This window comes from Drosophila elegans, unplaced genomic scaffold, assembly GCF_018152505.1.
Source record: "Drosophila elegans isolate 14027-0461.03 unplaced genomic scaffold, ASM1815250v1 contig_208, whole genome shotgun sequence".
NCBI classification, from domain to species: Eukaryota; Metazoa; Arthropoda; class Insecta; order Diptera; family Drosophilidae; genus Drosophila; species Drosophila elegans.
In genome coordinates, this window is record NW_024545578.1 from 7,274,509 (window position 1) to 7,340,762 (window position 66,254).

A 66,254-nucleotide genomic window follows, 5' to 3' on the forward strand; every position below is an offset into this window, starting at 1 on the left:
AGCGTTCGACTTGCTGGTATGTACGAGTACGAATTTACCCGCTTATCTGGCAAATGCCAATGCTCGCTTTTCGGTGTTTTTATCGATAACAGACAGCCTCTGTCGATTACTTTCGAATTCCTGGCTTTTTTCCCCCACCGCCCTGCTCTATATGTTGGAAATTGAAAATAAAAGCATGCGATTTTGTTTTTGCCGGCACAGAAATAAATACAAGAATTTAGCGTTTTGTTTAAAAATAAACTGGAATGTGTTTGAATTAGATGAGAATGCTTATGCTCAGAGTTTTCTTGTTGTTCTTAATTCGGCTTATTGATATATTATTTTTATTTCTTTATTGTTTTTGATATAATAATTCGTTATTTTCAAAGAGCGTTGAAAATGAAACTGTGGGTAAACAAAAACTACCTTCTTGATTTAAGAAAATTAAAAAAAGTACATTCAAGATGATCAGCAAAGTCCATAAAACGTACTTCAATTTTTTGTTGGCAATAAAACTGTAAAATTACATTTTCAAAACTGTAAAAGTTATATTTAAATTGATGCATTTTTAAGTTTATTCTGCAAAATTATCATTAAATTGTTGAATTTTTAAGTTTATTTTGCCAAAATGATATTCAGTAAGGTCGCAAACAAACAAAGTTAAATGTAAATATTTTTAGCGTTGAGAACTCAAAAAAGAAGGCTTTTATTTTTATGAAGGAGACATTTTATTTTTATTGCCACATTCTTTCGATCTGAGTTTACTTTGTATGGTAATTTCTTTTCATAAAGTCGCACATTTATACCTTTCATTCCCATCACATTCAGTCCAGCTGGTGCTGGAGCCAGACAAAAAAGGCCCAAACAAACTCTGTCTCAAAATGATCTTGACTCACGCGAGCCTTTTTGTTTGGGCTGTGCAGTTGGACGGCAGAAAAACACTTGTCAGCACTTTATGGCCACATTTCTGGACTTTTTTTTTGTATTTTGCATTTCGGATTTGGTCTTCTTTATTTTTTCTTTGCTGTTTTTTATTAATTATGACTCGGAGTCGGAGATCGTGTTTTTATGGCAAACATAAATTTCGACTTAAGGTCTGAGGTCCGAGCCCAAACGAAGTGGAGGGGAAGGAAAATGAAGAGGCAATCAAATAAATTGCTTCGGCTCAAGAGGGCTCCAAAAAGGGGAAACAGTAGCTGCCGTCGAGTGTCCCTCCTCCCGCCGCCTCTGTCTGTCTGTCTGGGCAACGAAAGCAGATCAGACACAAACACTACAGGAAAGGTTGTTAATGATCATGATCGTGATCATGAGGATGAGGAGGATATAGCAGGATGATGACGATCGCCTCCGACACTTGAAAGGAATTTCAACAAAGCAAATAAATTTGAAAAAAAAACAACAGACAAACAACAAAATCAGTCTGAGATGATGAGGATGAAGTTGATGTTGTTGACGGTGATTCGTCTCCACAATGCGATTCATCTTCATGCTTTTGTTGTTTTGTGGCATCAATCTGTCTCTGACACTTTGGGGTGCAACATTGTCGTTGCATTATCATGAATTTATAAAAGGAGGGCAAGATCGTAAAGGAATCAGAGCTAAAAACTTAAAGGAATCAACAAGAAGAAATCTGAGTTTAAAACATCCTGGAATTAACTGCTTGGATTACCTTTAAATTTAAATCATTTTGTTCTGATTTTATTTTTTAATTTTAGTAGCTTTTACTAATTTCTAATTAAATCGTTACCATGAACTTCTTCTAAAAGTGTGAGATAAAAGACACTCAAAAAATAAAGAAAAACCATTTATTATTTTTATTCCGAATTATTAATATAAAAAAATCATTTATATTAGCTACAAAAAAATAAAATTCGAAGTCGAAAATCTGTACCAAACCCATACTTCTATTTATTTGTATGCAATGCAATGCAACTGAGAACCAAAAATCCTCTGTCTTCCGTATCTCAAATTTTTTACCTCTCGCATTATTGTTGATGTTTTTATTTTCAAACTTATTTCTCTTGACTTGCTTGTAGTTTTATGGAATTTGTTGTTGTTTATAATAAGTTGGGGCAAATGTAAAGTGCATAACGAAGAAGTTGCGCCTCCCTCCCTTCTTTGTGTTTCTGCTGATCTGCTTTAAATATAGAAGTCGACAATGATGATGATGATGATAATAAAACCGAAGTCGCAAAGAAGTGCAACATAAATTTCAGCAAAATATTACGCATACGCAACGTGCAACAACAACAATGCCAAAGCATTTGTACATATATTATTGTTGTTCGTGGTGCAGTTCTTGGGGTTATTTATGCCCACAGGGCGATGCTCAGACACTGTCTCCTCCTTTCGCGCCCCCTTTCTCCTTTTCGCTCCCGCCCATGAGTCACTATGTATTTTCGTCGGGGGTTCGGGAGGAATCATTGTAGGCCGGTGGATACTTTGCCACAGACTTTGGGACAGACTCCTCGCACAAAACAAAAGCAAATGCAGCTAGTAAACGCGACAACAAGAAAAGAAACTGACAAAACACAAGAGCCAAGTGGGCGACCACACAGCATAAAAACACTGCAAGAAAAAAGTTTAATCGTTGATTAGGGCATAATGGAATTTAAATTTATGTATTTCAAAATAAATCGCTTTATATTAATACATACCTATACGTTATGATAATGAATTTATTTTCAAAAACAAAACGCAATCTTAATATCATACAATTATTAAGGAATACAAAATAGCTAACATTTTTATATAAACAAAAAACTTAATATATGTTTTTAAGGTTACAAAATTTTAAAAATCTTGGTAAATTGTTTAAAGAATTCTATATGTTACAATTTTGCCCGTTATTAAACAAAATGTTTTATTCTTTTTATATTTTTAAAGAAAACACTGATAAAATATTTCATAAAGGATTTTCTTTTCTTTCCTGCAGCAATAATCCCCGCATATTGATCACGTGTTTGCACCGGAGTTGACCATGCGATTTGGGGGATTTCCGGACGAAAGCACGGCGTAAACAATCCGATCGCCGGCGGCGGACGACGCTGTGGCCCCCACGCATGCAGATGCAGCAAGTGGCGCCGCGGGGGCCAGCTGCACATTGTGGTGGGGCACAGTGGTTGTGATCAGCCTGGTGCTCGCCCTGACCACTCTGACGACGCTCCTCCGGCCGGCCTCAGTTTCAGCCTCAGCCCTCGCGGTGCCAATGCCGGGATCAGGCGGTCTCCGCTCCCACATCTTGCAGCAGGATCAGCGGGTTTCCAACGGAAACGTAGCACACCTATGGGCGTCTGTTGTTGAGAAATTAAATCGAATCCACGAAGAGCAGCTGAGACGAGGCGGTGACAAGTGTGTGAAATGCCAGACAAGCGATTCGATAGGCAAATCAATTCAATTATCGAATGCAACTGGAAGCGGCGGCGAAAGTGAAAGTGCCAACGAAGGTAGTGCGCAGGTGGTGCAAGGTGCTGTAAATAGTGGTAGTGCAATTTTGTGCAGTGTAAATAGTGCAAATAATACGCGTAAGTTAAATTTAATTCTGAGCAAGTCGCTGCAGCGAGGGGAGCCATTCGTTGTTGGCACAAATTTGCAAAATAAATTACCAGCATCGAGTGCGGATTGCCACTTAAGTCCAAGTGCCGAGACAAATATTCGTACAACCCCACCGCGATCCCCTTTCTACCCCTCCCCCGCCGCGCTGTGTCCATATAGTAGTCGTCATCGTCATCGCCAGCATCATCATCATTATCATCATTATTATCGTCATCGCCATCATTATCGTCATCGTGGTTGTCGTTGTCGTTGTCGCGACGCGTCGCAGTCTGCATCCGCATCGCCCGCGTCTATGCTCTTGCCATATCAAATTAATCAACGTGCTACATTGTTGCAGCAATCTGCAGCAGCAACAGCAACATCAACATCAACAGCAACATCAACTACATTACCACATGTGCCCGGGGCAACAACGACAACAACAACAGCAACAACAGCAACATCTCTGCGTGCCGTACCTCGTATTTTTAAACGCAAACGTGATACGGTCCAAACGTCAACCACTGCATCACATTTGACCCCGCAGCAACATCGAACAGTCGCAGCAGTAATATCAACAACACCAAAAACATCAACAACATCCACAACAACCACGCGGAGATCGCGACTGGAGTTCATACTTTACACGGAAGTTTATGAAGTAGAGGAGGATTCGGTTTCCGCCGGCGATTCCCATTCAAAATTGAACGTGGGCAGCAACGAATCCTTCTGGCAAAAATACGGTGAGTAGGTAATACATATATATATAAATATATGAAAAATATATGAAAATGTGAGAAAATTGAGGGAACACAAAGAAAATGTTCTATATCTACTCATAGACCCTCTTAACAATATTCACATAATTATCCATTTATAAACTTGAATTGACAAACATATTTATTTAAATATTAAAATCGTTAAATATCGTATAATCAAAGTATTTATTATGATTCAAAACCATCACACAACAACTTGAAAATATAATTTTAAATTCAAAAAGATATTCTCCAGTTTTTACAGCATTAAAATTTCCTCCGTACCTTATACACCTGTCAACAACAACGTCTAAGCGCAAAAAATGCTCAAAAACAAACGAATCATACCAATGCCAAAAAAAAAACATATTCTACTTGCACGTCGCAATTGTTAATAAAAGGGCGGAGAAAGAATAAACATAAGAACAGAAAATAAACAGCAAAGCGCAGCAACAATTGCCCTGAAATGTTCCAGTACCAGACATCATATCTGAACATTTTTATGCCTTATGCGATATGGCATTTGTCGCCAGCAGAAGGAAGAAAAAGTCGGGAAGGGAAAGGGGTTTGAGGAATAAATGGATATGATGTGGGATTTTTAACACAGCTGGCTGGTTAACATAATTTTCGTGGGCATCTCTTGTTTTTTTGTTATTCTTTTTCTGCAATTCAATGGAAAATAAAGCGAACAACGATGGTAAAAACAACAGACTAACTGAGTGAAAGGGACAGAGAGTGAAAAAAAGAAAGAGAGAGAGGTCGAGATTGTGCAGAAGAAGAAATAAGAATGGAACAGCTGTCGAGGGTGATAGACTTAATGACCATCCAGTAATTAGAAAAATATTTTAACGGATTAATGAGAAAGATTACTTTGAGTTCAGGAGGAATTTTGTAAAAAAATTAAACAAATAAAATCTAAAATCTATTTACCATAACATATGCTTCTTTGCAATGAAAATATTATGGTTTTATAATCTAAAGAAGCATCAGTTTATATTTTAAGGTTTTTGAATATTAAATGTCTTGACTTAATAGGATAACTTAAACAAAGAAAATGTAGCTTCTGAGTTCATAGTTGTTATTATTGAACAAAATTTTAATGATTCTTAATAAATATTTCAAACAGCAAATAGTCTTTAATGTAAATGAAAATGTTTTTTATTAAGATGATCTTTCATAAAATTAAGTTATCAAAGTGACTTAAACAAAGAACTCAGACCCGAAATTGTACGTATATTTTTATTGTACTTTAACATAAAATATAAATGATATTTAATTACCTATATACCCTCGACTCTATTCGTACCACTGGAAAAAGAAAAAAAAGTGGGCAGAAAAAAGAAGGCGACAGAAATCAACTTTTTCCAACGAATAAATTTCGAGTTTTCGATAGTCTCGGTCTGCCACAGACAGTGGTCGTGGTCGTCGTTGTTGTCGATGGTTGTTGTTATTTTTGTCGTTGTACTTGTCCAGACGGTAAGATCTGGCCATGGAGAGGGGGAGGAAGGGGGACGGGGCAGGGCGGGGGAGAAGGAGGAGCGGGACGAGCTGGTTGGCGGTGGAACTGGCCCATTCGTGGGCTCCAACAGCGTCAGACTGTCTGGTATGCCACTTTGCCTGTGCAGCTCTCTCTGTCTTTCTCTTTCCCTCACACTCCCTCCCTCTCGCTCTTTGAACGACTCCCCGTCTCTGTCTGTTTTGCGGTTTGCTGCCTTTGCCACATGTGGCGTTGTCGAAAGATAGTTGTAGTTCTACACTCAAAAATGTTAAATTTTATTTGAATTTAGTACCCTGAGAAAATAATTTTCAAATTTAAAAAGTCAAAAAAGTTAGAAACACATTTATTGGAGTTTCTTCTTGTTATTTCGCAAAAAGCATTGCATACTTTTCGGGGCCTTATGAGGACTGCAAGTTTGGTTTTACAGGAAATCCTATTGTTTTGCAATATAATACAAATTTAAAAAGCCAATTTTTTTTTTATAATTAGCAATTTGTACATCTGGCTAATATATATATTTTTTAAAAAGCCTTAAATATTTGAATAACATGAATTTATAAGTACTGAAGTATCAAAGGTTCTGCAAAAATAAAAGAATAATCGTGCGTAAATATTTTGTAACTGTAGGTTAAAAAAAACAAGTTTAGGGTAATTTTTCTGTTAGTGTAGCCGTAGTTTCGGTGTCAGCTGTCTGCCGTCTAACTCTTGCGCCTCTGTGTAGGCGTCATCATCATCATCATCATCATCATTATTCGTAATCATCATCAGTTTCATCATGGCGCTTGGATTGGCCAATGCATAAAATTATACAGAGACATGACATGGTTTTGAATAATTAAACACAACGTCGACAACGACATCAAGTCGAACTAAATGGCTGCCAGCAGCGCATACCACAAGTACTCTTACTCGATGGCCGAAAACCAGATGAAGGGGGAAAGCCCCAGACAGACAGGAATGCAATGTCCTGAACTAACTGCCAAATCACTGGCCGGGAATCTCTCCATTTCAACGTTCCAGTCTCGACTCGAGTTAAACTAATTAAGCTGGTTAATTCACTAAAACGAATTACAGTTGCCTGTGCAAAGTAGGTTGTCATCAAAAGGGGGGAAAACTTTCCGCTTTCTGTGAGTTTTTAATAAGGAAATGTTGCAAATATGTGTCATTGATTAATTTTAATGTGTAGATCATTTTGGATCTTGGAGACATATTTTATCTTAAAAAATAATTAATGTTTATTTACATTTCTTTAACAATACAATGATATAAAAGCTTAAGTAAAATTAGTTTCTTGTTTTAAGTTTGTAGTCTTCTTATAAATTTAGCTCATTTTAAGTCATTAAGCTTGTAAATAGTTTTTTTTTATTTTCATTTTTAATAAGTTTTAAGGAAGTTTTTTTTAGAAAAGTTGGACTCATTCTTTATTGAATAGCTTTGATTGATAAGATATCTCATCTTGATTCCGTTTTGCCAATCATTGCTTGTATATATATCTCTTTATAAAAACACTAAAAAATAAGAAAAAAAAAGTTAATTCTTAAAAAAATAGTTTAACTTTTGTCGTATTAAGAAACCTTTTAAAACTCGACCTCTGGATTGATAAGATGATCTATTAAAATCGGTTTTACAAATGAATTGTGAAGCAGCTAACGTTGTTTCTAGACTGTTTCCAATTTGGCAATTTTCTTGAAGCAACTTAAAACCAAAAGCAATCCAAAACTAATCTCAACTCTAGACATATGACACATTTTAGAAAAAGTAATGAAACTGAACAAAGAGCCGAACTAACAAGAAACAAAAGAGCCAAGAATAAAGGAAGGAAAGATGGCACAGCGACAACGTTGACAGACAATATTGACAGCCGAGAATTGTTCGCACAGTTTGGCAGTGTTTGCCCAATATGTTGGATGTGGAAACCCATTGTTGCTGCTGCTGCTGCTGTTGCTGCTGCAACGTTGCAGCAGTGCAATTGAGGTTGCTAGTTGCTGGTTGCAAGTCGCTGCTGCTGCTGTCGGCTCATTTCAGTTGTTTGAGCTGTCAAAGAGGTCTGCCCGTCTGTTGTCTGCCGGCGTTTCCTGTTGTTTCCTTTTCGCCGTCTGCAGTCCGCAGTCTGCAGTCTAGACACAAGTCAAAGTCGAAGTCGGCTAAAGACCTGAACGAAACACAAAAAAAATACAATAAAAAAAAGGCAGAAACAAGGCGAACCCTTAAGCTCAGGTGCATTCTCGCAAAAAGGCATCAGCGACCTGAAAAGCCTCCGCGTATGAGAAACGGGAACGAGTATGGCAACCAGAACAGAACAGAACAGAACCAAAACCTGAACGAACACCGAAGCTATAGTCAAAGCTAAGCCCATAGGTGAGAGCAAAGTCAGAGCCAGACCCAGTCCCAAAGAGCAGACATCGCAATCGACATTCACATCAACGACAACGGCGATGTTGTCTGTTTGTCGTCTGGAAAGTTATGGGACAAAGTTGTCGCCGTCGCTGGCTGTTGCAATGTTCTGCCAGAGGGTATATTGGCCATAACAATTCAAATTACCTTACTCAATTTTTGTCACATGTTACCTTTTGACTTAAGATTTATGGTTTGAATTTAAGCTTTTTAATCAAAGTCTGGCCAACTAGAATTCAAGCATTCAATCACTTTTTTACCTGTACGCTTAATTTTGAAATTTAAACAGTAATAACTTTCTACATTCAGAAAAATGAGCTATTTTAAATAATATTCTCCCAAGAACCATTTTGAAACAGTATGCTTATAAATTTAACACATATTCTAGTAAGAAATATTCAAAATGATCTAAAAAATTCTAAAGATTTAAAAATCAAATTTAAATGCATGTGTGCGTTGCTATAGTAATAATCCAAGTTTAATATCATGCAATGTGGTACTTCCTAAGTCGGCTTATTATAAATTACAATTTAGTTGCTTCGGTTGTTCTTGGTCGCTATCTGTCGCTCAGTCGCGTTGTCTGGTGTCTTTCCGCGCTGACAGCCTTAGATCAGAGGGCAGTTGATTTATGGCGGCGTTGAGTGGCTTTATGCTCACCTCAAATATGACACAAGGTCCGCCTTGTGAGACAAAAAAAACCCCTACATAATAGGTACATAGTATATGTGCATCTATGTGCAAGCGGGTATGTCCGCGTGTCCAGCAAACGGAAGTTGTCCTTTTTGCACCCTTTCGCCGACGAAACAAAACCTTCCCCTTTTGTAATCGCCGGCACTTTTCCATCTGTCCATTCACGCAACAAGCAAATTGTGGCAATTATTGTAGATGTACACTGGAAGGAAAAGGCGCATACTAAAGAATTTATATTTAATTCTTATAACCTATGCATATGCCTGTTTTTTGGTTTCATGCTTATCTAAAGTAGGTGTATTAATTGAGAAATCTTGTGGATTTGTGCACTTTACAATCATGTTTTATTTTATCGTGAGCATGAAAATTTGTTAGTTAACTGGTTTATATATTCGGTTAAGATGACTTAAAATTATACTGGGTACTTACATCCTTACGCAGTCTATAGCTCATTTAAAAGTAATTTAATAAAACTTCTAGTTTAAATCTTTATTGGTATTTATTGTACAACAAATATTTAGTAATGTATTAATTAGGAAGTGTTCCATGTCTTAAATTTTTGTTTAGTGGATTGCAAAGAAAATGTTTGGGTATCTTTTTTATCTCAGTGCTTTCTGTGAGACTATGTTTGCATTTGCCCTGCTCCATATCCATGGAATAGAGACCTATGTCCACTGCATGTCTGCCCAGCGATGCGAGACGACATGTCGCCTCATTCCCAGCACCTCCCACTTGTAACCCCCTTTTCATTCCCACTCCCTTTTGTCCATCTGTCAATGCATGTTCCGTTTGGCAAACTTCCCCTAGACACCTCCACCCACCTTTAAAACGCCCACTCCTCCGGCGACCAGTGCACTTTTGTATTGCAATAAATGTAATTATGGTCTCGAATTGTATTCAAAAATAACCACTCTTCACTCCGTCGTCTGGCACATCATCCAAATCGTTGGGGCCCCCACAAGGTGGTGCCTTGTGGCTTGACCACCTGCAATTTGTGTTTAGCTCTCGGGCATTGATTTTGCCGGCAATCAGCAAAATAAATTGGTTATCAAAGTTAGGACACCGTAAGTGGATGGTGTGTGAACTAAGCAGTTAGAGGGCATATTTGGCCATGGCGTTTCAGACAGGGGTTAATAAAAGCTGATGAAGAAGTGAAAGAGACACGACGACACGATGAATAACAAATCAGATTCGAGACAGTTAGACGCTGAAGGTAAATTAATTTGGGTGGTGTTGAGTTACACACACTGGGTTAAGTAAAGAAAATATATATGTTTTTATTAGATACAATGATGGTCATATTTCAGAAAAAATAAAAAACATTTTAATAATTCTTAACAATAGGTATAGTAAGAAAAACAATTGATATTTTTTTATTAGCTATTTCATGACACTATTTTATAATTTGTAGTGCACCAATGCTTCAATATTAGGTTTAAGACTTGTTTTCGATTAAAATCTTATCTTTAAATTTGTTGATTTATCGATTGTACATAAGTTACCTTTGAAATATTTATAATAAATAAATAAACGGCATCATTCCGTTAAAATTTGTTTCTTTTTTTTTACTTTTCTTATTTTTTAAAATATTGTGATTCAAACGTTGCAGTTTTGTGAATAGCTCATTAAATAATAATATTGTTACTAATTAGGTAGGAAAGCCCTGTTAAGCAAAGCATAAATTAAATATCCTTGTAAAATACCCCATCTCTTATGCACACCAACTAATCCGTGGTATTCTCAGAAGACTTAAAGTGGCTTAATAAAGGTCCTGCCAGATTCCTAGACTGCATTTACTCTCTCAATCCCCAGGGTGCCTAGTCCCTATTCCCTATTCCCCGTGAGCAATTGGATATCAAAGGCAATTTGCCACATTCTGAGGATTTGGTGTTAAATATTCAATTCCGTCTGCAGCGGACGTCTGCGTTTGCATCGCGTTTCCGTCTTCGTTTCATTTCGTTTCCCATTGCAATGGCATCATGATGATGATGGTGATGGTGATACTGGTGATGCTGGTGATGCTGCTGCCTGGAGACCTGAGACTCTATAGAAGGAGCGAGAGGACTGCCAAGTGGTCGAGTCTGTGGCCATTCTCTAACAAACAAACAACAAAACGAACACAAAGAATAAACTTTTGAATGGGCGAACGGAATAGTAGAGATTTGAGAAGTGTTGGAGAAATGAACAAGCACTCCAAAAAACGAAAAACCATCTTTGTATTTAAACTATCTTGGGAAAACAGGTATTACTAATACTGGCTAAGATATAATTTGACATTCATTGAAATTTTATTGGTTATTTTTTAATTAGATAAAAAGCAATTAGATTTTGAGATACAATTTTAAAGTGAACTTATTTAAACTTAAAACCAATAAAATGCTTCAAAATTATTAAATTGCGTTGGTTTTTATTACTATTAAGGAGTTTCTATACACTTTGCTTTAAAGTGGAAAATTAAGTTTTTTTTATTACTATAAAAAAGTGGTTAATATTTTCTTGAGTGTAGTACTCTGAAACTGAAACTTGTGTAATGTGAAGCAGATGAAACGGACAGCGGCCAACGAACGAACGAGACGAACGATTTCAGTCAGTGGGACTGGATGACTGGATGACTGGATGGACATTTGGAGGCGTCGAACGGTGGAGAAAGAGTTTTGGTATGTGACGAGGAGGTGGGGGGTTCGGGAGCAATAGCAACAGCAGCAGCGGCAGCGGCAGCAGCAGTCTGAGCAGCAGAAATTGCAACCGATAATAATTATTTTTATGGAGTCTAGTCTGTGTCTAGACGATTTTTTTTTCTGCCTTTGCTGTTGCTGCTGCTACTTACTTCACTTGCTTTCGACCTGGCCAGTATGTGGCCTCTCGCTCGCTCGCTCACTCTGCCCCGTCTCTTTCTACTACCGTCTAGCTATCTCCCTCCTTTTACGGCCTCTCTCCGGTTGACTCCCCTTACTAAATGCTCTGCTAAAGCTACTGTGTCATTGTTTTCGCTTTGATTCCGATTTTAACTGGTAAACTGGCATTTAACTGTTTTTCTGTTGCTGTTTGACAAACAAGGCAGACGGACTGAAGGGGGGGATGGAGTTGATGGGGGGGAGGGCGGCTTTCCAAGGAGCCCAAGTGAGACGACAAAACGGCAACGACTGCAATGAGATAGTGAACGTGAGCCAGGCATGACAGACTCCAGCTAAATGCGGCAACCGAAATGGACACAAAAGGTAGTCGGAGGGGGATAGTTCGCAAGGGGGGGTGGGCGGTAAAGGGGCCAGACAGTGAAACAAGTCAGGAAAAGTCAGGCCAGCCAAGCTAAAAGTATACACTCTAACGTGATTTAAACCACAGCTGGAAAACCTTTGACAATATAGCAAAAAAAGTATTGTTAAAAACATAACAATATTTTCATCACCTGAATAAGGAAAGTAATTGAAGAAGTTCAAGAAAAAATAATCTTTATCAAAATGGATTGAGATTACTATCAAAACAACTTTTTTAAACTTAAAGTAAATTATCAAAAGATTTTATATCGCTCTGTTTTTTAAGGTACATACATTCATATGCTCTTTGTTTGAAATCATTAAAAATCAGTCCAGATGTTTTTTCTATAGATATATAAAAACGTATAAATATGTGCAACTTTTTGGGAAACTATTAATTGCCACCACTGTGGCAGGTCTACTTTGCAACCTCTTTTGCTGACGGCGCTCCATCAGCTGCATTTAGCTATTCGCTTCGTTGGGCATGAGAAAAATGTCACCTCCACAGCCTCGAGAACAAGACCCAAAGCCGACAGTCCAGGGATCGGGGATCGGGAATAGGGAATAGGGGCTTGTGACCGAGACAGGGACAATTGTCTGGTGCTGTCCGCTCGTCATTCCGGCATTCTGATGCCTTTTTTTGGGTGGAGCGGCGAATAAGTCTAGGAGAATATGTCTCTCGACACCTTTCGGTCGGTAGCTTGTGTTGTTGCAGCTGCTGCTGCTGCCTCGAGATATTATGTTATTATGGCAATTATAGTTACACGACTTTGGCGGCATCTATGGCATTTGTGGGCCGACGACAGCTTGGCATGTCTGCCGTGTCGGCCCCCTCCCGTTGTTACCACTGTTTATATATTCCTGGGCACTCTCATAGGCCCCGACTTCTATCCCAGATTCCCGCAGATAAGAGAAAGGCAGGCTGACTGCATTGCAATTACAAACATTTTAATGCAATTAACACACACCTGAGACGGGCGGCAGAAGGGGGCGGGAGGAGGCGGCAGGAGGCGGACCATCTCATTTGCCTGACTCTTTTGCAATCCGAAACTTCTCGGGCCGAAAAAAAACCAACAACTGCAACAAAATAAGCAACTTCAAAAGCCGAAAGGCGACATTCGGTGCGTGTGTCAGTTCCCTGGGCCAATCTCTTGATGACGCCGCCACCGCTGCAGTTACCTGACCCCCTCCCCTCACCTTTCCCCCACCCCTGCCACCCTTCCCCACCTTATATGTGAGGTTTTCATTATGCCCTTCAAAGGAGTTAGCAAAATAAATGGTGAGACTTGCTAAGAAGTAAGTCAAGTAAGTTGCTTCTCAATTTATTTTATCTTAATATTAAAATGGATTTCTGAAACTCAAGATTTAACAAAGACACAAGAACAAGTAATTCTGATTCATTAAATGTCAATGGAAACAACATGGAAAAAATAGACATTTTCAAGGGCTTCACACAAAAAAATCTTAGGAGTCATAAATAAATAAACACCATAAACACCACTTTGAAATGTGATGTACTGGTTACAGAAACAATGAACTTGTGGACAAACTTTTTATTGCCTATACAGATATTACAAATTTATCTTTTTACAAAATATGTCCTTGTTATTGTCTTGTTTCAATGAGGGAATTAAATTTAAGTCCTGTCCGTAACGGAGAAATCTACGTTTATAAGCTAAATTTAAACGCGGATTTACGGATATATATTCAAAAAATATTGATCCAGAAAACTAAGAGGGTTAATGCGTTCTCTTGTTATTAACTTTGTTTGTTTTTAACTTTTAACTTGTTTTAGTTCCCATTTTGGTTGTTAATGTGGAAATATGAAGAATGAGAAATGCATGCTCTAAAAGTATTGAAATGAAAAATATAAATTGAAGATGCTAAAATATTCATCCATTGAATTTTTTTTTCTTTTTATTATTTATTTATATTTGAAAAAAGAGTGTATGAAAATCTCCATCTTAGCTGAGTAATCTGCCCTCTTGATTTGCCGCTCCAGTTGTTATCAGTGGCTGTGGCGGAGCGGCAGATACTCAAAACGTTGTCGTCGTCGTCTGTCGTCTGTCGTCGGTCGGCGGCTTTTGTAGTTTGCCGCCTTGGGCTGCACTTACATGTGAAAGGTGGGAATGGACTCGACGAGGATCATGCGGATGGATCGCAGAGGCGGGGAGGGGGGCCGGGGAACTCCCCTTAATGCCATGTCCAGCAAATCGTTTTGACCATAACCCCACCACCAGAAAACGAGCACAATCAGTTTGCGCTTCATTTCATCGGTTTAATATGCAGTACAAAAAAATTGTTTGTCTTTATTATCGCAGGGGAAAAGGAGACACACACACACTTACACATACACATCCTGACCACTTGCACACCCTTTTTTCGCATCGACATCGACTGCAACTGTCGCCAGCGGCATTCGAGGCCTCTGATCATCTGCGGCTTCCTTCGACTTCAGCTGCATTGTTTGGCCCGCCTTTGGTCTTGGGTATCGGTACTGGTATAGGCTATTGGGCACGGGGCAAATTCGTATCGATTCACGTCAGAGCTCTGACGTTGCGACGTCAGCCAGACGTTCAATAATATTCAAATCACCAGCCGAAAAAAAAACAAATCTTGCGCCAAAAACAATGCTAAGAAATTGAGGTCTGAGCAAGGCAAAACTTAGGTACTCTAACTTAATTTGCAATTAATACTATATATTAAAAAAAGTAGATGGGATTTAATAGATAAAAAAATACAAAATATAATAACATTATGATTTTGAATTTGTTTACAAATAATAACAATATTTAATAATCTTAAAATATTAAACACCAAAGAATGCATTAAACAAATAAATTAACTTTTTCCAAAAACAAAATAATTATTACAATCTTCTACCTAAAATGTATATTTGATTTTAATTAAAGTAGGGATAAATTTAACTGAATCCAAAGTTGTAAGCCCAAAGGGTAGGGTAAGAAACTCCTTTCTAATTTCTGCGAACTTAGTTTATTTATATCTTAGTTATGTCAACATTTTATACCATTTCGCATTCTACAGTCGTTATACCCGCAATATTTGCTTTCGACTTAGTGTAGCGTATAGAAAGCAAAAGCAAAATGAGGCAATAATACATTTATGGAGGAATCGTCTAGACATTTGGCAATGCCGCCAGTGACGAAAGCATTTGGATATCGGAATCGCAGCGCGATAAAGTGAACAAAGCCACAGAAAAGCGTTATCAATGTAATCAAATGATATTGATTATTCACTTCTGTCTGACTGCCCGACTACCTGCCTGCCCAATGCCGAATGTTAACGTTCTCCCGGTCTGCTTTCTGTCTGCCTGCCCCTGGCATTTGTGTAGAATTAATGGCAAATCATTTATAATCCGACAGACAAACAGTCGAAGCCACAAAGCTTCCACCTTGACCGTCGGCATCTGCCATGTCTACATGTGTACAATTGTGGTCAGACGAATAGCTCTCAGAATTTATATTATTTATTTATTTATTTTTGAAATGTATATCTAAATAGATTTAATTAAAAACAAAAACAAGCTTAGATAACATGCATATTATAGAATTGAGAAAATATAATTAAATTAGTGAATTGAATTTTAGATACTTTCATTAAACTAAATTTTGGTTCATGGTAGAACATATATTTTTATAACCCATAAGTCTTTGAATGTTAAAGAAGCACACATATTTTTATAAATACATTAGTCAATTTATGCTAATTATGATTTATGAAAAAATTAATGGCAAATCAAAGATGGCAACGATTTAAATGCTAAAACAGGGGCTTAAATATAAACAAATCTAAATAAATATTTTCGTTTTTTTACATTAAGAAACCCGAAATCTCTAAAGTGGTGCTAATTTATTGACTCCCGCTATACATATTACGCAATCCGATAAAGATTGGGTCAGCCTGCGGACTGGGAACTAAGGAACTTAGTCAAGCGATTAGCTTCCGTTTCAGTGACTGGCTGTGGATGACTTGGCAGCCTTGATAGCCCTGGGACTTCGCTCATCGGCGAGTGGGGAATGGAGGTAGCCTGAATTTGTATTCTAGGTCATTAGAGGAACAAAAACACCAACAGCGAGGAGGAGGGCACACAAAAACCATTCCAGAACCCAAAGAACCAGCCGAAAAAAGGGAGTTCGTGTCGCCGGGGCTGGCAAAGGCATGCCAGGGAATATGTTTAATTTATTATTAATGGACTGACCCACCTCCTCTCTTACGCACGTTTTTTTGATGAATTATTTTGTGTGATGCTCCTGGAAAGTTCCTTGTTTCCAAAAAAAAAAAAATAAGAAACATCAAAATCTTTAATTACTAACTCCTTATTGTAATTTCATGGTATTTAATAAAACTCCTTTAAAAGGAGATGTTTTTATGTTTAATAAATTGCTTTTACATTCAGTCAAAAGCATTAACTTATATTTGCTTTTGGTTAACAAAAAAATATAAGCATAAACAAAAATATAAATTAAAAATATTTATACAATTTACTCATTACATTCTAGTATTGGCTATTCGATATTCTGATGTACAGATTTATAACCGCGCGAACAATATTGTATGCGGACCATTCGGTAAAAATGGCATAATCACCATTCATTATGGGGATATATTTCGAGAAATCCGAATCCATGTTTCCAGTCCACAGATGGTCCACGATTAGGTCATGCTTAAATACATTATTGTTAGAATGTTAAGGTCAATTTATAGTAGATTTACTTACCTCATATGGACACGTGTGGTTGATATTGGAACTATTCTTGTAACTTTCGTAAAATAATTTTAATACCGGATTCCTTAGGTTTTTAAGGAACTTGCAGGCATCGTAGGTGACGTCTACGAAAAATGGTTTGTACCCATGATCATGACGCATTAACTTCAGTTTTAGCTGCAAAATATCAGCAACTTAAAGATCAAGAGTTTTCCGAACTATTTTCTAACTTACTGTGACATTTGTTACTGGAATCTGGTACAGGCTTATATGAACATCGACGTACTTGTGAGAGCGGTTTACCGCCTTGATGTAACATTTTTTGAAATTAAGGAACTTTGTGTCTTTTGAGCTGCACTTCAGATTGGTAAACGTCACATGGGTGAGAATCGTCTAGATATGAAAAATATGTTTATTTGCCCACAATTGAAGTTCCACAGAGTATTACCGAGAAATACCCCAAAAGAGTTAATATATAAAGAAATATTCGCATGGTGGTCTTCACCAGTTGAAATCGAAGCGTACAATATGTTATTTTTTGGTTGAATGGTTTGAACAAATGTGTATTCACATAATGGTCAGACCAATTTAAGAGATATTTATCGAAGAATGTTGTTTTGCTAACGATATATTAATATTGTATCAGTTCACTGACAAAAAATATACCCAAAGATTAGAAAATAAAAAGGTCAACTGTATTAATGTCGGATTCATTTAAAAAACCTTTTTAAAATGTAAATTGTATGTGTATTTTTAAAAAATACGTGTAATACAAAATTCGAGAACATTTTAATATTAATTTCAATAAGCATATGATTATAATGTTTGCCTATCCGATATTCTGATGTACATATTTATAAACGCCCGAGCAATATTATATGTAGACCATTCGGAAAAAATAGCATAATCGCCATTGACCATAGGGACAAATTTCAAGAGACCCGATTCTATATTTCCAGTCCAAAGATGATCCAAAATTATGTCGTGCTAGGAAATATATGTTTTTTGTTGGTATCAATCAATTCTAAATGGAGCAACTTACATCGAAGGGGCATGTGTGATTAATGTTGGAACTGTTCTTGTATATTTCATAAAACAGTTTCACAATCGGTTGCCGTTGGTTTTTGAGGAACTGGCAACCGTTAAAGGTAAGGTCTACGAAAAATGGTTTGTACCCATGATCGTGCCGCATGAACTTCGCGGTAACCTGCAAAACGTTAGCAACACAAGCTCTCATCTTTTTAAAATTTGTTGAACTTACTGTGATATTTTCCACCGGTTTTTTAAGCAGATTGATATGAATGTCGATGTATTTATGTGTACGATTCACCGCTTTGATGTGGCATTTTTCGAATGTAAGATAATTCCGGTCCATTGTACCGCACTTTAGATTTGTGAAAGTCACATGGCTAAGAGTCGGCTAGGCGGTAGAAATAGCTTAATTTACCTTCACTTTAATCTGCCCTGAGTTTTACCATTAGATATCCCAAAATAGTAAATATATTAAGAAACGTTCGCATTGTGATCTTCACCAGTCGGATTGAAAGTTAATAATGTGATTATTTTGGTTGAATGACTTGAACAAACGAGGCTTTAAATAATGAGCAGGTAGATTGATAATTATAAAGTCAATTATGTCATTTAACTGATTTTTGATTAACAAAAATCAAATAATAAAAATAGAGGTAAAATTGTGCTTATTATAAATATTTTAGTAAAAAGTAACAGGCATGAGAAATACGTCTTTGGGTTAACTAAATGTAATAAATAGAAGCCTCAAATAAGTACGGTTTTCTTAGTAAATAAATTGAATTCGATGCGTGGCCAAAATCGAGACTTTAAAATAAAGAAAAACACAATAAAAATAAAACACACGCCTAAAACATACGCCTAATTGCTTATCCGTAAAAAAAGTATTTCAGTTTGTTATTTTGAAGTAAATATTGACTGTCAAGCGAAGAATTTTTGAAGTATACCACGATGAGTAGATGGCATAATCTCCATTGGGTACGGGAAGTAATCCTAAGAACGCATTTTCAAGATTGCCAGTCCAAAATTTGTCAATCAAAACATCATTCTAAATTGGACATGGTTTTATTAGGAAACAAAACTCCAATATATATATACTCACATTGTAAGGACAAGTATGATTTAAGTTTGAAGCATTGATGAACGTGGAATGTATTTCTTTCAAAAATATCATTGATCTTTGCCTTGGATTCTTCATATACTTGCAAAAGTCGAAATTCATGGCCATAAAAAACGGTCTATATCCATTGTCGTATCGCATTGCTTCTAATTTGATCTGAAAATTACAGAAAAGTAAGCTGCTCAACCTCTTAATTAAGCACACTTACCATCATATTATTAATTGGTAGTATATTTAGCTTCACATGAACATTTATGTATTTATGCGTTCGATTCACTGCTTTTATGTGACATATTTCAAAGCTTCCAAATTTTCTGTCGATCATATCGCACTTCAGATTGGTGAAGCTGACATGAGCTATAGAGCACTAAACAAATTGTCCTTAAAGGGTCACAATTTAATACGAAGTTGCTTACTCTAGCCAAGCAGGTTAAAATCATCCAGATCTTCCACATCTTACGTTATTTTGGGAACTGAAACTTGACATTTGTTCAAAGCTTTTGCTGTTGCTTTTCCATATATGTATATTTCATGGCATTTAAACATTTTAATTATATCTCGTCTATTACTCTTAATAACAATCGAAACTGTATTAAAATGTTATGACTACACTTCAGTGGTCAACGAATGTTCTCTTTTGTGTAACTTTATTCTTTATTACTGAAAATCACATATCAAAACGTTGTGCGTTTAACAAAAATGTAAACCATTGGAGAATACCTATATATTTGGTAAGTTTTTAATTAAATTAATAGATTAGGTTAATCCAAAGCAAACGAAATTATATAGTTAAAAAATATTCTTAAGCCGGATAAATCGATTGATTTCAATATATCCTAAAAAGAAAAGAGACAGACTCGTTTCTGCCAGATTTTTTGATTTACATATTTTTTGCTCTAACCGGGGAAGAAAACAAATCAAACAAAAAGACAGGCCAGACAAAAGCGAAAGAGAACCCGTGAAATTAATGTGCCCGCCGAAGAGATGACTTAAGTGAGGCCTGGCCGAGAAGTTGGATATGGAAATAAACTGGCCAGAAGAGGTAGCAGCAGTCCCGGCCACAAATATACACTCCAGACAAAAAGAATTTTATTGGCCTTCACTTAACGCTCATAAATTTGTCTGCTGCGAAATCTGCGAGACGAGTCCAGAACGCGAGGCAACAGAAATTAAAAGAATATTGTTTATAGTGCCACGCTTCCGCAGATGTCTGGATTTCTGGATGTCTGGTTGTCTGGAACTGGTTCGGGAGACGTTTTGTAAGAGTTTCCCATTAAAATATTGTTGCAGAATACCCCGGATCCGGGATCCCACCCATTTCTTGTTGCTGGGCTGCCAGTGGCCGCGGGTGAGTGCCAAACTTCACGCACAAATCTGATTAAAACTCGGTCCCAGTTAATGAACCAAGAAGACCCCGACTATTGCCCCCTGTTCCTCTACGCCCTCTGGAGTCCAACAAATGGAGTGCAGTTCGAGTTCGGGAAGTTGAAGTCTGCATCTGGACGAGTGGATGGACTGCAGCAGGAAGATGGCCAGCCAGTCAGTCGCACAGATAGTGCAGATTCTAAAAATAGCCACCAGAACCACATGTTGGTCAAGTTTTTGACTCCTTTCCCCGGATTTTAATACCCTTGCCGAGGAGGGTATGACTGAAGTAACATAGTTATATACAATGCGAGACATTTTTTTTTTTAATATTTTTTAGGGTGGTGTGCATTCTTTTGGGTAAGCAGAATGAAATTTTTGTCTGCTTATTTAATTTCAAATGAAATATTGTGTATTGAAAAACATATTTATTTAAGTGTTTTATAGAATTTCTTAGAATTTTGAGTAGCAAAAAATGTATAAAATTTTATTTCCTTATAATATCGTTAACTTTTTCGTGAAACGTAGTCGAAAGAGCTTATGTACTAAAAGCCAGTTATTTATAATATCAATATGTGATCTCTATTTACTTTAACTTTAAAATTATATAAAGAGGCAGTTAAAATATTGCTAAGTATTCGAAATGAAAAGTCTGGTAGTGTACTTATTGCTTCGTTTTCCAGCCATTGCATTTCATTTGAATGCCCATTTTCTGTTGCCTTGCCTAGCAAATGTTACCCACATCTGTCTGCAGCAGCAGTCGCAGTTTTAGTGGCAGTCCGAGTTCGAGACCTCGCTGGCGCAAGACTACCCAACCCGACTCAACCTTAAGCCATTCCATGCCATTCCATCCCAACCCATCCCAGTCCATCCAATCCAATCCAATCGCATCCAGTCGCCGGTGCAACAGCAACCATCTTTTAATAAATGCGAACGTGATCGCGTTTCGTGCGTCACTGCATGCCCAGACAACTCACACAGGCACCCAAACTATATGTACATGTGTGTGTATATGCCATATACTCGTACTGGAATATAAAGAGCCGACTTTTCGAGGCGTTGCACCTTTGGCAAAGGTGCATTGATCGGGATTGGGATCGCTGTCTGGGCAAGTTTCTTCTGCTCCTCCAACACCTCCTTGTCCACCTCCTTTTTTCCGCGGCCATTGGCTGCGCTTATTTTGTGTACTTCTTTTTTTTCCCCCTCGCTTTTTGTTCATTTTGTAAAACGAAATTATTATTGTATTATGCACGCGTATACACAGGCCAAGTATCCGGAGACAGAGCTTCTTTTCCCTTATTTTTTTCCTTACATTTTTTTGTTAACGACGCGTGCGTCGAGAGCCGAAAGTGCGTTCAATGAACGCAGTGCGGAGCAACGATCTGGAATGGGAATAAGATCGGGAAAGGGATCGGGAACGCGAATGGAAACGGGAACGGGAATGGGAATGGCCAGACGATAACGCCGGACATCGGGGGGGCGGCTGTGGGATAATGGGGGAGGTCGATCTGGTGCGACTAACTTGAGTCAGCGGGAATGTATTCGCATGCCCTTGGCATGGACTGGCCATATCATAACCGGCTGGCTGGCACTTTCATGAAATCACTTGGGGGAGCACACCGATATGCAGCAGGGTCAACAGCATTGTTATAACAACATTGTATTGCATTATATTGGCAAACAAGATAAACTTAGTATTTCTTATAAGTAAGTTAAACTTACTATGTCTTTGTATTTTTCACATATAAAAAAGTATACATTTCTTGTTGATCCATTTCTGCTCGTCAAATATTCTTTCATCAAGGTACATTTTTGGTGTAGCACAGTGATATTATTAGTGATAAAATGACTAATTAACACAGCCAAATAAATACGTAAATTAAAGTTAATATACTCAAAGCGATAAATTTCCAAGTTTTGCTAAAGAATAATTATATTTTGCTTTTTTGGAAATTATTAAAAGTATTGCACTAAAAATACATAGTATTATTTAAAAATTATGTATGTACATATGATATAAACACATTGGATAACTAGCTAGTGTATATTAATTTTAAATTACTTGACATATGTGACGTTAAGCACTTGATTAATTTATTTTAAATTACACATTTCACATTTACCCATAGCTATCATATAGTTCTATGAAAATTATTGAAATGGCTTTATAAATAAATCGTAAATAATAATTAATTGATTTACGATTTGTATGGCTTAGTCATTCTTGTTGGCTACTTAAAAGCGCAATTCCAAGGAAAGTGTGCATTTAATTTTATTTACATCTAAGTTGTACAAGATAGTGGCAAAGATAAACTTTGGCTATAAGTGAGTGACTGCAGACAGACATTCCTATGGTGTTCCGTAGAAAAACGGCGACACGTGCGCATTGCCATTTGAAATTTGGTTGCGACAGTGCGTTATCGCAACCGCAGGGCAAATGCAGTTCATCGAACGAACAGCGCTGATTACGACCCAGAGTCGGGTCGATGAATGGGAATCTGGATTACAGGAAGCCCAGATCTCCACCAGCGCATTCCCTTCAACCACCGACGACGGCTACCCACAAATCAGTAAACGAAATTAACTCGCTTTCAATCGAGCAACGTTTAAACACTGTCTGATGGCCACGTCGCCGATGATAATAATAAACCAATAAAATTAATACAAATTGCAATTGTTGTGTGTGCTGTGGCTCGATTGGCGCGACACACTTCAATTGGTTTGCTCTTTTCAGCCCGGCGTTCCTTCGTTTTTTATTTGCCTTTTATTACGCACATATTTATTTAATGCAGGTCTGGCTGTCTAGAGGATTTCCCCCCTCACTTTCCGATTCCCGATTCCCCAACCCCAGCCCCAGTTGTCGACCATTCTTGTCTGTCATGTGTGCGTCTGCCACGTTGCGTGTTTGTTTGTTTGTTTATTTTATTGTTTGCCCTTGTTTTGCTGCTGCCGCTTCTGCCGGCTGCAGCAATCGAATGTCTGGATGTACAATATACAGCCATATTCAGAGTGCTTCAAGACTTTGAGGAGTTTTGAACAAAATGTCGGGAAAGGAATTTAAATTATTGTCGTGGTTCTACAAAATCATTTTCGACGACCTGTTGTGGTTCATCAAATAAATAATACGTTTTTTAAAACATAGAAATAATTTTAATTGTTAGCTATAAATATGTTTTAAGTAGTTCATTTCTTCATTTCACTTAATTCCGCTTTAATTGGTAATACAATTTAAATGCTAATGCAAAAGGTTATTTGACCCATTAGCATATAAATTGAGCAATTGGTAATTTCTAAAATTTATTCAAATGTGTAGATACTACTAAGTAAATCATAAGCACATATATAAGTATGCGGAAAACGCCGAAGTTCTATTTTAACCAAAAAACCATTTTCCCCCAGAGAAAAGTTTTCCAGGAAAATTGAAATCAAACAGTTTAGCATAAATGCGCATAAATATCTTAAGCTGTCATCAAACACATTTCTTATGTTGTCATTTATTTTCGGGGCATATTAAAATAAATAGCAAGGCTCAAAATACACAAACGCACATACACATGCGTGCGAAAATATCTAGGATCCTTTTTTTTCGAGTGAGGCCACGTGGTATTTGTTTAGGAGGCAAGAACGCATTTTTGTGGCATAACTTTCGATGAATTCGGCCCGAATACCGAAAATTTAACGTCATCAACAGCGACGAAGGAAACACGTTGCGTATGCTTTATTTTGTTGGGCCTCCCCAAATACAAACACGTTACGTATACGCCACCGTCTGCGCCAGACCGGAAGAAAGAGTGGGATGTACAGAGAGTGAGAGAGAGAAATGGAACTCAAATATGCGTAGGCCGAATACATACAAACACGACTGTGTCCTTGAGAATTATTCCCATCACCTTTCCCACATTTTCCGCATTGTGGGCACTCCAAGTTTATCAGCTGCGTTCAGCTCTCAATTGTGAGCCGCCGGCTTTCTCTTTTCTCCCACTTTCCCCCCTTTTCCAACCACTTTCCCCCTATATTTTCAGGCCCAGCTTAACGCGATTGAAGCGCATATCCTGCGTCGTCATCCTCGCTTATGCGTAGTTAGTTGTCTGCCGCTTTTGTGGCCTAAGCTTTTATTATATTGTGCGACCTGGACTCCTGGTCCCCGCTCCCCGCTCCCCACTCCCTGCTCCTTTTTCCTTGCTCCTTGTTAATCCCATACTCGTTGTGTCTGGTCCTTCCAAAACGGCGATGCCACAACGCACACACAGACAGACAAACAGTTGGCGAAACGGTGAGTGCAGGAGAAGGACTCTGAGAAGGGGACCAACTGAAGTCTCCGGTGTAATGTAATTTTGTGGAATTCCATGGAAAATAAGGTAGATTTCAGTCACGCTACCGAAGTTTTGGGTTATAAAAAACTTTCAGGTACTTAAACTTTGCAACGCGTTTTAGCAGCTTATAAAAAGGGGCTCAAATTAAACTTCAAATATATATAAAGAGATACGAATAAGGGCATAATTTTCTAAATAATATAACCAACAAAACATTACAACTTTATAAAAACCAATGTTCAAAAACTAATTATCCAATTTGCTGAAATTTGCTTAAATTTAACAATTATTTAGGTATCTTTAAATTTGTCAACTAAATTAGACAAATTTCACAAGACTTTTAAACCACTTGCAAAAAACAAAATATATATAACACTTCGGCGGGCATATTCAGACATAAATTGATATTTTAAAATAATATATTGTACGTTCACCATATTCAGTATATTATTGGGCAAAATAGATTTCTAAAGTGTCACAAACAAATAAACTGTCAGACAAATATTAGGGCATTCGAATAGTCCACGTTGTCGGTCGCTTTTGTGGCAGAAATGTTTGCTGGCATATTTAGTCTGCGGATCTTGAAGGTTAAATATATGTAAACACACCTTTTGTATATCCCATGGGCATTATGCAGTCGCCGCTTGTTGTTGTCCCGCTCTGGCCCCAGCCACGCCCCCTCCCCTACCGCCCCTCTGCGGCTGTCTGTCTGCGCCACTGCCTGCCAGTTTGTCTGGCAGTTTTGACTTGTTTGCCAAATGGCGTACAAGATATTTATGCATATTAAAACAATTTGCTTATTATGCCTGAATAATTGAGTGAGCACCAGAGCCGACGACTACAGAAAATCCGTATCTCAATCTAAATCTGAATCAGAGACTTAAAACGAGGTACGAGTACACAGTTAGCGGATCTTAAATTGTAAAATAGTGAGGCTTAGAGGCTTTTGGGTATAACAAATGCATTTGCATACAGCCAATTGGCTAAAAATAACTTACAGCTACATGTTTGTCCAAGTAAAGTATTACAGAAGAAGATAAATAAGCAAGTGGCATACATAAAAATATACATTAAATATGGTTATTTTAATGGTTTACATTTTCTAAATGACTTTATTTATTTTTAACTACATAAACATATTTTTCATTAAAATGTTTATATGTATCGCATCGTATTTCAGTCCAAATTCAAAAATCTCGCAACAACTAAAAGCAATATCTACTGTACTGAAAAAGGGGGTCGAAAACGGGTTGGCTACGCAATATTTGCCAGGCATTACATTTGACAAAGTCTACGTCAAACGTCTAGGTCTACATCGATGTCTGGGCGGCGACATCGAAGCGCAAACTTCAACAAAGCGTTAATTAATACTTGCAAATGTTTGCGCTTCGTCTGGCAATAAAAAAGTTAAGCGAGACAACGGACCACGGCAAATACACCCTTCCCCGCTCACCCCTTTTTTCGGGTACCAGCAAGAGTCAGTCGCTAGTCGCTGAAAAAGCTGCCAAAGCTGAACGAAAAACAAAAAAAACAAAAAAACGTAAAACAAAATAATACAGATAGGGAACAAAGTACCGTCATAAGTCAAATAAAAAGCGCAGCGGCAACAACTGTGTCGGAAGTGGTGGAGTCATCCAATGAATAGGCGCGCACACAATTTTCCGCTGCTCGCGAAATTATTGTGGGCCAGATAAGCAGACAGGTGAGGGGAGGTGGGTGGTAAAGTGGGACGGTAAGGTGGGTTGACAGGTGGGTGGGAAGGTGGGACTGTAGGTGAGTACGGTCTACCCAGTGGCAATAGCGGCGGAAGCTGAGTTACAGTTACGTTGCCCACACAATGTAAAGTTCTCATGACTTGTGTTTGACAACTTAATAGTCAAGGGATGTTGCTACTTAGCTGTTGTGTTTTTCAGGGGAATAATAAAACATGCTATGAATATTTCATAAAATAATAAATCATATCACAGTCATGGTCCGTTGTACAAATTAAATGTAATTTTAAGCGCATGATTAAAAGATTAAGATTACATATATAAGAGCATTTGGGTGATTTATGACCTAGTTAACAAAAAATCTTAAAAGAGGTAAAAGAGGTAAAATAAATTTGAAAAGATCCTTAGAAATATTAAAAATGATTTGATACATATTTAAAAAGCATTAAACGAAATAGTTAATGAAGAAAATACACAAAAATTCCAAAATATAATTATTTTATAATTTAACTTTTAAAAAACGGTACTTTGTTCTCTAAGATTATGTAAGTATTCAAGGCATCTTGACTATAACTACAAATCGCTTCACTTAATCATGTTTCTTAGTACCTAAGTACTTTTTGTTCTTATTTATCCAAGTACAGTCCCACAGCTGGATTCGCAATCGCAGTCGGGTCAGTGAGTCCGGCCGATCCGCTTGCCACTCGCAACAAATTTTTATTTGACGGCATCAATCAGTCTCCTCACCGTCTGTCCCCCCAACCTCCTCCTCATTCCCATTCCCATTCCGACTCCGTCTGGTCGGCTTTTGGTCCCTTTTGTTGCCCCAAAAGCGATCCGAAGTGCAGCGGCAGACGGAGCAACGCGGACTCAGACTCACAAACAGACACAGACAGAAAAGCAGCCGCAGTCGCAGTCATTTTTAATGTCTCGACCCCAAAAGCAGAAAGGGAAAAATAAGAAGGTAGAGTGCTGAAGGCAAACGAGGGAATTGCAGACTTGCTACACTTTAAAAATATTGTTTACCTGTTTCAGGTATTAGAAAATTAATTTAACGAATTGAATCAATTGTAGTGTCCTTCTAACTTGAATGTTTAAATGCAAGTTTTGTGTATCATTATTATTAAAAACATTTAAAGCACCTTACAAAAGGGTTTGGTAAAAACATTGTACCATTTTTATACAAATTTAAAAAACTGAGTTAAGCACAGTTATTAAAGCACTTAAAAGGAGGGAAAAACCATTATAATGAAAAACGGGAACTTATAAAAAGCATTTATAGCCTTTAAAAATATTGAATTTAATCCACTAAAATTAAAAACAGAAATTACAGATATATATGGGAAAATTTAATTGAGGATTCTATTTTAAGTGCTTTTAACCCACAATTGCCCATTATTTAGGCTGTGAAGTTTTTGTAGTGTAATGGTGGTCGCTTTTCTGCAGACGACGCCGGCAATCATCAATTTCTCAGTGTCGCATTAGTTTTCATTAATTTGAGCGGCGTCGGCGAGGCAAGCAGATGGACCAGTCGCCGTACCACCCCCTGCCACCCCTCTTCCACAGCCATTCGGCCCGCCACCACCCCCCTTGTGGGCCAGACAACAATTGCAACTCACTGCAGCGAAGCAACAACAATTGGATCCGCTGCAAGCATTATTGATGCATTTGGCGAGCGGCGGCGACAGTGCGTCGACTGACGATGACGTTGACAGCGATGAGAGCGATGGCAGCGACGTTGCGAATGAAGTTGACGTGTGGCGGACTCGATGATCCTGGACAGAAGCAAAGGGATGTGCCAAGGGCGCAGGCCGGGAGGGGGCATGGTCCGCTGCAGCTGCATGGCTGTCAGGGAGCAGACAAACTCATAAATAAAGCCACGTAACGTTACCGGGGAATGGGAAAAAAACAAAAGTCGGAGGAAAAAATCAAGAAAAAAAGAAGTAAAATTTAAAAAAAGGGACCCTTGAATAATTGCCAACTAATGTATCTTTTTAGTTGACCTCATAATTAATGGTTCTCAAAAATATTTTTGGTACATACAACCCACTATCAAAACACAAAAATATGTTTAAAATTTATAAAAAATATTAAGTTAAAAAAAAAATTAACTTATCAACTCCTTGTTGTTCTTATTTGTACATTTTTTAAAAAGTACTCTTAAAATACATTTCTTCAAGAAGTTTCCATAAGAATCATTATTAAATCTTACATAAGCCAAAGACTATCATTAAATTATAACTAATAGCTCCCTTGTTAGATTTTAGCTCAGACGCATAATTCCTTGCTCAGACAATTCCCAAAAACTCATCTCAATTTAGCCAAAAAATTTCGTAATGATAATAAGTTTCCTTTTTGGCCCGGCCTAAGCTCAACTTTGACATTTTCATTTTCCCGGAACATCAATCCGTTTGCAAAGTCAGTGGGAGCAGCAGTAGCAGAAGCGGCAACGACAAACAAAAAGTGTTTGTAATTCATTTTAACTTGGCCCAAGGGGTCCGCAAAGTATTTCTCAATCGCACTGTGGACAGGGGCGTTGAGGGGGTGGCAAACCCTTTTGCCCCGCCACCCCTGTCTGTCTGGCTGTCTGGCCAGACTTTCAAGGCAGCGCTTAAAAGGGGTGCAAAAGTCACTTCTTCGGTACGCTCCTCCTCAATCCCAATCTCAATCTCGATCTCCCGCCCACCACAAAAATATTGAATTCAATTCCGAAAACTCTGCCGCAGCTTCTGTTGCTTTAATTGTCCAAAAAGATGACGATGATGAAGAGGGTAAAAATAAAATAATAAAACGGCAAGAAAGGGAGAAAATTTGTACAGTGTTTTGTCGGTTAGAAGAAGGATTAGGTTTTACAGTAATTGAAAATAAAACGATACATTTTAGACAATTTATCCTAACATTATTAGTTAGGAAGTAACATACAACACCAAAATAAATATTAAACTTGTTGATTTTTATTTAGAGAAATGATTTGAACATTAGTTTATTAACCATCAAGTTAAAATAAAGTAACTCTTTAAATAAATAAGTAACCTACTTATTCTTGGGGTTCTCCACTATTAGAATGTTTTGATTAACGAGAAACCACTGTAATATATTTCGTAAATTTCATTTTACCAACTTGACTCGTTGAGAGAGGATGAAAATCGTCGCCGGCCTGTCAACTTTCCAGGGGATTGGGGCAAAAGGGGGTGGTGCAGGGAGGAGTTGGGGTCCGACTGGACTCGTTCGTTTTTCAAGGTTAAGCACACACAAACACCCACACACGGAGGCGCAGACGAACCAATACCAATGCAGTAGCGCCAAGTGGCAGACGGCGAGCCAGACGAAATCAGAAAAGGGAGAGCTGAGGAGAGGGTGGGGGTAGGAGGTGTGGTGCTTGCCTCGTTGAGTGGGAGTGCATTTCAGCTTACGCTTCACTTAATTTTCGGGCTATACATGTGCGACTTTCTGTGTGTGTGTGTGTGTGTGTGGGTCTGTGTGCCTGCCCAGTCGGAAAAAACACGCTTTCAGGATGCGTTTTTTTACGCTACCTTTGCATGCGAAAAACGCATTCCAGATCCCTGAAAGCTTCCTTTCCTTTTTGTTCGAGACGGGACAAAAAGCAAGCCTTCTTTTAGAACCGATCTAAGAACGAGTCTTAATGCGTTCCATTGGAAGGTAGTTTCAACTTCGGAAACGCTCGGGTTTCCCTTCCATTTGTACTTTACGAAGGAAGCATTCTACAGCGCACTGTTGGAATGAACATAGAAACGTTCCTCGGGAACTCTCCCGGATAGCTTCCAAAGCAAGCATTGCGTAACACATCTAAAGAATGAATATTGATCCCTTCCCCAAGAACACATTAAGTATGATTCCAAAACTAGCCTTCTAATTGTCTTACCCAAGAATGCAAATATTATCCTTCCCAAAAAAGCTATTGGGAACCGTTTCTTTTTTCAATTCCAATTTTTATTTATTTAATTTTTTTTAATATAAACATGCTTTAAAACTTATTGTATTACTCCTGGCCGTTTTCGTCCTCTCTCATCTTTTTGTCCAAACTTTTAGCCTTGTAAGTTTTATTTTTGGCCCTTGAGAAGGCCAGTCGAAGGTCTTTAATATGGTCGGTGAAGCGGTAACCGTCCCTTCTTTGTGACTCTGAAAATATAATAATGAGAAAATATAATATAAAATATAATAATGAGAAGGAAATATGTAATTTTGTTAAAATATGATTGTAAGTTTGTAAAACACTTACCGAATAATGTTCCATTTAAATGAATGTAGGACGCAAAACCTTCCCTGTCCCTAGTACCGCCATAATTAAGCTCCATTATCAAACTTGGACTTAATATCCTATTGAAGATCTAGATTTTCCGAATTCAAAAGTTTTTAAAAGTGCATCAATATGAACTCTAGTAACATTATTATTATGGTACCATTCTAATAATTTTTCACGGAGGTTCATAGGTATCATACTCATAAGAATAGTTTGATGCACTTTTATCCGATTCGGGTTCACATAGGCATTCATTTCCAGAATTATTTTCTGTATCAAAAGTAAGAGCTCTAGCAGCCGATTGCTGAAGCTCTTCCTTTTGTTTTTTCGTTAAGCGATGAATATTTGACCGCGACATTCCCCTCATTTTAAATTATATTAGTTATGTTTGTTTTGTATAATATTTTTTCAATTAAGTTATTAAATTTTTTTATTTATGTAATGTTTATTTATTTAAATTTATGTTTATTTTTCTTAAATTTTTGTTCACTTAATTTGTGTTCTTAGGTCCACCCTAATAAAACACAACTTTTATGTAGATGTAAGTCCACCCTAGGTAGAAGTAAAAGGAAGAGAGAAAAAAGAGAGCACACAAATAAACGAAACGAGTTCAAAAAACACAAAATTTAAATTTATGAAATATATAAAAATTACCTTTTGTTTTGAACTAGTTCTTCTGGAACTAAACGAAAATAATATTTAAAACGCATTAATTAAATTAACAGAATTTATGGATATGTATTTATTATTAAATAAAACTGAAGTCTTATTGCAGTGTACGCTCAAATAAATAATTATTTTTAGTTATTTGATTAACAGCCACACACAGTTTTAGGAACAATTTGTTTTGACCGTACACTGTATATAAGATTCTTAATAAGTGTTTATAAATTTAATGTTTTTTTGGCACAGGTACACATCACATATTGTTTTAATTAATCTAGTGTTTGGTTCATGTTATTTTATGAACAGTATTGGAACTCCTTTATAGTTTGTTTATATCAACACTATACTTACCTGAAAATTAAAACCGCAAAGAATATATAAATTTCACAATTCACAAGTCAAATCAAACACCAGCTATTTCAATTGAAAATCAAAATGCAAGTGGCGAGAAATGCAAAAGAAACGAAAAAGGCCGCGCGCTTTCTTGCCTTTTCCCTTTTGTTCTTGTCGTTTGCTTTTTAGAGTACCGTTTTGTTCGGTTACTCCTTGTGTATACAGTGGCGGAGGAAACTATAGCGCCGGTAAATGTAAAATAATAATTCAAAACGCTTTAAAAAGGAATAATGTAATCTTGTATATATTATAACCTAAAATTAAAATATATAAAAAACTGCGTCAAATTAATAATTTTCTAATACATTATAAAATATATTAAATATTATTATTAATAAAGTTAAATATTAATATTTTTACAGAATTAATTTTAGAAAAAGTTTAACAAGTCATATACCACCAACATAACAAAGCGTTCTGATATTGTTTATAAAGATAAAAAGTGTATATATTTACGTCGCTGCTGTTCATTAAGAAAAATAGATTACATTTGTTTCCCATTTTTTTGTCCATTCCAAAACAAGACTTCTTTTTGCGTTCTTTGGTAAGCGAGATTTTCGGTGAAAAACACGATCTCAAAAATATCGGACGATCGGCATCGTTCGGGTTTCATTTTTTTTTTTACATTGCAAAAGAAGGCCTTTTTATGCATTGTAGTAGAAGGGACGATTTCACAAAAACTCTTTAGAATGCATAAAAAATGCTTCTTTATAGCTTCTTACATTCTTTTTCGCTTGCAAAGCATGTATGAAAGAAGCTTTTTTTATTGGAATGCGTTCTCTAACTTCCGACTGGGTGCGTCTATGCTCCGATGTCAATGTGTGCGTTAGCAGGCTCGAGGGTGCAATATTTTCGACTCTGGATGAGGATGAATGACGCGCCAAAGTTTCGCAACGCCTTCTGGCTTTGTTTGCACTCGCTCGTGTCCTCCTTGGTTTTTCTTATTTTTATTTTTTTTTGTGCCTTTGATTTTTTTTTTTGTTCTTGGCTTTTTTGGAGTGGCTTGCGGCATTTTAGATTGTCGTCGACGTCGTCTCAAATTTTTTTATTTTTTAGTGTGTGTGGTAGAGTGCAACTTACATGTAATAGTGTAATTTACTAGGTGAGTTTTGGAGAGGTAAGTGAAAAAAAGAGGAGTAAAGACAACGCCAAAAAGTTGATATGAAGTTGTATTTTACTTAAAAAGTTCTAACTTGTACGAAATTGATTGATGAAAGTACATAGTTGGGTAAAGTTCATTGAGTCTACACAGATAAAAGATACTTTCTAATATAGTTGACCGCAATTGCAATTTTAGACATATAATATGAAAATAAACAGAGTTTATTTTATTTGTCTTAAAAATTAATTCTTTTTTTTTAAATTCCATTAAAAAATAGTAAAATCTTAAAGCTATTTTTAAATTAAAAAAAGATAATTGGTAGATCTAAAGCATTTTATTAAAAACTAATTAATTTAAAAATGTTTCTCAAAATTAATGCAACTTAATACATTAATGCAGCTTTTCTAAAACTAAATTTCAAGATTATGTATAAAGCATATATCAAATTAAAATAAATATTCCAGGCATATTTGTCTTGAATTAAAAACATAAGAAGAAATAGTAGTTTGGCAAGTTACCAGATACTAACAGAACAATATGGTACTGTCTTGCCATTTGTTAAAGCTCTTCCAAAGCCAAAAAACCATCTTAAAATGATGGGTCTTAAATTCCTCATTTCGTTGTACATCCCACTGTAGTAGAGGCCTCAAGTGCCGTCCCGGCTAGCAGCAACAACAACGGCCAAAACAATAACAACAATGCAAAATCGGCAATAATAGACGCCGGTGCAGACATCGTCAGACGTCCTCGTTCGCCGTTCGCCGTTCGTCGTTCGTCGCTGCCGTCGGCAGTCAAAGTCATAAACTTTATTTTCTGTTGCCTGCACAAAGGCGCAACGCACGAAGCAAAGGGCGAGAGCGAGATGGCGCTCGATGCACATGCGACGAGTGTCTCTCATGCTGTATACACTGAAATAAACTAGGTATATAAGACTACTACTTGTTTGATTTTTTTGCCCACATTTTACATATGATAATCCTTAATATAAAAACAAGTCCTTAAAGGACGAAAAAAAACAGTTTCAGCACAGCAAAATTGGATTGTCTTAAGTTGAAAAACAAAAAGTTCCCAAAATTCATTTTTATGCATTGCTTTTCTGCATTGAAAAGAAATTTGAAAATAGAAATAATTTTTTTTCAGTGAATCCCGTGTCCTACCTCTGTCGCTCCCCCTGAACCCTGCCCCTTTCCCTCTCCTCCCACAACCGGTGTGTGGGCGGTGAAACATTTCATGCGTTTTGTAGTCTCAATTCGCTTGCAGTTCGACAGCAGCCGCCAGACATTTTGGGATTGGGTAAGAGCGGCGACAAAGTTGGCGGACTGGGAACTCTGTCTGGCTTTTGAGGCCCTGTCTGGTGTGTTTTACTTTCCTTTTGTGCTTGTTGCTGCTCGGCATTATTGTGTATAATCAGCAGCTCTGATTGTGCTCCAGAATCGGAGACAGGCGGAGAGTTTCCTCCCCCAACCACACGGCCGTCAGCGATATCTCCCCTAATTAGCTGGCCATTAAACATATGGCCACCGTATTTATCTAGCGGGCAACAGGTTCACAATTGAAATTCAATTCAAGTGCCGCCGTGAGTCATAACTCATCCACATGAGTGCTGTACGCTGTACCAACCCCTGTTCGCAGTTAGGGTAGTTAATATCGTGATTAATTCGCTGACGCCCGACGACCTTCAACCTGCCCGCAAACAACAAATGCCAGCCAACCAGACACATTTTCCAAATCAAATTTTCGAAATAAATAGTAAAAAAAAAAAAAGGTACAACAGGCGAGAAAAAATACCAAAGTGAATTCCACCTTGGGCCCAGACAGTTAGCAACCCCCTCAAAGGCTGGACCAAGCTAACGCCATCAACCCATCCGAAAACCCCACCCACTTCCGTCTGCTGTCTGTCTGGGTTTTGGCATTGAAAAGTTTCCCTAATTTTTTTGTGCTGCCTTTTTGTTTTTTTGTTTTGGTCGGTCGGTGGTCAGTTGGCTTGGGTATTTACGAAATGCAATTGCATAACTCAAAGTGGAGGGAAAGTTTGCGATTTATTAGGTAGCTAAAGTTACCTGGAAGAACAAAGTATATACAAAAACAAAAAAAAGTATACGGCTTAAAACCGTATTATTAAAATGTTTCTTGACTATCAATGTATGCTTATTATTTATTTTGTTTAAAATACTTTTAGGAAACGAGAATTATTAAAAAACCAAAGCATACTACTACTAAAAAATGGATAAGGTAGGAATAGAAAAAAAAAGTAATAGGTATTGCAATAAATAAGCTTAAAAATTATATTTTTTCTTGCAAATGGAAAACAATTGAGATGCTGCATTTGCTGCGTTTAAACTCGAATAAAAAGTGGCCTGAACCCTTTAACAAAAAAATACGAAGGGGAAACCGGGTAAAGGAGCAAAAAAAGGAGAGACAGAAAGAAAAAGCTGGCGAACGGAAGCCAAGAAGTCTTGGACATGTGAATGTGATTACATTGAAATTTATGTGCATTTGTAACGTGGCAACGTGCAACATGTGGAGCGCTTGAAAACTCTGTTTTTTTTTGTCGTCTAGATTGCAGGATGTTTTGTCTGCGATTCTTTGGGGGAGCGTCTTTCAATATCCTGTTGCCGGGCACTATAAATCTTGGGCACACACACACACTCAGATCCCGAACCTTATCAACAGCAAGATGCTAATTATAAACAAGTTGCCCCAAAATGGCAACAGAAGCAGCCGCATCATTATCAACTTCATCATCGGCTACTGGGCATGCGCGGCGTTCTCCAAGGACTGAGTGTAAAAGAAAAAAAACTGGTTATTTCGTGGCATTTAATTCATAACTCTTAATCGCTGGCCAATTAGAATAACAACTACCTTCTCTGGGAAATTTATTAAGCATAATGGAATGTCTCTCGAACGTTTATCAATTGATTGCTGTTGAATGCAATTACACGATCCAAACTGGAAATCCCCTTCTGCCCTTAGCCCTTTGACTTTCAATGTATTCCTCCACGTTTTTTTTTCGCTTTTTTCTTGTCTGGCCGAGTCTCTTCAACCCTCCCCTCTGCACTGCAACAAAAATAGGCGTCTGACGTCAAAATGCAAGCCAGACGTAAAGAGGGGAAGGGGACCGAGAAAGAGACCGAAAAACCGAGTTGGAGTCGCCTTTGCAATTTTGTGGCGCGTTCGACAAAAAAAGAAAAATGTTTTGTGCACAAAAACCAACTTCAAACATACGACAACAAAAAGTACAATCGAAAAAAATGGAAAAATTATTTCGGGCAGACGAAGGAAATGACTTTAGAATTCCCTAACCTTTGTGAAAAAAAAATAATAGAAAAACATAAACCAAACAATTATATTACTACGTTTTAAATAATTCACCTAAATAAAATAAATTTGAAATATTAGTTTTTTTTGCCATTATATATTAATTTTTCATAAACAATTTGTATTTTTGTGTGCATAAAAATAGAAAAACAATAATTTCTTAAAAACTAGAAATATTTTAAAGTTTGGAATTGAAATTTATGCAGTATCTGACCATTCTTAAGATATAAAGGTTTTTAAAGTACTTTTTTATTTCACATTTTTTAGATAAGAAAAATGAATATATTTAACTTACATTTTTATTTATTATTAAAATATTTTGATTTAAAAATGGTATTGAAACCCTTTGGCTTAAAAGTATTCGAAAAAACCCTTTCCACAAAAAAAAAAAACTCAAGAGCAGCAGCATCAACGACAACAGCAACAAAAAATTGTGTTCAGCAGACAACAAGGAAAATGCAGACGGCAACAACAAGCAAACGTAAATATCGGCTGATGACGACAGCGAAACACAACACAAACACAAACATAAACGCAAGCAAACACAAACAACCACCGACAGAAGCAGCAGACTTTATGGTTTGCTGACGTTGTTGTTGTTGCTGTCGGTCTGCAGATGAGGAATACTTTTCAAGGTCACGCATAGAATTTCGGTATTTTGTTTCATGCGTCTGCTGCACACACACACACACACATACCACACAACCAACACGGGAACAAAGTGAGAGAGAAGGCAAGAGGCCAGACTGCGACTATCCCTTTTTGGTCCTCAGACGAGAGCTTTTAGGATACCCTGTAATTAAGAAATTTAAGGGCAGTCTTGGTTCCATTAATATAAAGATCAGAAGTCTTCAATCACTAAAACCACTTAATCTTAAAAATTATCGAAATTTAGCCGATTTTTACAAAAACATTCAACATATACTTTTTAAATGTAATCTTCAAAAAAGGAATTTATGTTTATAAGAACTTTTTATTAGAAAGTAATTATATGAGCTATTGAAACCTAACTATGTTTAAAGATATAGTATTTTATTTCTGTTCTATGTAAAATTTGAGACAAGTGGAATTTTTAAAAAGTTTTTTCCTGAGCTTAGCACCTTAACAGCAGTTCGAATTATACTTTCTCAGCTTTATCTACCTTGTTATAATATGTATGCCAGACATTTAAACATTTTTGTTTAAGCTGTTAAGCCTGAGAAAATTGAGATAACTTTATTTGAAGCTATAAAAAGAATTGGTCAAAGTACAATGCTCTTCTTCTCCAACGTTTTGAATTATAGTTAGTTTACTCACCGACAAGATAACAGTTTTGCAAGGTGGTCTAGTGACTTAAAAATGTGACTATAATCTAACTAGATAATGAAAATTATCTTTGAGATATAAAAAAATAATAATAGCAAAGTATCTTTCGAATTATAAGGTTGGGAGATATATATAGAATTCCACGAATATTAGTGCTTAAAAGGTATTTCCAGAGTCGACTCTATCAATGAACCCTTCCAAAATGTCCATGCATTTTGTGTGCTTTATGTTGCATCGATGGGAGCGTAAAGAGAGCCGAAGCATTTGAATCACTTTGAGGCGTCTGGTGTCTGTGTCTCGCTGTCTGTACCCGCGTCTGTGTCTGACATTGAGCCACTTTGCGACCCGTCGCCTGTCGCCTGTCTCCTGTCTCCAGTCTGCAGTCTACCGATTCTTCCCTCTTCCCACGGATTCGCCCCTCTGCGTCAGTCTCCTCCGGCTGGCGGAGAAGCTGTAATCGTGGGCACACCGGAAAAATATATTCCCATTGGATCTGACATTATTAGATCCATATTTTATGTCAAAAGTCGTACGAGCTTAAGTTCAAGTTTATTATAAAGATATACGTTTTTTGTGTGTTATTAAACGATACTTTTCAATCGACGATTTGGAAAAGAACAAGATAGTATTTTCTCAAATAAATAAAAAAGTTTCATAAAGTTCATGAAAAGCCTTAAATATGTTTTCCTGTGCAGGCTAAGGTTTTCATGGAAAGGAGAATTTCGGGGGTTTGTGGGATTCCAACCGAAAAAATTGCCTTAATAGCGCAGTTTCGTTGATTTTTTTGGCACTTGTTCTTGTTGCTGCCTGTAGTTGTCCTTGAAGTCGCTCACGTTGCGACTGTCTTTCAATCGCCCTTCCCTTGCAGTCTGCCATCCCTCTCTCTCGCTCTCGCTCTCGCTGTCGAAATCTGGCTGTCCTTGTCGCTCCTGGTAGGGATTTGAGTTGACTTTAAGGACTTCGTCGGCGCTTGGCTTGTCCTTTATTTCTTTTAATGAGACACTTGTGTATCCTTTGCACAGAAGGTACGTACAAGTGTCCTTTTCTTAAGCTTTGTTCGACTTTTTCTCAGGTTATTTTATCGTCTTCTTTCGCTTCTTTTCCTTATTACACTGCAAATTAATGTCATCAAAACTTATAAATAATTCGACAATATTTTAAAGAAAACATTCTTCTTGAGTTCCTACATAAGAAGCAAATTTTCGTTTTCAAAAACTAAATGGGATTCAAATACTATAAACTTTTTGCTTAGACGTTATGTTAAAAAACTAAAAAATAAAATACTGATTTCAAAAAAAATGGTTTTCAAAAATCTTCCCAAAATGTTGTTAAACACAAATGTTAGAAATTAACAGTTTAAAACCTGCTGCTTAAAACACTTAACTTAAACACCTCTTAGCATATTTATTATTTGAGACCTAAAAGTTTGTTGTATTAAACAGTGTTTCTTCGATTTGCCGTCTTTCTCTCTGTGTAAGTTTTTCGTGACTTTTTTCGGCTTGGCATTTAATAGGATAATAAGCAAATAGGCTTATGTAAGGCAAGGAAAAAAGGACACACATACCCAGCGAGGAGCCGTTGACAATGACGTTACTCCGGAGAGTTGAGGGCAGAAAAATAAGAAGCCCAACAGTCAACAGTTCATCTGGGAGTTGGAGGAGGATGGTGGACAGGAGATTGGTGGCGGGGATAGGTAAGTGAGGTGAGTCTCTGCCCTCTGGACTGTGGCCTCGCCTGCACTTATCGTAATTTTATGCACAGACCGCAGACGTCTGCTCTGCCACACCCCTTCAATCCGCTTCCCTCCCCTCGCCCATACCGCTGGCCATAGTGAGCTCACCTCTCAAGCGACCCCTGGTCCGCCAGCCAATTGCTCCGACTGCATTTTTTGCACTGCCCCCTTTGGACTCTGAGATTGTCTCGTCAAAAATTGATAGGCTGCTTGCAGATGGGCCCCGATGTTTGTTCGCACAGTGGGATGGCATCTATAACACAAGAATATTTATAAATTAAAATTAAAGACTGGAGAAGATATATAAAAGTAAAAAAATATGAATTAATAAAGAACTGATAACACACTCTTTATTTTCAATACTATTTCAACACAAAAAAACCTTTTAGATTTCACAACGAAAAATTATTATATAAATGTTACATTTTCAAAAAGTATAACAGTATTCTAAACAGCGAATATATTAGTTAGTCGACGAGAACTTAAAATTTTTTTAGTTTTAAATACTTTATAAAGAAATTACAAAAATGTAATTAACTTAATAACTTGTTTTAAGGAAAGACCCTAGGAAATCGTAAATTTCATTGCACTGTGCTTAATTTTTTTTACATTCGCTGAGAGGATGGAACGACAACAAATACGTTGAAAAAGCGCGCTCAAAGCAAGCTGCAAGTCCCAATTCCAGTCTCCAGTTCCCAATCCCAATCCCATGTCCATGTCCAGCTGCAAGACCAAGACGGCGACTGACTGTAATTATGGCCATGTCAAATATGGGCGACGTTGAGACTGTAGCAACAGCAACACCAACAGCAACATCAGGCACAGCAACAGCAGCAACGAAGGTTGCATCCGCAACATCAGCGGAGATGCAAGTGGATTTCGACTAAAAGCTGCATCTTGAAGGATGCTCTCTTGAGGGAGCAGCAAATGGCGGGCAGCACAGTTGATTGATGTGGTCTGGCTGCTGGGGAGTAGTTCATGTCCATGGTCTCTGGTCGGGGGACTGGGGGCTGAGTTCAGTTGAGGCTGCGATCTGCCCCAAGTTCGTGTCCATGTCTGATCTGCTGTGGGTAAGAGTCCAAGCCTTAATCTCAATCCAAATTGAGGTGCCATTCCCTGGCCCATATGTAACACATGTTGCTGCGGCCTTTAGTTTTCCTCTACCCTAACAATTACGATTTTATGAGGAACTATCTAAACGTAAAATAAACATATAATGACAAATAAAATAATAAAAAGCTATCTTATGAAGCAATCAAAAAAATATTACGTTTTGAGGATGAAAAATGTTTTGTTACAAAATATATTTAAAAAAAATATAATAGCTAAGTTTTGAACTTCAGAATCAAATATACATACATATATTAATTTCCCTTTATTAAGGGGCTAAAAGTCATTGTTCCAAAAAAAAATATAAGACTTTGAAATCCTTATTTGTTAAATGAATTTAGAAAGATTTTTATTATAATCTTTGTATTCAAGATTTGGTATGTATCTTATGGGGTGCTATCTACCGGGTTTCTTGCAGAACTTAAAATCCATCTCACTAACTTGTTTTTTTTTCGCCCATTATGGTTTTCTTGTGTGTTTGATTGGACATTGCCTTGATTAAATCACTTTTCAGTCACTGACAGTTAATCAAGGCGTAGGACCAAGTGAAGCTGCGAGAGAAAATGTATAAAAAAGAAGGCATTTTCAAGGTGCACCATGGGGTGTTCGGTCGTGACTCGTCCTCTCCCTTCTCCTGGGTATTCTCTGTCCCACTCTGGCCCCTGTCTCGTGGCCGTACCGCTCACTCTTACTGGTTGTCCGGACAACCGAGGAGCGTCGCCGTCGTCGTCGTCGTAGCCGCCGCCATGCAACTTCCGCCTGCTCCAATTGTTTGCGCATACAAAGAAGCGTCTGTGTGTGTGCGTGTGTGCGTGTGGGTTGTGCATAAGTGTGTGTGTACTGTGCCTGTGTGTGTATATGTAGGATATAATCCAAACAAACATATTGTTTTGTCTGCCACGGTCTGCAGTTCTACCCCCGCAGAATCTCCTCTGTCCCACTGCACCCCACATACAACAAAAAAAAAAAACCCTTCGCGATCCCGTCTGTTGTCGTCAGCAGCCCCCCTCTCCTCTCCTCGCCCCTCCCCTTCTCACGACCCCCTTGCATTTTTTTTCAACCCCCCTCACACCGCCCCTGTCTGTGTGTCGATTGTATTGGGCTGCAACAAAGCGTCGTCGTCGTCGTCGACGTTGTCTGAAGTGCATCGCAGGAGAGGTAAAAGCAGCAGCAGCAGCAACTACGGCAGCAACATCAGGAGCAACAGCAGCAACAACAACAGCAACTATTACAGCAGCAACAACAGCAACTACAACAGCCGCAGCAACAACAACAGCAGCAACACCAACCGAAGCAACAGCAAAGCTCAGCATGCAATTTTTTTGTAGTCGCTGCAATGCACTTGGGTTCTTTCGCTTTTTTTTTTGGATTTTTTGTTTTTACTTTTTTTTTGCCCTTTTAATTTGTTTTTCTCTGTCCAGACAGTGGGCAATTTTTGTGTCCAGAAAAGATCGGGGTTATGGGCTTATTGACAAGAGGCCATTGCCTTTTGCGGAATTGTGGCGTTGCATCAGTCAGCTTAGTGTCACAGCAATTCGCTACTAACTAAGCGATTTTATGGGCCTTCAATAAAAAAAATATACTATACATATCAAGGGAATGACACAAAAAAAGTGAATGGAAAAATAAAAGCTAAATTTTATTGTAATTTAAACAAAATGAACAATCATGCTTTTAAACGAAAAAATTTTAAATTGGCAAATATCAAAACCAAAGTGATGCTTTGTTTTGCTATTTTAAATTGTTTTAAATAATTTTAGTATATTTTTATTCTAACTGAAGCCAATTTCAAGAATAAATTATATTTTCTTCTTTGTAATCTTTTCAAAACGATTGAGTACTATCTTGAAATCAAGTTTATTTTTTTGTATACATCAATCACGTTTTCTCCAAATCAAATTCAATCTTTTAAAACTATCCAACTTCCCACGCCACTTACTTTCTGTCTAAAAAGTTGTTTGTGCTTAATGAGTCCAGTTCAGCAAGTCATATGGTTTTTTAAAAAGTGTTCCATTCGGTTCAACAGCATTAATTATTCCCTTTCTATGTATTACTTTCACCCGAGCTTTGCATGTCTCATTTGTCCCGGCAAATCTGTTCCTCCGCTCCTTCGTCCTCATCGTGTTCTTCTTCATTAAACTTTGCAACAAAAGCACTTTTGTGTCAGTCAGTCCAGCCAGCCGTCGACTGGGGCCACCGGAGCTATCCTGCAACTCCGGCTCCAGCTTCAGCTTCATCTCCGCTTCATTTTGAAGATGTCTGCGTCTCAGACACCGGCAACAACGTGGTGCAGCCTTTTAGTTTAAGTTGTAGTCGTCTGGCCCCGGCCTGGAATACACTGTGAAAAAAGACATGAAGGAAAGTCCAGATCAATGTCAGCTTACAGAAATATCTACTCTATAATTAAAGTCATTAAAAAAACAATAAATAATAACCACGTAAACCTTCTTGATTTGTATTAAAGCAAAAATATGATTGCGTTTATCTTTAGAAATATTTAGATTTTTAATTTACCATTTTAAGATTTAAAAATATATCACTCTTTAAAAAGATTTTATTATAGAATAGAACCCAAGAAAAATATTTAGTATTTTAAATTTTACAACTTTTATATTTCATTGTTTTCGAACTTGCAATCTTTTTTAACCGTGCAAAATCTAAACTGAAGACTGTAAACCGGCAGTCTGGGTCTCTAACTGCGGCTTAAGTAGGTTGGCTGGCTAACCACCCCGTGTTCGGCCCGCAACCACCCACCGGAGCACCGAACCACCCAATCCAAACCCCAACCACCGGGCCACCCGCAACGCCCCCTTTTTGCGCCCTCTGATGTGGCCTCTTCTCTCGCCTTCACTGCCTTCTGCTTTGTTATTCATATTATCCGGCAAATATTTGTCGTTGTCATACGAAAAATGTCTACAAAACGAATGCAAAAAAAATAAAAAACACACACGCCGGGCGAGACAAGGAAAAGGGTTGCTTTAACATCGACTACCCTACTCAGCATCAGCATCAGCATCATCCACATTCTCATCCTACTGCTCAGACGGAGACTGAGATTCAGATCCAGAGGCAGAGGCAGAGGCAGACTGCTGCTGTTCGTGCCCCTCGATCCGCACTAATGGCCGCAATTGTGGGCTTTGGCTGCCTCCTCGTCCACGGCAGCTTCATCCCGACCCAAATTGTCTGGCAACAATCGCATGGATGTGCACTGATTCACCCCTCCTGATAATATCTTAATAGATTCTTTTGCCCGGCACCAACAGCGGGTTCATTTGAATTTGAATTCAGTGCGACTTTCGAAGGATTGCGATTGCCAAGTCTGTCAGTCATTGCATCAATGTCTCTGTGGCTTTTCAAGGTGTGTTGGGTTGTTGGGCTGTTGGGTTGTTGGTTGTCCAAAGGCCTTTGGCTGACTTCTTAGCGTCCTCATTCTCGCTGTTTTTGTGTCAGGATCTTTCGTCTCCTTGTGCAATTTGTATAATGAGCATTTGCCACACAACTCCTTTGACTTTCAGCACCTTATTGTGCCCGTTGACTGGGACCATCTGGATTTTATTGTAGAAATGCAGGCACTTTTACTCTTCCCATCTTGCTTTTGGGTTATTAATTTGTGACCATTTAGCGCTTTTTTTTTGGTACTAACATTTCGACTTGTGGCAATACATAGGCAGCACACATATAAAAGACTTATGAAAAAATTAACTATAGAAGAATTAAAAGTAAATAACATTTCAGAAAAATACTATAAAGATTGGAAGTGTGTTTCTGATTTCATGTATTTTTGATAAATATTTTAAAAGTTATTATTTACTTAAAATATTTTATAACTAGAAATCACTGTGTATTTGCTGTGGACTGTGGTCATTACCACATTGCTACAAAATAATTGTTAAGCGTTTTTCCATTTGATTAATCTGTTTAAATACCTATATCCGAATACATATGTTTTTAATTTAAAAAAAGCCGCTAGTTTGTTGAAAAACTAAAGCCATTAAGAACAAATTAAAAGATAAATTTTTGGGACCAAAACAATTGAATATAATTTGTACTTAAAAAGTCCAACTTGCATATTTTTTAATATTAGAAATTAATTTTATAAAAATCATTAAACTTGTGAAAGCCATGCGGAACACACTAAAAGTATTCGGCATCCTAGCAATATTTTTCACCTGGAGATTATGTGTAAGTCCAATCAATATTCAAAGTTGTGGGCCAATCAAAAATGAATTAATAAACAGGATTCTGTCACCTACAAACTCACAAATGTGAAATGCGAAAGCTTCAACAAATCGTGGGTTACGATTAATGAGTGCCGCTTGAAGGCGATCAGTCGAAATAAAACTATTTTCAATTTCAATGCAACGTTTCATCATCCTGCTAGCCACATTTATTTAGACTATGAATTCTTTAAAAGGGAGAGTGGATATAAGCCATGGCTGTACAAGAAAAGGATAGACTGCTGTCGATTTCTAAGGAAGCCGTATGATGCGTTGAGTATATTGATATGGAATATTTATAAGGACGTTTCAAACCTCAATCACACTTGCCCCCTTACTGTAAGTACTAAAACTGAAACTAGAAAACCTTTTAATCCTTTTGGATTTTCTTCTTAAAGGGAGATATTCTTATAAGGGGAATGTATCTAACGTCACAGATTAAAACACTTCCGTATCCAACCGGCGAATATATGTTGCAAATGAGTTGGCTATTCTATCGGCAAGTTCAGTTCGTAACCAACGTTAGTTACCAATTCATTGAAAGTCCCTTTTAATGGCCCACTGAGAACCATTTTTGTCTATGCAATGCATTATTTAGATATGTTTAAGCAAAATAAAAACAAACAAAAGCGTATAAATTAATCGTTTTTATTAATTTTGGGAATTAATAGGTTATGAAATCTTAAAAGACCGGAATAATTTTGAAAAATATTAAAGTCTCCATACCAGCAGCTGAACTCAGTATTTTTCTACTTTAAAAGTTTTATTTTAGTAAATAATTCCCTAAAAGTAAAAAAGAACTGTCTTAAAAAAGTCTCAAATATAACCTTTCAGTAACCCCAAGCCGCGTAAGTTTTTAAGTTTATTTTTATAAAAAAATTAGGTTCGCAGGTCTATCTTTAACGAGACAATCATTAACTTGTTTGTCAATAGGACAATTATATTTGAATTAAAAATGCTCGTTGAATATATCAAAGTTAAATATTTATTAATCATGAAACTCAAAATCGTATAAAACGACAATTCCAATTAATTTTAAATTACATTTTGGTACCATAAATACTATAAAATGTTATGTCACATGTTATTCCGTGTATTTAATGTTTTATAACCATGCGGAACTGTATAATAGTGGTTGCTTCTCTAACATTTTTATTGACTTTAAGTATAAGTGTGAGTTTTTTTTTTTTTAATTTCCAAAATAAGGGACAGTGATTAATGTATAATTCACAGGACTCTATCACTTTCAAAATGACCGATGTTGCATGTACAAGTCATAACAGATCGTGGTTGCGGGTAAATGTGTGCCGCTTGAAGGCGATAAGTCGATACAAAGTAGTGTTCAACTTTAATGCTACCCTGTTTTACCCAACCAACGACATCCGAGTGACTTATCGGATCTTCAAGAGGGAGAGTGGCTATAAACCATGGCTTATAAATGTCGAGATCGACTGTTGCCGATTTTTGAGAAAACCCTATGACGCCATGGGTATTATGATATATAACTTCTTCAAAAACTTTACAAATGCAAATCACACTTGCCCGCTATCTGTAAGTTTTCGGCGAATCCAATAATACTATCCTATAGATTTTTTACATTTTTAAGGGTGATCTCATCGTGAAGAACATGTATCTGAGCACTGAACCATTTAAGGGACTTCCTTGGCCCTCCGGCGACTATTTATTGGCAATGGCTTGGAAGTTCTATAGGAAGCCCCAGTTCGACACAAACGTTAGCTTTCAATTTATTGAGAATCTATTATAGCCGAAAGTAAGATTTAAAAAATATTCCGCTCTAAGCTAAATTAAATGATTAATGATTAACTGATTAAGTATTTATACTTCAAAAAGTATTTATACTTTAAAAGTTATTTAATTTCAACACGCTAATTAAGAAACACCTTAATTTGTTATCTTAGCTTTTTCACAGTGTAATACTATTTGAATATTGAATTTTTCCCAAATATTAAAAAACCATTACTATAAACCAGTGGTAATGAAAAACCTGATTAAAAGCGAATTTAAAAAGAAATTACGCGGTGAATGGTAGAAACTATACATAAAGCAAATACGAAATTATGTTTGGAGTTTATAAATATTAATGTCATATGGCTTGTAAAGCATTAGTTATTTTTCTGCCAAAGATTAATATTACTTTCTCTCATCAATCATGTCCTCAGCGAAGGATATCCGTATTCGTCAAGAGTTGCTGCGAGTTGTGGTTTTGGCAGAAAAGGCGTGCAATAACCCGTCATAAGCAGGCTTTTGGTAATAGACCTGTCGCCTCGCCGGCCAACTCTAAAAGCCATCCTCAGCATATGTTAGACATTTATGTCTTGCTATTCAACACCAGCCAATGGCCCGAGTGAACCACTACCACACTGAGAAAAGTTACCTTAAGTTGGGGAACAATGAAAACTTTTCGAAAATCATCATCATCAATTTTACCAATATAAATCTGAAGAAAAATGTAACATAAAAGATGAAACCAGAGTTAAAAACATAAAACCATACAACTAGGCGTATACGCAATTGAGTAATATATTCAGGATAGCACAGAAACCAATTAAAGTCTAAGCTTAAATTGGAATATCAATTTATTTAAATCGAAAAAAAGCAATTATTTTACTAAATTCCTTAGCAGCATTTGGTTTTTGTTTTTGAGAATATGTATGAGAAAGATATTTACCATACCATTGCAAATTTATTAAAACTATACCACTTTTAAGCTTAACATCATTACATCTGCAATCTAAGTCCTAGTTTCAGATGGCAATTTTACGCTCAGTTTATGATGCACCATCTCACCCCTTAGAAAATCCCGACCGCAACTAGCAAACGTTGCGTTTGGCCCTCGGCGACTATTATTACTACATTTACGACCCTGACGTCTGCTGTGGCTGCTGCTGCTCCTCCTCCTTCTACTTGTCCGTCAGCTGAAGCTGCTCACTCCTCCCCAGCTGATGCACACATCCCCGCCAGCGGTGTCCATAAAAATGGCATTGTAATGGGACTTTGGAGGCGTCGCCATCGTTGCCACAGCAGAGTCACTGATTGACACTTTTTATGTTTCAACGGCTGCTGCCGGCAAAAGTTCAATGAGTTATGATTCGAGACCGGGGTCTTTGTATTGGCCATTGTTCCATCTTTAGCCAGTCAATGGAGGGCTTAATGAGCTGGCTGCCTTTAAGAGCGGAGAAAGGCGGTAGGAAATTCATTAGCGCGAAGGAATCTTTGGGGTGCCATTGGCAACGCGTTTGTACCTGTTGCATCCGATGATAAATCGAAGTTTGTGCACCGAGCGAATCATTTCTAAAATGTCTTATTTTTTTCCGACATACGTTATTAAAAATTTAAATAATATTCTTTTCTTATAAAATATTTGAATACATAACTAATTTTTATTGTAACCGAAATTTAGCGTTGAGCCTTGTCAATATAGCTAATTTTTAGATCGCCTGAAAATATAAATAAATTGGTATTCTTTGTTTTTTTCTTAAACCACTAAAGTTAAAATGTAGAAGATCTTTTTTGAGATCCGCTTGTAAAGTTCGATTCTGATTACCTGTCTTTGTACCCGAATTTTTTTTCCGTGTGTTAAGTCATCGATGCATCATCAATTTTGGCACATTTTGAATAAACTGGGTGAACAGTCGTGTGTTTTGCAATCAGCATCTGTATCTGTATCTGAATTTGAATCTGAACCGATGCCCGACTAGACTCATTGTCTGGCCAGCCTGTGAGGCGATGCGATTTGTGTGTGAGATGTGCCAACGCCATTTGCCTTTGCCTCCGCCTTTATTTTTTATATTTACTTTTTTTTATTTTTATAAATATATATATTTTTCGCCGCGGCAGGCTGACTGGCGGTGTCTAAAAATATCAAAAGCAGCACCATCGCATCACATCACATCGCATCGCATCACATCGGTACAACATCGGTACATTGGTACTTCGGTACATCGGTGCATGTAAGTAAGTGCAAACTTGTCTGCGATGTCTTTTGTTGTCTCGCCACAGTCTGCTTATCACAGCAAGCCAAAGAGCAGCAAAAGAGCAGAAAAGGCTGAGGAATCGGTCGGTTGTCGCTGCGCCAACGGCAACAATGACTCAAAAGTAGTCTTTTTTCATCAGCCACAACAATAGCAAGTTAATGACTAACACTCTAGCATCCCGATTAATGCACACATGTGGGCGATACCCCATATAAAGGCCCAGGAAACCAGGGTGCATCTCTTAGTTTCCCAGAAGTTGACTAAATTGATAAGCAGTGATTGGCTGCAGTGATCGCAGGCAGGGCACATATAAAGTGTTAAAGTGAAAGTTTTGCAATGATATGACAACAGAAGGTTTTAGAACGTACAACAACGAACAGCCATTAAAAGATAAATTTATAATTTAAATATATCTAGCACAAAATACAATTATTTGGTATGACGAAGAAAATTATTGAGAAAAATTAAAAAAAAACATTAAACATAACTAATATAAAATGCTTCTTTATCATGCAATTTAATTACAGAGAATTTGTAACCCTTTAAAAACAAAACATTAAAAAAATGAAATGAAAAGAACACCACCAATCAACATAATTAGAGTTTTAAGAAATGTAAGTGTAACCCATCATTCCAAAGTGTATACAAAAATGAGTAAAATTGATGTATATTATGAGTAAAAAAACTTTTCATGTACTAACAAAAAATATTATGTCTTGACCAAATAACTTAAACGCAATATCTAGAACATGTTATGTCAATGAGCTAATATTAATTTTTAAGCTTTTTTTTAACACTTGGAGTTGCACAACATTCTGTGTCACAAAGTTAATGAAAACACGAACCATTCATTGCGATTCGCGTGACAAAGTTTAATTGATCGCCCGGGGGACGTGGTAATGGTGTAAGGGGTGACTCAAGTACTTATTACGTATACGACACGTGTACCGTCTCAGCACTGGCTGACAATTAAAAATGCATGCATATGCATCTATTTCATTTATTTAATTGCCACAATTTATTTATAAATGCAGACAGACAGCTCACAGCCTTGGCACGATCACTTGATCGCATCGATATCGATCCAATCGATCCAACTGCTCGACCGATCGATCAATCGATCGCCCGGCCAGGTGGCTCAAAGCAGCCGCCAAAAAGTCAACAGAAAACAAATTGCCACCGCACACAACCTGCAGACCCAGAATTCGTCTTCTCCCCACATAAAAAGAGCGACAAAAAAAATAGTACGAGATACGTCAGCACATATTAGATTATCAACATAAACAAAAATGTTCCGTCTCGTCGTATGTGTACACAATTATACTTTTTTTTGTACATAAAATATTTTCCCCCAACTTTTGGGAATATTCATGGTTGGAAAAAAAAATAAAAAAAATATATTTCTTTGTATGCCAAAAAAAGCAAACACAGACGAGAGAAGCGACCAAGTGCCAGTTTTGGGTGAATTGTGGTTTTTTTTCGAACAACGGCTGGGTGGGTTAGAGGTGGTGCACAGGGGCGGTGGTGCACAGGGGCGGTGGTGCACAGGGGCGGTGGTGCTGGGCCGGTGTTCTGCTAGTAACCGCAGGTAGGTCGCCAGACATTGGCATACGTGAGAGACCCCGGCCAGACAATGTTAATTAGCACTTCATGATAAGTTGTCTCAATTGTTGCCGTCGTCGGTTGTCGGCTGTCGGCTGAAAAGTGCGCAGCGGGGGGTGCTGTACTTACAGGGGCGGAGCAGGAGGGGAGGCCCCCTCTACCCTCTTAGTGGACCCCGGGGACACAGCACATTCGATTGTTGAACAACAACCGGCTAGCCAGCAACAAAATAACAAATCCGCAGACATGCTAATACATTTGAAGTTTCTATTTTAAAACAAAACAACAATTTCTGTCAAACAAAAATGGTAAACGACCAGCAGATCTGGAGAATATGTGGTACCTTATATGAATTAAAATGAGAGGAAAAACAATCTTTAAAACAAATAATTGGTTTTGTTTAATTTTATTTTAACGTTATTAACCTTATAAAACTTTTTAAATTATTAAATTTGTATACCTTTTTGTTTTAAAAAAGTGTCCTTTTAAATTCTTTTTGAGGCTTAAAAATTATAAAAAAAAAGAAACCAAATCACATAAGGGTTATATAAAAAACCCAAAACTAATTTGAAAAATATGTTTAAAAAATAATAATAATAACGTTTATACATATATTGAAGATGATCTTAATTACAAAAGCTAGTTTGATAATAATAAAACTTCGTGGAACAAAAATAAATTTAAAAAATTTTTAAAATAAAAATGGTTAATCAAAATTAAGAATTCAATATACTCTGCAATCACCCAGTAATTGGGACACTAAAAAAATGTCGAATCGCGTATCATCAAAAGAATGTCACATGTGAATCATATCATTAAAAATAAAGGCAAACAAAAAATAAAATAAAAGCGAAATAAAGCTGCATAAATAAATTTAATTAACGTGCGGTTGTCGGCACCCCTCCCCCTGACCCTATCCCTCCCCCTCGGCACCACCACCCCGACCGCCCGTCTGCCACTTTAATTTCTTGGACTTTGCACGGCGGCTCAAGTCGGCAAACAGAAAAACCGCAAAAAAATCGAGTGACAATGAGCTAACCGAAATTCAGCTTAACAACAAAAAAGTGAAATAAATATTTATGAGCAAATAAAAGTGTGGCAAGTGGAGTAAGATAAAAAATGTAGACAATTTGCGAAGTAAAAGAAAAAGTAAATATCTCTTAGAGTCTCTAATCCCGAAATTTAATACCACAACAAAATATAAAAATAATACAACTTAATACAAGATTAAATTTAAATTTGAAAATTAGGTACATATTAAAAGGTAAAATCTAACCATATTGAAATATAATACACGGTTAAAATGAACAAGTTAAAAGTAGGTACATACGTACAAAATTAATCATATAAAAAAATTAGCCACGATTTAAATGACAAATAAAAATGTTGAAAGAACAAACAAAAAAATTATAGCGAGTAAGTTAAAAACAAGGAATAGAATATATTTTATAATATACTTTAAAATATTTTCTCTATTAATTAAAAAAGTTTAAAAAGCCATCCAAAATAAGATATTAGGTATTTTTTAAAAGAGTTCAAATTTGCCACTCTACAAATAGTACCGCAATTAGTGAAATTAATTTAAAAATATCAAAACTGTGAAATAAAATGTGTAAGTAACGGAGAGAAAACCTATCTAAAGTATTCCTAATTAAAAATATCAATGAAAAATCAAAATAAATTAATCTGGAAAATGGTAAAGCTGGTGAGGTAATTTTTGTAATAAATTCGCAATTTGCAAGTTAACTTTGCGCTTTCTCTCTCTCTCTCATTTCGTGTCTCTCCTCTGCTGCATTTCCTCCCCCTTTCTCCACCACCCCCTGTGTTAGCAGTAACATTAACAGCTGTGCGCGGCTCTCTCTCTCTCTCTCCCTCTCTGTTGGTATCTCCCACCCCCAAAGCCCGTTTCTTTGCCATCGTTCCGTTCGCCTCTTGCTTGCGCTTTAACAGCACTTTTTTCGCTGTTAAAAAGATGATGGTTGGGTGAGGTGGGGCGGTTAATATTTCTGCCTTTTCTCTTCTCTCATTTCGATTTAAGACGGCCTGAAACTCTCTGACGCTGCGGACGTTGTTCGTTCTCCGCAAAAAATACAACAATTAAACCAGCGATCGACAGCAACAACAACCAGATAATGTTTGTGTGTGTGTGCTTGTGTTTGTGCCTTAGTCAATTTAAAATCAAATGATTGATTCGAAACTAAACAAATAAATCGAAGGTATAGCATCAACAAGGCGGAGTTACGTCATGGCTGTCGCATTTGTTGTTGTGTTGGCATACTTTCAATACTAGTGTGTATATGCGGGAAAACAATTGTTTTGCGCCAACGATAATTATTAAAATAAAACGAAAAACGAGAAAGAAAGAGATGGCAGGCACTCGAAAGCTTGTTCCCGTTCCATTGCCAATGCGTTCCAGATATTGTTTACAGTGTGACTACAGCGGCGAAAACAGCAACGTCGCCGCTGTTGTATTTTAACATTAATGTTACGAAAACGTATCTGTGAGTACGATTATCTGACGTTGTATTTGTGAGTACGAGTTCGAGTATCTGATGGCTCGCAGTACAATTTCAAGACGTCGTCAGTACTGAACGGTTGCGGACCGGACGTCGTGCTACAAAAATATAAAATAAATAATATAAATTCGCCCAAAAATGTGCACAACAATGTGTCTAAAAGCCGAGTTAAAACAAATTTAAAATAGCGCAATTCCTAAATCAAATTTATTCGGGAAATAAAAAGCAAAGTTTTTAACTTTGCGTGCGTTTCAGAAAATACAACATTAGCCTAAAAACACCTAAAAATCAGTAGAAAACCCCAAACAAAACAACAACAAACAAGCGTTAAGCACCAACAAGAAGCAACAAAACAAAAGTGAAGCAAAATATAAATAAATACACAAAACCACAGATACAACACACACACATAGCCAGCGTTCCTGTACTCAAAAGCATTCCTAATAGCCGCAAAAAAATCATTGTAAACAAAAAATAAATAATAACAAGAATCAAAGCAGCAATAATAACACTAAACAAATTTCAAAAAAATTAACCAGAGATAAAGAAAAGCAAATTAAGTTAAAATCAAATGTACAACTGGAGAGCTGCAAAGTAATAAATAAAATAAGTGTTGCATAGATAATTTCGCCTAAAAAGTGTCACAAAAAAGTGATTAGGAAATTTATGCCCTTAAAATAGCGCAATTCCTAAATAAATTCTAATCTAAAAGATATATAGTTAAAACCAATTCGTAACAAAACAAATCCAAATTAAAGCAAGAAAAAAGTCGAAAAAGGTGAGCAAGCTTACTAAGCATACATATATTGGAAAAAAACCTTTTTTAAGCCGATTAGCCATAAAAATACAACGTAATTGAACTTTGGAGCCGCAATAAGTGTGCCCAATATTCGGTAGTCGCACTGTAGGCGCTATCTAATTATATGCTATTCATGTTCTATCTAAAATCTGCTCTCTATAAATCGCATTCCGGCGACTTCCTGTCGACACTCACACACAAACCAAAACAAGAAAAACAATAAAAAATCGTTAAAAGAGCAACAAAAATCCAGTCAAAAACTGTCCACTGTCCACAGAAATGCAATAAATTTTGAAATCAGCTCTGGTATTTTTTACTACTTCTCACCAGACGACAGATATCACGCCCCTCGCCAACGATTCCCCTTTCTACAAATAGATGTGCGAAAAAAATAATAAAGCATATATAAAACATTTGTTTTAAAGCAATTTTGAATGCTTTTAAAACCCTTTAATATTTTTTGTGGCTGTCATAAACCATCTTGTAATAAATTAGTCGAGAGGCGGGAAAATATAAATTATTATTTGGGGGTCAGGAATCTCACAAAAGGGGTATATATAATAGGTATGTCTTCATTTCATTTGTAGTTTGGGGCTAAGTCTCATATTTCTTTTTAACAAAAATTAATTGGAAAACTTGGAAAATAAATGATTTAATACTTAAATAAATTGGGATTTAATAAAGGGGATTATTGTTCTATTGCCCAAGCTTTGATGTTATAATATCGTTTATAGTGAAACATTTAGGTTAATTAAAATAATTTTTTAAAAATAATATGTATAGCTGAAGAAATATAACTATTAAATCGTTCCACGTTTACACTACTCAATCTTTATTGCGTTTTCATGTTTCTGTTCCTCACCCTTAATAATATTGCCTAAAAATTATAAGTGAATTACAGCAGAAAATCTCGAGTTTAATTAGAAATGACACCAGAAAAAAGGTAATTTTCTCGCCTGAAAACCAAAGTGCCGGGATTAGCTTCGATTAAATCTTTCAAAGTCGGTTTTAGGTTGAGAGAAAAAGCAAAGAATTTCCCAGAAGAGCTTTATCTTTTCAGCTCTATCGGAGCCACAAGGTTTTGGCTTCGGTTTGACTTTGGCTATGGCTTAGGCTACGGTTATGGCGATGAAAACAAAGGCCCGGGCCATGGAGTTTTGATAGAGGAACCAGAACAAAACCAAGTCAAAGTCGCGTGTAGGATCGTCCCCTCTCTCTCTCTCTAGGTGTCTCACCCCTTCTCTTTCGCACAGCAGTAGGCAAATCACTTCCGTTCAATGAACCCATGCGTAAGCCAGCTCTTCATCAGCTCTTTTGCTTTTGCTCTTGCTCTTGCCTTTTGCTTTTCCTTTGCCATTGCTATGCTATTGCTATTGCTATTGCCTCTTGGCTATGCCACACACACAGTCGCACACCACACACACACACACACTCGCAGCAACACACAGCGACACACATGTGGCTCAGTCTCAGTTTTTTCTCTCTGCTTTTTACATACAAATGTGGTTAAAATACTAGAAGCTACATGAAGTTAACTTTACAAAAATTGTTAGAAATTGTAGGTATTACCAAAAATTCAGTCTATAATAGATGTTGTAGGTTTCCCTAAACTAAATCACATTAAATAAAAAGTTGTATTGTTTTCATTTTAAACTAAGTAAGCATTAAATAATTAAATGTTGATAAAAGAGTCTCTTGATTTTGTCTTTATGTACATCTTTAAAAATAACATCTTTAAAGAAAATGAATTGCTTCTATTATTTCTTTGATGACTGTAAGAAATTTCCACACTCGCGCACATAAAAGTAGAAGAGTTCTCATTGCTTTGTCGTCTTTGGTTCACCTTTACAAATCCACCTGGCCTCCCACCTCGGTTTTTCCCATTCTCGCCCGCCTAGCATAGGAATGTTACGCATACGCCTCGTATGCTGTCACGGAAAATTTGACTCACTTGGCCGGCACATTCCAAACATCTTTACGACTGGCCATTAAAATGGTTATTATGTTTTTAAGTTACACCCGCCACCCTTTCGAAGAATGCGAAATATTTGCATAAAACAAAATTTTAATTAAAACTTCATGAGAGCAACTCGATTGACCAGTAAATTAATCGAAAGCTAATTAAACAGCTGACGACATGGGCACACACATATATAGGGCCAAATCAAGGTCTTTTGTTTTTGCCATATTGCCGTCTCTGTCGCGCAATATGTGTACATATATCGCTCATACGCCCCATGGCCGCTTATCAAGCGTCTGGTCTGGTTCTTCTGCCTGCTTCTGCGTCGCTTCTTTGGCTTCTGGACGGAGTGAGAAAAGGTAGAGCCAGGCAGTCGGTCTTATCAGCTGAATTCTCTTCAGTTTTATTTTTTTCCCCTATAGAAAAAGACCCAACACAGACGCACAATATAGAGATACCCATGGACTTGAGCACCTGTCCGACCGGGCGTCGACGTCAACAACACTTCCCGCGCCACCCACATGACCACCACCACGAAGTCAGCAACACCACACACTCGAAAAAATAAAACCTGGGGAGTTCTAGAAAAGTTGTTGTTCTGGGGTATTCCTAAGATCTTAGGATTACCAATAAAAAGTTTTAAAAATTAGAAGTTCTCTGAATTTAGAATTTAAGAGAAAATGTTTTTAAAAATTGACAGTGGTCTGTCAAAAAAAACGTAAAATAGTATATTTTGTGCTTATTTCAATTCAGCTTCAAGGACTTTTAAATTAATAGGTACCTAAAAAAGGCATTTAAAACTATTTTTTTTAGAAAATTGTTTACCGACTAAATTCTCAGAGAATTTTTTATATTTTCTGATTTTGAAAATGAAATAAAATCCTTTCTTTAAAGAAACCCAATTGAATGCATATTTGAAGATACTCTTGTTAAAGCTACAAATCAAAATGTTTTAAATTTATTGGAATTTTTCTGAGTGCACTACCATGGCGGCAACACCACACAACAAGCCACACCACCATAGCACCAACACAACACAGCAACCGAGCATGAGATTAGAGAACGGACGAGCGACGAACGACAACATTCCCCAAGGTCATTATTAGTGCTGCAATGGAGCAGCCCGAGGAGAGGGAAGGGGAGGGTTACGGATGGGATAGCCCCCGCTGCAGGCGGGTGGCGACTGATTGAGGGACCCTAGTTCCTTTGATAAGAAAATCGCCAGCGAGATGTCCAGCCAGATAATCACGTGTCGCGGCGACATTGACACCTGGTCATTGACTGACCCCCAAATATTTGTGAAGTATTCATAGGGTTATGTTTATAGCTTCCACTCTCTTCTTCTCTTGTCGGGAATTCCATTTAAGTGACAGATATAATATGAAAAAAAAATTCATTGATAAATCTTTTAATTTTTGAAAAAGAAATGCTCCTAAAAATGTATAAAAATTCTTTTCAATATATTTAAGTCTTACTTAATAAATTTTAAATATCCCCACAGAACTATAAAATTGTCAAGCTTCATTAAAAATGTTCTGAAATAGTGTTCATTAAAAACTTATGAACATACAAAAAGTATTGTTTTACTTAGGTCTCCTTTTTTTAATATGCTTAAGTCTTATTTGAAAAAAATAAGTTTTAAATATCCCCACTAAACTATACAAATTTCAAAAAATGTCATTCAATGCTTGACAAGATAACAAGCAACATAATAAGCGTGAAATAAGAGGATTATAATATTGATTGCATGTAAAAAATGTTATTCAAATAATCCAATTACTTGTTGGGCATACCCAATCTATAGCTCCCCCACGTCTACCCTACAAACCGAGCGAATCATTAGAGTTCATAATCAAGTTTACTCACACACACCGACTGAAAGCCTCATATATAGTCATCAGTTCATTCCAATCGGAATCGGCCAGTTGTCTGGGTCGAAGTCTGAAATTTGCTGCTTTATTTCGTTTCGTTTTTACTGTTTCTGCCGATTGTTGTCACTATTTTTTATTCTTGTTTTTTCGTTTCTTCGTCTTTTTTTGCCATTTGTCGTCTTTTCCATTGTTTTCGTTGACGACTTTTCTACAGACATTTGTATATTTGTATATATTTTGATCTGCGTTTCTTCTCTTTTTGCCCCCAGCCTTATCTGCCTTCAACTTTTTTTATATCCGCCAGACGCGAGACTTTTGCGCCTGCATACATTTTCATCCAACGCCTTCGGCTAATAAATGCTAATTCCTGTTAGTTTTTATAAAACAAAAAGGTACGACGAATATGTGAAATTTTTGGGGGCTTTCTTTTGTCTAAAGTCTATACACATTACCACCATCTTATCAGTTTTTTTTTCATTCAAAAAATAAATACAACAGACAGATTTTTTACACAAGAAACAAAAAAAAATGATTTGATATTTCCGAACCGAACAGACGAGCAGCGAAATCGCTAATCGATTGACATGCGGTCTTTGCCTGATTGTTGAAAAGTTTAGCTATAGCTCAATAGAGATTGGGGGGTTCACAAGCGCTGGAGATAGGGAAAATGAGAGGGAAAGACAACTGAAATTAGTCAACAAATACAAAAATAAATTATGCCAGTATAGGGATTGCAAAAGTGAAATTAAAACTAAGCTGCAAATAAATGTGGGCTTAAAAACTGATATTTTGAATATGTGTTAAAATATAAATATTCTCCCAAATACTTGCCTATAAAATTGTAGCCTCTCTCTTAAATTATCAAATATATTGATTATTCATATGTATAATAGGCAGAACGTGTAGGTGTGACAATGGTTTGCAAATATGAACAAAAAAATTGCTTAGCTAGATAAGCCGTTGAAATAATCAAAAAATTGTATTTCACTGATTATAAATCGAATGTATGCGCATTTTGCTAAATTACCATATTGATAAGAGTAATTCCCAAGCCAATCCTTGAAGTGTGGTGAAATTCATTAGATAAAGCATAGTGTTGTTTAGTTTTTAAGAAAATTTAATTTATAATTCGGTTAAATGTATTTACTTATGTTGTTTTTTAACCATACGGCTTGGGAATATCCCTTCTGCCATAAACATCCTTCTAGAAGACTGCACTGTGCAGAATCTATATGTTTGGGGCTGCTAAGTATCCGATTACCCGGAGCGACCCTGACTTGTGCCACGTCATGCCACTCACTCCACATATTTGTGTGTGGTCGTGGTCACTATAGGGTATATTATTTGCTGAGAAGTCAGCCAGACAACAGCGGATGCCGGTCTCAAAGGGTGTGGAGTTGAGGGGGGTGGCAGGGGCGGGGCCGGGAGGGGGCCACCTGATAAGCCCATAAAAAGGCGAGTTGGGGCCTAGAAATGAAACGGAAGCTGACTATCGCTATGTGAGGCGAATGGAACAAATCCGAGTGCTGCAAAACCCCAGACACTTGACTAATACCCCTCTCTATAGTTTCTCCCTTCACTATATTTACCACACAATAGCGCGATAGCTAAAACAAAAAAAAAATGAAAAAAAACGACTAAAACTCTTTCGCTTCTTGGAAATTTGTCTCGACAATCAGCAGACTCCCAAGACCTTAAGCAACATTCTTGGGTTTCTCACACACTAAAAAAAATCTATAAAACTGGGTTTGAAGTATATAACATATTTAATATTTCTGAAGTCTATGTGTGGCTTTACAATCTGATGATACGAATGATTAAATGCAAAATATTTACGACAAAGATTTCCATTCAAATGACTTTTAATGCTTTAGTTATACACATAAAATGATATTTATTGAATAGTTAGAACTATGGTATATTTTTTCTGTGTGCACAATAATTTTTTGGCTTGGCAACCGCCCTGTGGCCACGCCCCCGAGTTAAGCTTAGGGCCACTGGCTGCCTGTGGCCTACATTTTCGTGAGGCACGAACCCATGACTTGAAGCTCCCCAAGTGCGAATGTGTGTTGCTGTGTCTGTGTGTGCGGGGACTTCATCAATGATTTATTTGCGTTTCGCGTGTGTGTCTGTGTCCTGCTGAAACTTCCTGCTTGAATGTTTTCGGTCCCTCGCACACACACACACCCCTTCCCGCTCCCTGAAACCTCTTCCACCCCGGTTCGAAAATGTAGGTCAAATATTTATCTTCCGCCTGATATTACGTAAGATTATTTCTGTCTGGGGGCACATGAGTTTTAGTTTTTTAGCAGACAGCAATTAAGGTCCCATCATAATTTTCTGGGAAAGGAAATCCCTTCAAAGCGCCGCCACAAAAGCGCTAAAAACCCATTTACAATCGCGCAATGGCGTCATAGTTCAGTTAATACCTCCCGGCCATATATACTGTGTGAGCTTTAATGTCTGGTTCCATCGCGAATCGATATGGAATCGCAATGGAAACGCACACGTGCAGTGGAAACTCGCAACTCTGAATCAATGAGCGATTACAAATGGAACGAACAAATAAAACAATAAGAGCAAAAAAAAAAACTATATGTCTGCTGATAATGCCTGCAGACAGGCGGCAGGGGGAGGTGAGGAAATAGGGAGGATCGAGGCTTTTGCCACACCGAATAATTCCACGTGCTGGAGCGCAAGCAAAACTAACTGGCGAAATGTTAAAATCTGAATTTCAAATTAAACAACAAGAAGCGGCGTGTTCCGTTTTTTTCTCTTTTGCTCATTAAAAATCAAAATAAAATTCCGCAAAAATGTATTTTTATGTCTGGCTGTCTCATATAGGCCTCGAAAAACATTTTTTTCCTTCCTTTGTGCAGATGAATGATCTCTGAGGTGGTTCAAAGGGGGTGGGGCTGGGGGTGTGCGTATATATATATAAAAAATGTTATTTTGTTCAGCCGAAATGTCGGACACAATTTTCTGACCGCGCCAATGAGTGAGGGAGCCAGAGAGCCTGGTAAAAATAGACAGACAAATTGTCGCGTCATGCTAAAAACAACAAATAAAACAAAAAGGAAACAAAAATTCATTTAAAAATAAATTTGAAAACATTGTCAAATGCCTTTGTTGTTCTTTACTTGTGCAATGAAACTAGGAAAATACAATTAAAAAACAGAGCGACAAATAGCAATGCGCAGAGTTGTCGGCGTCTGGCATTTTAACTTTTGTGTTCTCTGTTTGTTTTCCTTTTTGGCTTACCGAGAAATTTATGGTCTTGCAACATTTGGACAGATTAACTACCCGCCTCTCCCTCTTGGGTTATAAATGAGTTGACCCTGCTCGAAGTTGGACGCGCCAACATTAATTTCAATGAAATGCAATTAGCATAGATAGATCGAAATACCAAGACGCTGGCTTGATTGACTTGATCTCTCTGCTTTTAGTAAAAAAAAACCCCTCACGCCCCCAAAAAAAGGTACAGAGAACAAAATGTAAGATAAATTGTAATAAGGCTAAAAAATGTATTAATAGTTTAAACAGGAAAAAGTTACAAAAAATAATATATTATGTAAATCCTTTTATTTCGCATTAAAATAAAAAAAATTTTGGTATTACCTAAGTAAATTTATCACAAAAAATAATATTTAAACTTGATATTACTTTTTTCCTTGTGTAAGTACACACCCCCCTCAGCTTTCATCTTTCGAGTGCTGCCGAGTTTGGGCAAAACGACTTGGATTACAATGGCAAGAGAGTGACTTCAAAGTGGCAGTGCCGACTCTTGCCGCGACTAACTCTCTGTCTCTTTCTGTCTGCTCATTCCCTCTCTTTCCGCTGGGAATATGTCCGCCTTTTTTGTTTATTTATTTGCAGGAAAAATCGATTCTTAAAGCAACAATTTATTTAAAACTTGTTTTTTGTTTGTGAATTGCAATTGCGCACACAGAATAAAATTTTTTTATTTGAGACATAAAAATATTTAAGAATTCAGTAGCCAAATAAAGCGAAATGCCATATCCGACCCAGACAGCGTAATTGCCGGGAATTTTCGGCAAACATATAATTAATCTTACCCCCGTCTGCCTCTGAATCATGACGAACAAAACTAAATTTTAAAAGCATTCCAGACGAGAACTGGTGATTAGCAAACGCGATTAATGAGCTTTATTGTTTCGTGGTCAACTAATCTGCCAAACATATACATCCATTGATTCCTGCCAGCAGTATATAGGATCCCACAAAACTGCTACCTATCAATCAATAAATATTATTTAAAAACCATTAATAGGCTTTCACTAACCATTTTGTTTGGTCAGAATCCGAAACTAAGCCAACAGTTTTATATTAGCGTTCAATGTTTGAAAATTATAAATTAGCCACACGCGCTGATATCAATTTGCACGCCTTAACTTACTGATAGGCGATAGATAAAAGCTAGATACGAATCAAACAGCAACAAATAAAAGGGATCATAAATATATAGTTGGTAACGAATAAATGCTAATGACCATCACGGTGACAGGATGATGACTGAGGACTGATCGATTGATTGGTATACTAAAGAAAGTTTTTAGTTTCTGATAACAGCTATAAATACGAAGAAATTAATTGAAATGGTTTTGCTTATCTGCAGACGGTTGCAAAAGTAATGCAACAACGCAATTCCCCAGCGCGTATGAGTAATCGATGGGATTACGTATACGCCATGCTAAATGCCATATATCATTCTGAGCCAGAAAATCACCAGAGCCGAAGAAACTAGAGCGCAGGCAGTGCTGTCTGACACACTTTGCATAGGGTGGTGGACAATTTGCTACTTGAGGATATATTTTCTATTGTTCGGGAAAAGGGCCTACGAAAAAAAAAAGGCAAAGCCCTTTTCGCCCCGCCCTTCCTCATCCATACATAAACTAGATTTTTCGGTCTGAGTGCCATCCACCGCCCCCTTTTCGACACGCCCACTGACCCAGTTATATAGGGTAAGTAAGCAGCGGTGGGGGGAACTACAAAATCTAGACAGAGGGAACCTAAACCAGGTCAATGAGTCATTGGCCGCAAGCAAGCCGGGGAAAAAATAGAGGATTCTATAGTGCAAAAAAAAAACGCGAAAAAGAATGAGCAAGAGTGTGGCAAGTTAAACATGTGAATCTCCCTCAAAGCAATTTTTTTGCGTAATATTTCGAAGCCTCTGTCAATATTTGCCAGCCTGAGCGCCATCATCATTGTAGCCATCATCATCTGCAGTGGCGCAGGCAAACAGAACAAAAGTCTACATCAACATCAAATTCTGGGCTGCGGGGCGGGGCGGAAGTGGAACCGAAGCTAGCGTCAAGTCCAAATGGGGAAAAAACCAATCGGCAAATAAACAGAAAGACAAAATCAACAAAAAGTGGGACACAATGTTGCAATAAGCCAGGGGAACAAGAATAAAGGAGCCGCAAAGTGCAGGAGTTTGAGTGTGGTTCGATGCTTAGGCAAAGTATTGAAGAAGGCACACCGTAAATTGTTTAAGTGGGATCAAATAAATAACTAACTTACACAAAATGGTTATACAAAAGAAAAGAGACTAAAAAAATAAATAAAGAAGAAAGAAGCTTATTTTTGTATAAATTAAGTTCGTGGCAAATTCAGCTTCGTTAAATTACAAATCCTGTTCGAAAAGCACACCTTTAATGCACCAAGAATTTGCCTACTCTATTATCAAGTCGCCGGAACGAAAAAAGATGATGAAATCGCAAACACACTAAGAAAAGGCAATACGTTGCGTATACGTAACCGTTGAATTATTGCGCATACGAGGTGTTTGCACAATTTGCCACGTGATTTCCCATTAATTAAATGCGTTTGCGAATTATGAAAATAAAATAATAAAAATACATTAATACAGTGTAAAGGTCCAGGCGTTAAAAGAAGCGAAAAGTAAATAATTAAATCAAAATGGGATTCTCTCCGCCAGGTTGTTGTTGTTGTTGCTGCTGCTGGTGGTGGAATGCACTCGCTTCGCTTAAAGGTCAAACGACATCCTCATCATCATTGCGATGATGATGATGGAAAAACGCTGCTGCCTGGGCGAGGTCGACGTAGCTCGCTGTTTTCTCTGTCTGCGGTTTGTTTCAGTTTTTATTTTTCAATCTGCCTCTGCCTTTGCCTCTTTGCATTTAGCTCATTCATTTGCATTCCCTGCCACTGCCTCTGGTTTTGCCTGCTTTTTTCTGTCTGTTGCCGTGCGCAGTCTAGCTGCAAACAAAAAGTAAAAAAAAATGCAAAAAGGGTTGGCCTCTCACAGGGGAAGCAACGAAAAAGGGATAAAAATGCTGACGGGAGGTGGCCAAAGAGCGGGCACACCGACTCTTCATCTTCTGCGCCAGACAACATTGTAATATTTTGCACAAACTAGACAAAAACTGTTGCCAAAAAAAAAAATAAGCAAAAATATAAATAAATAGAAACCCGATTGCAGACGAAGCTGACGTCAGCTGATGATGCTGCTGCTTCTACTTAATATATTGGCTCTAGAATTCCCCTTTTCCACCAAGGCTAAACAAAATACTACCAAAGTTTCCGAATGAAATCTAAACTGCAATCTTGTATAATGATTCTGTATTCAAAATCAAAGTCAGTCCAAAAGTTTATGATAATACTTTTGTTTACGTTTGGATATGCCTGAAACCAGTTTTACTTCTTCGTATTAGTTCTACTTTTACGACTTCATTGTCTAAATCAAATATAACCATATTAAAACTTTTCCATTTGATCATAAATTACCCGAATGTATTTGTTTATGTGGTGGTCACAATTGTTTATTTAAAATAAATCTTATAGATACAAAAGATTATCTGTAAAATATTTTACTTAAATGTATGATTTGGTATAGTCACAAATGGTAGTTTAAATTCCTTAATACCTAGAAAACACTTTCTGTAGAAATCCCGTTGAAATCCAACGCTATAAATCGCTCTTAAATTGCATCAAAATATCACGCAAGATGCCGAGAAAATCTAAACTTAAAGCAACGCAACAAAGGCACACACAATTTAACTGGATTTTTCAAGTTCAATGTCACCTCAATGTATTATGATTGTTAATGCTTATGATAATGGCTTTAGTTAGTTTATGTACCCACGTAGAATGCGACGATCCTCGCACAACCTTGACATCCAATCAAGGTGTCAATGGCATTGCCTTCGAATGTTTTTTTCGGGGCGGTGTATTGGGCATTTTGGGGCTTTTCGGGGGTGGGATCAAGTGCTGCACTTGACTGTCATTAGCGCGCTGATCATAATCATTGAATTAATAACTTTTGTTGTGCTCACCAGAGCAAGAAGGAAAGTTGATCGAAAGTGATCATCTTTCGCGGCTTGGAATTCGCGCGCACTTAATCAAATGCAATTGTCATCGCCGAAAAGGACAGAGATTTGATTGTATGAAGACATTATCATCTGTGGCGGTCAAGGAACCTATTCAGAGAGATCGAAACAAGTTTCGCCAGCTTGCCCACTGTCCGTTCAATGTCCGTTTCACTATTAAAATAGCCATGAAAGCCGTTTGGTCGCGGCTATGGATCTCAGAAAGTGTTAGCCAACTGTCTGATCCGTCTGGTCTGGCTGGTCCCATTTGATGTGGTTTGGCCGGGTGCGAGGTCTATTAAGCAGAAGTAGTATATGCGGTCGGTCTGGGCTGGGGTCCGATTTGCGTCTGGTGCGATCAATTCACATATTGAATCTGTATTCGCTCAATTATTTTAGCACTTTTTCAATAGTTGGCGGGCACACGTGCGTCAGAGGTTCAATCAAATAGAAACCGGCGGACAGTTGAACTGTTGCCAGGTATACATTCCTTTCTCTTTCCCCGCGCCCGGTTTTATAGGGTATCAGGTGATTTGTCTAGCTGCACATGTACTCATATATATATATATATATTTTTTTTTTATGCATGTTTTGTGCGCGGCTCCAGACGTAAACGAAGTCCCCAGACGTGCTCAATCATTTCACCTGCGATAAAAATAATTGCAACAACCTGAAACGAGTGGCACAATTAAAAAATACAAAATAACGATCAGACTGAGATGTGATCAAACGAACAATTACCCCGTGTGTCTTTTAAAACCGGCTCTAATCCCAGTGACTATTTTTAAACATTACTAAACTTTTATGATCCAAATGGTAAATTAAAATTAAACTATAAACGTCCCGTTAACTGAAAAATATTATTAGAAAATATGGATAAATTGATAAATTAATGGGCTTTTATATAATATTGAAAGATGTTATCGAAAATAAAGATTAAGATATAACGAATTTGTAAGAGTCTGCTTTAAATGATATGAAACTTGTGGAGATCCAAACATAAAACTAATATTTGTGTTGGAAGTGAAGTATCCACGCCATCACTGTGTACATCAGTTATTGTCACGCTCTACAGTTCGCGGTACAGGGTAGCTGAGCAGGCAAAAATAATTATCAGAAAACAAAGGCCATAAAAGGCAGACCGAAAGCAAATGACAACCAGTCAGCCAGCCAGTCAGCCAGCCAGCCAGCCAGGTTGAGTCACCTGAGACAGTTGAATCCGAGTGACAGCGGCTGGGAATGCGCAAAAGTCTAAAGTGCCACTTGTTGTTGTACCTGTTAATATTAGTTTTCTTTTTTTTACGTGTTTTGTTGTTGTTGTTGTTGTTGTCGCTGTCTCGCTTGAGCTGAAGTCAGACGGAGAAAGAGTCATAGAAATTGTTGACATATTTTAATTGGTTGCCGTTGTTTTGTGTGCCTTTTCACAACGTACATTTTAATTTCAGTTGATTAACTCCTGTCTTCTGTCTGTCTGGTCTGGCATTTGTTGGATAATTCGTTCATGTCTGTCTGTCTGTCTGTCTGGTTTCTTTGTTTGTTTCGCCTCTAATATATGTATATTTTCTCTTTTTCATGCCGCCACAAATCATAAATTAATGAAAATCCAAATATTTATGTTTTCATTCACCGATCGTCGGAATACAGAGATAGAGACGTTTACATAGCTGCGTCATTTTTTTGGCTTGA

The 66,254-nt window shown here is 37.3% G+C and overlaps 6 protein-coding genes and 1 long non-coding RNA gene across 7 annotated transcripts; 4 read left to right on the plus strand and 3 right to left on the minus strand.

The window, feature by feature from the left end:
• Positions 1–3,001: 3,001 nt before the first annotated feature.
• On the plus strand, positions 3,002–4,264 carry LOC108145636 (histone-lysine N-methyltransferase Suv4-20; the record flags this gene model as incomplete). The annotated part of the gene is made up of 1 exon (XM_017271171.2): positions 3,002–4,264. A coding segment is annotated over one exon (1,263 nt), but the record flags the coding sequence as incomplete, so codon positions are not given.
• A 12,359-nt stretch (positions 4,265–16,623) lies between these two features.
• On the minus strand, positions 16,624–17,341 carry LOC108145637. Its single transcript, XM_017271172.2, has 4 exons — positions 17,282–17,341; positions 17,068–17,226; positions 16,846–17,010; positions 16,624–16,791 (listed from the first exon to the last, which is right to left on the minus strand). Exons 1-4 carry the CDS (start codon positions 17,324–17,326, stop codon positions 16,624–16,626), a joined length of 537 nt encoding a protein of 178 aa, XP_017126661.1. The 5' UTR covers positions 17,327–17,341.
• A 216-nt stretch (positions 17,342–17,557) lies between these two features.
• LOC108145787 lies at positions 17,558–18,400 on the minus strand. The gene is made up of 4 exons (XM_017271357.2): positions 18,309–18,400; positions 18,095–18,253; positions 17,876–18,040; positions 17,558–17,820 (listed from the first exon to the last, which is right to left on the minus strand). Exons 1-4 carry the CDS (start codon positions 18,351–18,353, stop codon positions 17,650–17,652), a joined length of 540 nt encoding a protein of 179 aa, XP_017126846.1. The 5' UTR covers positions 18,354–18,400; the 3' UTR covers positions 17,558–17,649.
• A 58-nt stretch (positions 18,401–18,458) lies between these two features.
• Positions 18,459–19,437, minus strand: LOC108145638. Its single transcript, XM_017271173.2, has 4 exons — positions 19,410–19,437; positions 19,191–19,339; positions 18,965–19,138; positions 18,459–18,910 (listed from the first exon to the last, which is right to left on the minus strand). Exons 1-4 carry the CDS (start codon positions 19,435–19,437, stop codon positions 18,752–18,754), a joined length of 510 nt encoding a protein of 169 aa, XP_017126662.1. The 3' UTR covers positions 18,459–18,751.
• A 24,944-nt stretch (positions 19,438–44,381) lies between these two features.
• LOC108145639 lies at positions 44,382–45,030 on the plus strand. Its single transcript, XM_017271175.1, has 3 exons — positions 44,382–44,441; positions 44,498–44,815; positions 44,875–45,030. Exons 1-3 carry the CDS (start codon positions 44,382–44,384, stop codon positions 45,028–45,030), a joined length of 534 nt encoding a protein of 177 aa, XP_017126664.1.
• A 664-nt stretch (positions 45,031–45,694) lies between these two features.
• On the plus strand, positions 45,695–46,241 carry LOC108145640. The gene is made up of 2 exons (XM_017271176.1): positions 45,695–46,027; positions 46,083–46,241. The coding sequence occupies exons 1-2, from the start codon at positions 45,695–45,697 to the stop codon at positions 46,239–46,241; spliced, it is 492 nt and encodes a 163-aa protein (XP_017126665.1).
• Positions 46,242–53,373: 7,132 nt separating this feature from the next.
• On the plus strand, positions 53,374–55,997 carry LOC121467126. The gene is made up of 2 exons (XR_005977262.1): positions 53,374–55,707; positions 55,771–55,997. It is a non-coding gene; the product is annotated as an uncharacterized LOC121467126 (long non-coding RNA).
• The last annotated feature ends 10,257 nt before the right edge of the window (positions 55,998–66,254 follow it).

Excerpts from the sequence above, each read along its gene's own strand:
- LOC108145639 (XM_017271175.1), top strand. The coding sequence starts at position 44,382 with ATGCGGAACACACTAAAAGTATTCGGCATCCTAGCAATATTTTTCACC. Across the intron at positions 44,442-44,497 it reads TTTTCACCTGGAGATTATGT|GATTCTGTCACCTACAAACT; the intron begins GTAAGTCCAATC and ends ATTAATAAACAG. Across the intron at positions 44,816-44,874 it reads ATCACACTTGCCCCCTTACT|GGAGATATTCTTATAAGGGG; the intron begins GTAAGTACTAAA and ends TTCTTCTTAAAG.
- LOC108145787 (XM_017271357.2), bottom strand. The coding sequence starts at position 18,353 with ATGCGAACGTTTCTTAATATATTTACTATTTTGGGATATCTAATG. Across the intron at positions 18,041-18,094 it reads AACCGGTGGAAAATATCACA|GTTACCGCGAAGTTCATGCG; the intron begins GTAAGTTCAACA and ends AACGTTTTGCAG. Across the intron at positions 17,821-17,875 it reads ATCACACATGCCCCTTCGAT|CACGACATAATTTTGGATCA; the intron begins GTAAGTTGCTCC and ends TATATTTCCTAG.
- LOC108145637 (XM_017271172.2), bottom strand. The coding sequence starts at position 17,326 with ATGCGAATATTTCTTTATATATTAACTCTTTTGGGGTATTTCTCG. Across the intron at positions 17,011-17,067 it reads TTCCAGTAACAAATGTCACA|CTAAAACTGAAGTTAATGCG; the intron begins GTAAGTTAGAAA and ends GATATTTTGCAG. Across the intron at positions 16,792-16,845 it reads ACCACACGTGTCCATATGAG|CATGACCTAATCGTGGACCA; the intron begins GTAAGTAAATCT and ends AATGTATTTAAG.
- LOC108145638 (XM_017271173.2), bottom strand. The coding sequence starts at position 19,437 with ATGTGGAAGATCTGGATGATTTTAACCT. Across the intron at positions 19,340-19,409 it reads GATCTGGATGATTTTAACCT|CTCATGTCAGCTTCACCAAT; the intron begins GCTTGGCTAGAG and ends AGTGCTCTATAG. Across the intron at positions 18,911-18,964 it reads ATCATACTTGTCCTTACAAT|AATGATGTTTTGATTGACAA; the intron begins GTGAGTATATAT and ends TGTCCAATTTAG.
- LOC108145640 (XM_017271176.1), top strand. The coding sequence starts at position 45,695 with ATGTATAATTCACAGGACTCTATCACTTTCAAAATGACCGATGTTGCA. Across the intron at positions 46,028-46,082 it reads ATCACACTTGCCCGCTATCT|GGTGATCTCATCGTGAAGAA; the intron begins GTAAGTTTTCGG and ends TACATTTTTAAG.